Source organism: Nicotiana tomentosiformis, chromosome 4, assembly GCF_000390325.3.
Source record: "Nicotiana tomentosiformis chromosome 4, ASM39032v3, whole genome shotgun sequence".
Lineage (NCBI taxonomy): Eukaryota > Viridiplantae > Streptophyta > Magnoliopsida > Solanales > Solanaceae > Nicotiana > Nicotiana tomentosiformis.
The window spans coordinates 78525014-78597102 of record NC_090815.1 but is presented as its reverse complement, the minus strand read 5'-3'; the positions used below and the strand labels follow the sequence as shown (position 1 = coordinate 78597102).

The 72089-nt window shown below is 39.0% G+C and overlaps 2 protein-coding genes across 2 annotated transcripts; one reads left to right on the top strand and one right to left on the bottom strand.

Annotated features, from left to right (window-relative positions):
- Positions 1-2779: 2779 nt before the first annotated feature.
- On the top strand, positions 2780-4170 carry LOC138909997 (uncharacterized). Its single transcript, XM_070201215.1, has 3 exons — positions 2780-2996; positions 3108-3482; positions 3551-4170. Exons 1-3 carry the CDS (start codon positions 2780-2782, stop codon positions 4168-4170), a joined length of 1212 nt encoding a protein of 403 aa, XP_070057316.1.
- Positions 4171-40594: 36424 nt separating this feature from the next.
- On the bottom strand, positions 40595-41614 carry LOC104107630 (nitrate reductase [NADH] 2-like). The gene has a single exon (XM_009616482.4). The coding sequence runs from the start codon at positions 41612-41614 to the stop codon at positions 40595-40597; it is 1020 nt and encodes a 339-aa protein (XP_009614777.2).
- Between the last annotated feature and the right edge of the window lie 30475 nt (positions 41615-72089).

Genomic DNA, 72089 nt, shown 5'->3' with positions numbered 1-72089 from the left:
CTAATAACCCCTCTAATATGAGGAAGCACGCTGATCTTAATTCAGTTGTAAAAGTAGGAGCATTAGCTACACATCCCGGGCATACTGATGTCCAATATGTCCTTGAATATCATTCTGACTTTCCTCGTTCATTTTTCAAAGGGATTTCAAATGGGCGGGTTGGGTCGATTTTGAACGGGTCAAAACGGGTTGAGTCAATTATTGGGTGGGTCATTTAAGTTACTTGGGCTAAGATGGGCTGGATCAAGATGGGCTAAAATTTGGGTCATAGTCCAACCCGCCCAATTCTTATCGATCTTTAGTTAATATATGTTGTTTTGACAAGGTGGATTGTTCTGATGGTAAGCACTCTCCACTTCCAACCAAGAGGTTGTGAGTTCGAGTCACCCCAAGAGCAAAATTCATTTTCCCTCCATTTCCCATTCACCCTCGTTTTAAGACTATTTCATCTTAAATAACAAAAACCTCAACAAATACTACCCTCCCCAGACCCACTAGTGGGATTATACTGGGTTGTTGTTGTTGTCTTATGAATTGTATAATTACTAAATAAGACTTTTTTTCTTTTGTTATGGTCATATATAATATATTAAAAAAAAACAAAGTTATTTCTAAGATATTTTTGCAAAGTTACTCATAAATCAATTCGGCTAAAAATCAACCCAACTTTAAATGCGAAAATTATACGCACGCCTTATTTGGTCGCCCCACATTTAACCTGTACCCACTTTTTAATTTTTTTTTTAACTTGTACCTACTGTTTAAACAATTTCGGGCCTCCTCCTCCTCCTCCTCCTCCTCCTCCTCCTCCTCCTCCTTCTTCTTCTTCTTCTTCTTCTTCTTCTTCTTCTTCTTCTTCTTCAGGTAACAGTGATTTTATATGGTGTTTGTGAACATATTTTAAGGTAGTTTATAATGTTTTACAGTGGTGAGCTGTTGTGGCCCTTTAACTTTTACTATTGCTTAGGTTTTTTTTTTCTTAATTGCAAATTGGATTCGTTAGATTTGTTGTTTTGACAAATTGATGATTGAGATTTGTTCTTGATGATATTTGGAGGTTATGTTTCAAATTTGAGCTAATTTGGAGTAGATTTATGTATTAAATCGTATATTGGATTGTTAAAATTCGAAGAACAAAATTCTATTTCTGGGCAATTTGCACTTCAGGCCTATTTGGCCTTAAGTGCATGAAAACGTTGGTTGCACTTCAGACCTTTTGGCCTTAAGAGGTCGTTTGGTAGAGTGCATTAGAGAAAATAATGCATGCATTAGCTTTGTGTATTAGTAATACCTTGTTTGGTACACATATATTCTCGTATTACCAATTAAAGTTTTCTCTCGGCGTACGTTAACGTGGCCTTGCTAACGTGCGCAGCTGGAAGCCATGGGAGGAAGAGGACGACCTAAACGGAATCTTATGAAAATTCCGACTACTGATCCGAGTTCAACAGATGCAAGGAAGGCAGTAATGAAGCTGTTTGTCTCACCAAAAGGGGGTGAGAATTGAAGAACCAACAAGAAACACTACTCCGAGGAGCATGATAAGTGAGCAGAGCAAGCTAGAATCAGATCCAGCAATCAAAAATGGCAAGATGAAAGCAGTGATAGCTACACCCGTAGCTACTAGTGGACTAGGTTGTGGATCTGGGAGCAGGAAGGCAAAAATGCAATTGAAGACGCCAAATAGCAATGAAACAGTGCCATGCAAAGCTGATACTGTAGAAATTCTCAAAGGTACTGATCAAATTGAGAAGGTAAATGGGAATCAATCATGGGCAAATGTGGTAGCATGAAATAAATTGGCAATGAGAGGCATGAATCTTCAATATATAGCACCGATGATTCAAGATGGGCAGAAAATTGTGAAGCCAGATCTTGAGGATGTTGAGCAGGAAAATGCAAAATGAAGCTCAGCAATAGTGCTGTATGTAATTGGAGATTCACCTACCATAGGAGCAATGGAACGATTCATAAATTCAGTGGGTAAATTCTCTACCAAACCTCAGATATATTATCATAATGAAGATTATTTTGTACTCAGATTTGCTAATTTGGAAGAAAGGAACCAAGTGTTATGTACTCGGCATCACACTATCAATAACCGCCCCATTGTGATGAAAGCTTGGACATCAGACTTTAATCTGCACGATGAAGTCTTGAGAACCATTCCTTTGTGGGTGAGGTTCCCAAATCTTCCACTCAATTACTGGAATATGAAGGCACTAAGCAAAATAGGGAGTGCATTGGAAAATCCAATGTATGCTAATGATTGTACAACTGGCACAGTTAGAATTTCTTATGCGAGAATGTTAATTGAGATGGACATCACCAAGCCCCTTCCTAGAAGAGTGAAGATGCAGGACCCAATGGGCAATACAATTGAACAACAGATAAGTTATGATTGGGAGCCAACCTATTGCAACAAATGCCTAAAGATAGGGCACAATTGTAATGAAAACAGAATACAAAAACCATAAAAACATGTATATAGAGGGAGAGAAAACAAAGGCAAACAAGTCTGGCAGAGGACTGAGAAAGATGGACCTAAAGACAATAATCAGGAGAAGGAGCTAACAAAGAGGATTGAAATAATAAAACCACCAGAGAATAGACCAGTGCAGGTTAGTGCAGCTGCAAAACAACCTGAAGAAGCAGGATGGACAACAGTCAGTCGAAAATCAGCAGCAAGAATGGCTAAAGCAAAGCAAATTGAAGAACAGACACTAGCTGACAACAATGGTTTTCAATCCTTAGGGAGTGAACAAGCAACAAATGAACCATGAACAAGCAGTATGCAGCTGAGGAGCTATGGGGCACAAGAGATGTATCAGGATACCCAATTCATACCAGTATGAGTGTGGTCACATGGAATATTAGAGGGTTAAATAAAGCATACAAGCAAAAGGAGATAAAGGAGTTCATAAAGCAAAATAAAAAGGCAGTGATAGCCTTAGTAGAACACGGAATAAAGGAACAGAAAGCTAGTAGTATAATCAGTAAAATTGCTCCTGGATGGTAGTGGATATCAAATTTCAGCAATAACAATAAGAGCAGAATATGGGTACAATGGGATCCAAGAATATTTAATTTTGAACCAACTGATATAGATGATCAAATCATACATGGACAGGTCAGAACTCACTCAAGACTACTAGCATTTGGATTTACAGCAATATATGGTTTGCATACCATAAAAGATAGGTTGAGTATGTGGCAGAAGTTGAGGCAGATAAATAGCTTACAGCAAGGACCATGGCTAACAATGGGAGATATTAATGCCATATTAAATAGCCAGGATAGGCAACATAGTACTATAATACAAGATATGAAAACAAAGGACTGTAGGGAGTTCATGAGTGACACAGGAATGAATGAATTACCTGTTGTGGGAAGGGACTATACATGGACAAATAACCATACATATAGCAGAATAGATAGAGGATTGGTGAACATTGACTGGATGATGACAATGCTTAGCCTGAGTATACAAATCCTAGAACCATCTTTCTATGACCATTCCCCACTTAAGCTGATGATTTCACAAATGCAGAGGAAGAAAGCAGCCCATTCAGATTTTTCAATTGCATTGCTGAGCATCCTCAATTTATTCAAGAAGTAGATCAAGCATGGAGCACAACTGGGAAAGATGGGAAGCTACAGGGAGTATGGAATAAACTAAAAGGAGTTAAGCAAGTAATTGAAGGGCTTAACACTCAACACTACAAAGGTGTTGAGGACAGAATCAAAGTAATCAGAAGGGAGCTGCAGGAAGTGCAAGATAAAATGAGCAGCAGATTGTTGAATGCAAAATTAATTGAGGAAGAAAAGGAACTAAAGAGAAAATTAGAGAAATGGATATTGATAGAGGAAAGTATATATAGACAAAGGTTAAGAGTACCGTGGCTGAAGTTGGGTGACACTAACTCTGCATATTTCTTTGCTCATATGAAGAATAGGAATAGTTTGAATGGTATTCATGCTCTTACAAATGACCTTGGTGTGCAATTATATATGGATGAGGACATAGAGGCAGAAATACTTGGTTACTATAAACAATTGCTAGGGTCAAATGCTCCTGCAATTCCAGCAATTGATCCAAATGCAATGCAAAGAGGGGCAACGCTCAAAAGAGATCAACAAGTTAAACTGATTCAACATGTCACTAGATAAGAGATATAGAAAGCTCTACAAGACATAAATGATCCAAAGGTTCCAGGATATGATGGGCTTAATGTAGTTTTCTTCAAGAAGCCATGACATATCATAGAAGGGGAGGTAACACAAGCTGTGCTGAATTTCTTTGAGATATCACAGATGTTTAAGCCAATTAATTGTACCTCAATAACTCTAATTCCTAAAGTCAGAAACCCTGACAATATCAAGGAGTATAGGCTTGTTTCATGTTGCACCACACTATATAAAATTATCTCAAAAGTCTTGGCTAGTAGGTTACATGGAGTTATGGATGAGCTAATAGATAAGACCCAGTCTGGTTTTGTCTCTGGAAGAGTAATTGTTGACAACATCATTCTAAGCCATGAATTAGTTAAAGGTTATGGAAGGAAAGGAGTATCACCTCGATGCATGATGAAGTTGGATATGCATAGGTGATGCATGATGAAGTTGGATATGCATAAGGCATATGACTCAATTGAATGGCCATTTCTTGAGCAGGTTTTGAATGCACTGGCTTTCCCAGACCAGTTTGTGCAATGGATAATGACTTGTGTGCAGAGTGTTACATATACTATCATGCTGAATGGCTCACCAACTCAGCCTTTTGAAGCCAGGAAAGGACTTAGGTAAGGGGATTCACTATCTCCCTTTCTTTTTGAGTTGGCAATGGAGTACTTTACAAGAAGACTGAAGGCATTGCATCACATCCCAGATTTCAACTATCATCCTAAGTGTGCAAAGATGCAAATCATGCAACTTGAATTTGCAGATGACTTTTTGTTGTTTTGCAGGGGTGACATTGGCTCAATTAAACTACTATACAACTGCTTTCTGGAGTTTTCAAAAGCTTTAGGACTGGAGATCAACAAGAAGAAAAGCTCCATATTCTTTGGTGGAGTATCACAAGATATGCAAGCAGACATACTGGAGTTCTTGGGCATTCAAAAAGGGGAGTTGCCAGTAAGATACCTAAGAGTACCATTAAGTTATAAAAGGGTCTTACTAGTTCAATGTCAATCTCTAATAGACAAACTAGTGGGCAGAATTACATCCTAGACAACCAATTTATTATCATATGCAGGGAGGCTTCAACTCATCAAAAGTGTAGTGTTCTCCATTCAAACCTAATGGTCTCAGATATTCATGCTGCCAAAGAAGATTACCAAGTTGATTGAGGCAATTTGCAGAAGTTTCTTATGGACAGGGGACAACAATATTTCAAAGAAAGCTCTACTAGCTTGGGAGAAAGTTTGCCAACCCAGATCAGCAGGAGATTTTAATGTAATGGATATTGGTCTATGGAACAAAGCAGTTGTAAGCAAACAATTCTGGAATCTATGCAAAGAAAAGAACAAGCTATGGATGCAATGGGTGCACTGCTACTACATAAAGAATATACATATTTAGGAGGTGCAACTGAACCAAGCATCATGGATTATGAGGAAGATAGTGAAAGCTAAAGAAAATTTTGAGGCAACAGGATATAACTATGAAGATCTAAGGCAGATGCATGATTGCTCTATCAATCACATATATCATAAACTGCGAGGAGACTTTAGCAAAGTGAGCTGGAGGAAATTGGTATGCAACAATGCAGGGTGTCCTAGGTGGATATTCATGCTAACTCTGGTGGCAAATGGCAGACTATACACAAAGGATAGATTGTTAAAGTGGGGCATTCAAACTGATCAAACATATCTTCTATGCACACAGGCAAATGAGTCTATACAACATCTATTCTTTGAGTGCCAATATGTGGCTGAACTATGGAAGAGGATGCTCAAATGGCAAGGTATTAGCAGGAACATATATGGTTGGTCAGAGGAACTGAAATTGGCAGAAAACTGGATAAGAAGCAGGAATGTAAAAACATAGCTGTTCAACATGGTATTAGCAGGGTGTGTCTATTTTGTTTGGCAGGAAAGGAATGCTAGACTATTTCAAGATAAAGCGAGGAACTGGGAGATAATTGGCAAGCTAATAGTACAAGAAGTGCACTATCGAAGCAACAAGGAAGTAGGAAAAGCTCTAAGTAAACTAGATTACTATCCAATATAATAGCTAGAAGTAATAGAAAGATAACAATAGGAAGTACAAGGGGGAGGAAGTATAGGAAGCATAGGAATATATGTAGGGTTTTTTGTATTGATTGTAAATATTTTCCCTGTTATATAAAAGTTTAATTACCAAAAAAAAAAATACCTTATTTGGTACACTTTTTCAACCTGTGTATAACTAATAGAAGCATTAATTATACACCCTATTTGGTATTATCCTGTGTATAACTACTGCATAGAAAATCAGAGTATTAGCAATATCAAGGCTATTAATGCATACATTAGCATGGTTAAAGACAAAAATATCCTTAAAATCCTTAAAGCTAAAGAATATGGAGGGCATTTTTGTAAGCAACTAATTTTCTTAAAAATTATGTAATGCATTTTAATTTTTAATACACCACACCAAATAATGGATAAGAAATAATCTCTGCATAACTAATGCTTGCATTACTAACCCATGCATTACTAATCCCTGCATTACTAATACACCTTATTCGGCACTATTCTTATACACCCTACCAAACGACCCCTAAATGCATCTGAAGTGTAATTTTTCATTTCAGACTTATTGGCCTTAAGTGTAGGAAAATATTTGTTGCACTTCAGACCTTTTGGCCTTAAGTGTAGGAAAACATTTGTTGCACTTCAGACCTTTTGGCCTTAAGTGCATCTGAAATATAATTTTTCACTTCAGACTTATTGGCCTTAAGTGCATGAAACCATTGGTTACACTTTAGACCCATTTGGCCTTAAGTGCATCTGAAGTGCAATTTTTCACTTCATACTTATTTGTCTTAAGTGTAGGAAAACGTTTGTTGCACTTCAAACCTTTTGGCCTTAAGTGCATTTGAAGTGCAATTTTTCACTTCAAACTTATTTGCCTTAAGTGCATGCAATAATTGGTTGCACTTTAGACCTATTTGGTCTTAAGTGCATCTTCAGACTAATTTTTTTTAACTTCAGACTAATTTTTTTAACTTCAAACCCGATAAGTCTGAATTTTATCATAAAGTGGATAGGCTTGCAAATTTTTTCGCAAAGTGGATATAGATTCAATTGTGATCCCAAAATCGGGTAGATGCAAAAGTCCCACTTTAAATGGGTTGAGATGAGTTGGGTCAAGATGGGTTGAGTTTAATAAATGAGCGGGGTCAATAACTACCTCAACCTTAGACGGGTTGGTGGGGTCATTTGGGCTTGGGCCAAATTTGACGACCCTAATTTTTTATATTGATTTTTCACTCTTTTGTTTTATGTTTTACAACTTTTCTTTCATACACTGCCTCAGCAGTTATACTCCCTTGGTGTTGGAATAGGCCACGAAATGGATATGTAAAGTGTTAAACTGCTCCTGGGTCCTTATATGCATTACTAGTTGTCACTAAAGCAAAAGAAACTTCTTATTTAGGTATTAAATTGACTTAAGAAACTTGATAAATTACTTCAGAGCTTTGGGGTGCTGTAAAGTATTTGCATTTCAGTGGATGATGTCTTTTCCTTACTCTATGTTTGTACAAATTACTATACTTTGGCATGCTATATAGTACAAGGTAGCAAAGAGTGGGTTGCTCTAGTGGTGAGCACCCTCCACTTCCAATCAAAAAGTTGTGAGTTCGAGTCACTCCAAGAGCAAGGTGAGAAGTTCTTGGAGGGAGGGAGCCGAGGGACTATCGAAAACAGCCTCTCTACCCTAGGGTATGGGTAAGGTCTGCGTACAAACTACCCTCCCCGAACCCCACTAGTGGGATTATACTGGGTTGTTGTTGTTCTTATTGTTGTAGCAAAGGATTATGCCACAGTCCCAAATAAATTGGGATCGATTATATGAGTCATCCCTTCTTCACTTAAGCTCAACCCATGTCATCATCATAAAGATAACCTTGTCGCTTCCTGCCTTTCGCAGTTGAGGTGGAGGGTTCAAACTATGGGTATTTACCGGACGGACTGCACATAAAAAAATATAGCCCGTCAGATTAGTGGGACGGACTGGTTAGTGGACTGGGATTCCGGGCTGGTAGTGGGCTGGGATATTTCGAATTTTGGTGGGTCCATCCGGGTTCGGGCTTATCGGGTCAGGACCGGGCCGGGTTAATTTTTTTTATAGTGTATTATGTTTCCTTGTTTAATATAATTATTACTTAAGTGTTTGCAAACTTTTAAATAATAAAATAAGTATTTTAAGGCATAAAATTAAACTTTTAAACTTTAAAGTTTTAAACTTAAAATTTAAAATTTAAAAATTAAAATTAATTAGCTACATAAAATTATTTAATAAGACCAATATGTAAGGATCAAATTTCAAATGCTTTCATTTCACATTTTCATGGCATAATAATACTTCAAATTAACTTGTCTTATAAACTAACACATTAAACTTAAATAAGTCTAACAAATTCAAAATAACCAAAATTGTCTCAAATCAACTTAAATACGAATTCCCGGAGGACGCACAAGACAACCCTTGATATACCTTCTTAAACCAGCTGTGCCCTCCCACTTTCGATGAACATTAAAGACTCGACCACAGTTCTTGCACTCTACTTTGCGAACTTCTTCATTTTCTTCTACCACCTTAAAGTGTTCCTAAATATGTGAACGCACTCTAAAAGCACATGATTTAACTTGAACCTAACAAAAATGGTAACCACACTTCACTTGATAATTGTAATTTTGTAGTGACTACCGTAAATAATTGATAAAACTTGAAATATTAATTAATTGAGAACTTGAGAGCAATAAGCAATTCAATAATCAAAAGAAAATTGAGAGAAAATTAGAGCTGAAGAAGAGGCCAAGTTGTGAAAACAATGAAGAAGAGGGGGGCTATTTATAGTTATCAAAAGGCTAAGAATGTAATTTATCAATTATTAGGGGGTGGAGGGGCTATTTTAGTAAGGGGATAGGCCAAAATAGCTAAAAGTGTAAAAAAATGACCATTGCCTAACAATCATTTTTTATTGACCGGTTGGAATTTAAAAAGTAAAATAAATTTACAACATAAATTGGGCTGGATAGGGCTGGAAGGGTTAGCGGGCTAGTCGGGTTTCGGTGCACCGGTAGCCAAAAAAGACCTGACCCCGTCCGGCACAACCCCCTACCCTAACCAACCTGTCCCACCCCTTACCGAACCGGGCTGAACCGGACTGAACTGGGTCGAACCGGGTTGTTAGTGAGCCGGCCTGGCCCGATTAACACCATTAGTTTAAACCCCATCAATAGCATAGTATTCCCTTCCCCTCCCCTCCCCCCTTCTTTGATGTAATAAAAAAGAGTATAAAATAAAATGGTAACAATATGCTCTAGTCTACAAGAACAACACCATCCAAAACTTCCAGCAGATAAATCATTTCATTGCATTCAGGAATTATGTTTGTTACAATTTCTTTGACCCATGAACTAGTTACTCCATATTCTTTCAATCACCCAAATATAAAAATGACTAGACAACGTCCAAAAACTCCCAAATTTTGCAAATTGGGACAATTTTCCTCACCGTACAGTACACTTGTTTACCCGAAAAACGGATAGAGTTGAATTTATACGTAGTTCTAAGGGTATATGATATAACTTGACACAAATCGTAAGAGTAAATAAGAATATCGAATATTGACTGTAAGGATGAAAAATAAGCAAAGTTGAAAAGATGATGATTTATGGATTAAGCAAGATGAATCAATCTTATGAAGCTAAAAAGGATAATTCTTCATTATGGGAGTGTATGATATTTGAGTTACAATGTATGCCGAACCTCCCTCTTTACAGAAATATAGCCATCCCTCTTATAGTGGAGGGATCCTACTTTAGATATAATTAAAAATACATAGTGGGGAACCCATGATAAATCAGCTTGTCTACGAGCTCGATCTTGATTGGACTCGGTATTGGTCGGTTTTCAGTTTTAGAGCTTGATGCGAGTTTGAGCTCGATATTGATGCGGGGTCCAGTATTAGGCCGGTATTGGTTGGCCTTTGGCCCTTAAGCTCGATTTCACCGCTTCTCATCATAGTTCGATTTGGACCCGAGCTAGATAATGACTTCGAACTCGGTATTAGAACTATCCCTGAAATTCGAAGCTCGTTTGTGCCTTCTTCGGATCCCATCTCGATATTATGAAGACTTTTTTCGGTCCATTATGTTCCCATCTCGATCAGTCGTACGGAGGCTGAAATCAATTTTAACCGTATACAGATAGTCCCTCGTTTCTCGGGAAGGATGTGGCGAGAAATGATATGACTTCACAACGGCTCGATTGGATGTACACTGACGTTTGCATCGAGTCTGACCATGACGTACGTGATAGCTGTCCCGTCGGTTAAGTTTACCAAGGCATTTAATGCGTGTCAGATGGTGGTCGGCCACCGCTGATATTGAACCGTCATCGCTCGATGTATAAATAACCCCTCCTTTTACCATTTATCACTTTTACATCTTCAATCTTCAATCTCCAAATTTTCCAAGTTCTTTCTCGCATCTTCTGAGTTCATCTGTAAATCTGTGATTTTTCTGCAAATATCTTTCTTCTATGATATTTACTGAAAAATCTTTCTTCAAAATACCACATCTTTGTCATCTCCTTCTATTTTCCATTTCAAACATCTAAAACCGTTCCTCAAAAAGAAAAACCTTTTTTTTCACAGCCTACCATCGACAAAACACCGGTGGAGCCACGACCTGAGGAGTATGTTCCCGGGGCATGTGTTCTTACCTCCGATTTTAAGTCGATAAAGGCTCGTCGGTTCCCGATCAATGCGAGCCAATATCAAGGTATATGTGCTCGATAACCGAGGGGCATATCGAGCAGCTGAGGAAAGGCTGTAACTGGGAGAAAATAGAAGTGATAATCCCGACTCCTGAAGAAGATATCACCACTTATGTGAAAGGGTTTTTCAGTGTGTATACTTACCCTTTCACATTGGGCCCCCTCGACCATGTCGTCATCGATTTTTGCTGTCAATACCGGGTAACCCTAGGTCAAATCCATCCTTTATTTTGGCGGATCATTATTCTGATCCGTTTCTTCGTGAACAAGATCGAGGGGATGCCTTTCACCCTCGACCACCTCATTTGATTGTACAGCCCCCGCCTTTTTCGAGGCGGGTTAATAAAACTTTTGCGCCGGGTCACTAAGGTTCTGTTTTCGAGTATAGACGAGGACAAGGATCGAGGTTGGATGGGTAGGTTCGTTCGAGTGAAGACTTCGGACCTAATACTGGCCGAGAAGATGCCATTTCTCGAGGAGTGGAACATGAAGTGTAAGTGTAACTCTGTCGTTATATCCTATTATTTTGTTCCTTCGTCTCTTTCTCACTAATATCTCCCTTTGTGATGCAGCGGTTCCTTGGAAGCCCGGTGTAGTTCCTGACCTTAAGAACTGGGTATGGGGCCTGGATTCGACCTCTACATACGTCGAGCGCTCATGGCGCGATTTGTCAAAGGGCCGATGGGAGGCCAAAAATCATGGTAAGCCTTTTTTTCTCGTATCTTTGATAGTTCGAACGAAGCATTTTCCATATACTTAATCAATTTTCTTGTGTGTAGGCCTGGGCAAAGATGCAGTTTTGAGGCCCCCGTCCGACGAGGAAGAGGCTTCGGCCTTTGTTCCAAAACCGGTGAAGGATAATAAGAGAAAATGGGCCTATGCTTCCGAAGATCCAAAACGAAGACGAGGATGGATCGTAAGCCGAGGAAGGATATCATCCCTTTGACCGAAGAATCAGTTCGGTGTCTAAGGGATAAAGATAAGGAAGAAGAAGATGACGGGTCTGTACTGGTGGCCCGAGTAAAGAAAACCATCGATGCCTCAAATGTAGCTGGATCGATGATGGTTCGTGCGTCTCCGCCTCGAACTGAGGCGGTATTGGAGAAGGATTCGGGCTAAGTCCCCGAATTAATGGAGGTCGAGGATGCCTCCCACCGAAGTCGACAACCGATGGGTATATCTGAAATGGCCGATCCCGAGGCTCTCCGAACCGAGGAGAACGCCCAAAGCGAGTCGCTTGGGGCAATAGTGATCGGAGACTCGCCCACTATCCCTGCTTTCTCTGAAGGGGCGATTTGGAAAGCCCAAGCTCTGGGGGGCCTCGAGATAAACTGGTCTCATGAAGGGGAAGACCCCTTCTGTGATTTGTTTACTGGTGTTGAGGACGTTGCTGGCCCTAGTGATGTGTCGGGCCTTTTCTGTGAAGTGCAACAAGCTCTAAATCGGGTAAGACCTAATTCCCTTTGTCGATATCACTTTTATGTTTGCTATTCTTTTCTAACTTCTTGTCTTCTTTCTTCGTAGGCCGCAACGGTTCATCAAAAAGTATGTTCTCGGTCTCGAGCTGAGCTGTACTGGTTCAAGGCCGACCTCCGACGGGTCACGGAGGAGAGGGACGCCCTTAGACTCCTTTCCGGGCAAAGGGAAGAAGAAATCAAGGGCCTTCGAGCTGAGTTGGCCAAGGCTCATCAAGACCAGACTGACCTGACTGAGCAGGTAATGGTAATCTTGAAAACGCATGGGCTTGATTTAGGATCGGAGGCTAATATTTTGATCTCACAGCTGCAGCAGAAGCTCGAGACAATCGGGCAGCTTCGTGAGAAGGTTGATATAATAAGGGCGGTGACCATGGGATGGAAAGATGGCATGAACCGCCTTGCTGCAGAAAAGGAAACTATTCGGGCCCAATTATTATCTGCCGAAAGTCAACTTCGAGGTCTAAAGGAGAGGAGCTCGGTTCAAGCAAGGAAAATAGAGGAGCTCGAGGCTCGGTTGGCCTCCGAACTTGCTAAGGCCAAATCTGATGCCGAAAAAGCAAAGGCTAATGCGGATGCATTTGTTGTCGTCTATCGGGCCGATGATGAAGCTATTTAGGTACAGGCAAGAGAGGCAGCCGAGACTGCTAACACTCAAGAACATTGGGTTGCTGAACTTGCTAAATGTCGATCTCGGAGGGAGACCCTCGAAGAGATCCATGCTCGAGGTTTCAATCTCACCGAAGAAATAAAAAGGGCTAAAGAGCTTGAAGCTGATGCTGAAGCCTTGGCTTCCGATGATGATGATGATGATGATGATGGGAGCAAGAGTGGTTCCGATAGCGGGGAGGAGCCCAATGGAGAAGAGACCTTCCCCAGAGATAACCAAGAAACTTAGCCCTTAGTTTCTATTTTGGTCCTTTGTATGTAGGGTCCTATTCGGACGTTGTAAACATTCTTGTATATATATATAAAGATCTTTTCTTTTCTCGACTTGCCTCTGTTTTATTCTCTGCCTTGTGAAGATTTTGTTTCATTCATGCCTTATGCAAAGTTTTTGATAAGTTCGAGGCTTTAGGCAATTTGATCGAAGTCGGACCTTGTAGTCTTTATAATCGAGTGAGCGTTTGCTCAATCTTGAATTAAAAATAGCCCTTAGGCTTAATAATCGAGTGTATTTTCTTGGACTAGGGATTATGTGGCCCGTAGGCTTAATAGTCGAGTGAGTGATTCGAACTCAAAGTAATGTAGCCCATAGGCTTAGAGGTCGAGTGAGTGATTGCTTGAACTCGAAATAAGATTAGCCCTTAGGCTTAGTAGTCGAGTGAGTGATTGCTCAAACTCGAAATGCTGTAGCCCATAGGCTTTATAGTCGAGTGAGTGATTCGAACTCAAAGTAATGTAGCTCGTAGGCTTAGAGGTCGAGTGAGTGATTTCTCGAACTCGAAATAAGATTAGCCCTTAGGATTAGTAGTCAAGTGAGTGATTGCTCGAACTTGAAATAAGATTAGCCCTTAGGCATAGTAGTCGAGTGAGTGATTACTCGAACTCAAAATGATGTAGCCCGTAGGCTTAATAGTCGAGTGAATGATTCGTACTCGAAGTAAGGTAGCCCGTAGGCTTTATAGTTGAGTGATTTCTCAAACTCGAAGTAGGGTAGCCCGTAGGCTTTATAGTCGAGTGAGTGCTTTGCTCGAACTCAAAATAAGAGTAGCCCATAGGCTTAGTAGTCGAGTGAGTGATTCTAACTCGAAGTAATGTAGCCTATAGCCTTAATGGTTGAGTGAGTGCTTGCTCGAACTCGAAGTGATGTGGCCCGTAGGCTTATTAGTCGAGTGAGTGATTCGAACTCGAAGTAATGTAGCCCGTAGGCTTAATGGTCGAGTGAGTGATTGCTCGAACTCGAAATAAGAGTAGCCTGTAGTCTTAGTACTCGAGTAAGTGCTTGCTCGAACTCGAAGTGATATAGCCCGTAGGCTTATTAGTCGAGTGATTGATTCGAACTCGAAGTAATGTAACCCATAGGCTTAGTAGATAGTTCTCGATTTATGGGGTAATGGTCAGCCCTTAAGCCTGTTTGCATAATAGATCATGAAATAGAGGATGGGCTGTGAGACATGAGATATGGGCAAAGAAGCTACTTTTAATGTCATTATACATGTGTTTATATTTTGTACCAGGGATCGAGCAACCTACACGAGCATGGTTCGTTTTGACCATTTGGCTCTTACAATTTTTTCTATCAAAACCCTGTTGTTGTGAAGCAACTTTCTTGCATCGAACTTGATATATTTGAGGGTAAGGTAATGCCCCCTCAGTATTCGAGGTTGATTATAAATAGGCCTTAGATATTGTTGAGTTATTCTACGTTAGCACGATCAATGGTTGCCTCATTAAAAACCTTGCCGAAAAACCCATTTGGGATAAAACCGATCTAAGGGTTAGTTTCGAAATATAAATGAATATGGGGGGGGGGGGTCGTACCTTAGCAGTAGTATCATTTTAGGTGCGACACATTCCAATTGCTTGGTAGTTGTTTGTCGTTTATAATACCGAGCTTATAGGATCCTTTACCGACGTTTTCAAGTACCTGATACGGTCCTTCCCAGTTTGGACCCAGTTTTCCTTCATTTGGATTTCTGGTGCTGAGGGTGACTTTCCTTAGCACTAAGTCCCCGATTTTAAAATGGTGAATATTGGTTATTATAGTATCTTTCGATCCGCTGCTTTTGGGCGGCCAATTGGACGAGAGAGGCTTCTCTTTTTTATCCAATAATTCGAGGCTAGTATTCATAGGCTCGTGATTTGACTCTTCTATTGTATATCAAAACCTGGCACTGGGTTCCCCGAATTCGACTGGAATCAAGGCTTCAGAACCATATACTAAGGAGAACGGGGTTGCCCCCGTACTGGATTTTGATGTTGTTCGATATGCCCAAAAAACTTCGGGTAGAATTTCTCTATATTTTCCCTTAGCGTCATTCAACCTTTTCTTTAGGTTTTGAATGATAGTTTTGTTCGTCAATTCTTCATGTCCGTTCCCACTAGGGTGGTATGGTGTTGATAATATCCTTTTTATTTTGTGGTCTTCGAGGAATTTTGTTACTTTGCTGCCGATAAATTGTTTCCTGTTGTCATACACTATTTCGGCGGGTATCCCAAATCGACATACGATATGATCCCAGATGAAGTCTATAACCTCTTTCTCTCTTACTTTCTAGAACGCCTGTGCTTCAACCCATTTAGAGAAATAGTCAGTCATAAATAAAATAAACTTAGCTTTACCTGGGGCCGATGGAAGATGGCCAACAATATCCATTCCCCATTTCATGAATGGCCATGGGGATAGGACTGAGTGAAGTTGCTCTCCGGGCTGATGGATCATCAGTGCAAACCTTTGACATTTATCACATTTTTGAACAAACTCCTTTGCATCTTTGTCCATATCGATCCAATAATATCTTGCTCTGATTATTTTTCGGACTAATGAATTGGCACCGAAATGATTTCTACAAGTACCCTCGTGAATCTCACGTAGAATGTAGTCGGTGTCTCCTGGTCCTAAGCACACTGTCAATGGTCTATCAAATGTCCTTCGGTACAATGCCCTATCTGTAGTCAATGTGAATTGAGCAGCTTTGGTTCGTAGGGCCCTCGAATTTTTAGGGTTTGATGGGAGCTTTCCGTTCTTCAAGTATTCAATATACTTATTCCTCCAATCCCAGGTTAAGCTTGTAGAGTTTATCTCGGCATGACCTTCCTCGATCACGGATCTCGAGAGTTGAACGACAGTCCTCGAGCCGATCTCAACTTCCACGACTGATGACCCCAAATTTGAAAGTGTATCGGCCTCACTGTTTTGTTCTCGAGGTACATGCTGTAAAGTCCATTCTTCGAAATGGTGCAAAGTTACTTGTAGTTTGTCCAAATACCTTTGCATCCTATCCTCTCGAACTTCGAAGGTTTTGTTTACTTGATTTACCACCAGTAAAGAGTCACACTTGGCTTCAATGACTTCTGCTCCCAGGCTTTTAGCTAGCTTGAGACGAGCAATCATGGCCTCATACTCGGCCTCGTTGTTAGTCAACCTAGTAGTTTTGATAGATTGCCTTATAGTTCTACCCGTGGGCAGCTTCAAAATGATGCCTAGCCCGGACCCCTTCACGTTCGAAGGCCCGTCTGTGAAAAGGGTCCATACCCTTGATGATGAACCTGATTTCAACAAGAGTTTCTTTTCAACTTCGTGTACGAGGGTTGGCGTGAAATCGTCCACGAAGTCCGCTAAAATTTGAGACTTGATGGCCATGCAGGGTTGATATTCGATATCGTACCCACTGAGTTCGACGGCCCATTTGGCCAATCGGCCTGATAGTTCAGGCTTGTGCAAAATATTACGAAGTGGGTAAGTGGTTAGTACGTATATGGGGTGACATTGAAAGTATGGTCTTAACTTTCTAGAGGCGCTTATCAGTGCAAGTGCCAATTTCTCTAAGTGTGTATATCTAGTTTCTGCTTCCCCTAAGGTTCGACTTACGTAATAAATGGGAAATTGTGAACCTTGCTCTTCTCGAACTAGGACACCACTTACCGCTATTTCCAATACCGCCAAGTACAAGTAAAGTTTCTCATCTGCCTTTAGAGTGTGAAGCAGCGGTGGGCTCGATAGGTATCGCTTCAATTCCTCTAATGCATGTTGGTATTCCGGGGTCCAGGCAAAATCGTTCTTCTTTTTGAGTAGATAGAAAAATCGGTGGCTTCGATCTGACGACTTCGAGATGAATCGGCATAAGGCAGCTATTCTTCCGGTTAGCCTCTGTACAACTTTTACATTGTCTACGATGGTGATGTCTTCGATGGCCTTGATTTTATCGGGGTTGATCTCGATCCCCCGATTTGATACATGAATCCAAGAAACTTGCCTGAACCGACCCCGAAAGCATATTTCTCGGGGTTGAGCTTCATGTTGTATTTTCTTAAAATCTCGAACGTTTCCTGCAAATAAGCCAAATGGTCCTCTGCGCGCAGGGACTTAACTAGCATGTCATCAATATAAACTTCCATTGATTTACCTATTTTTCCTCGAACATTTTATTTACTAGGCGTTGGTAAGTAGCTCCTGAATTTTTTGGCCCGAAGGGCATTACATTATAATAATATGTTCCATACGTGGTGAGAAATAAAGTTTTTTCTCGGTCCTCCGGGTTCATTTGGATTTGATTATACCCGGAATAGGCATCGAAAAAAGTAAGGATCTCGTGGCCGGCTGTGGCATCGATCATGCGATCGATGTTAGGCAGCAGAAAAGAATCTTTGGGGCACGCCTTGTTTAGATCCTTATAATCTACACACATTCTAAGTTTTTTACAACTATATTGGCTAACCATTCAGGATATTTCACTTCCCGAATGGACCCTATTTTGAGAAGTTTAGTTACCTCATTCTTTACGAATGCGTGTTTTACCTTGGACTGGGCTCTCCTATTTGCTTCACCGGTTTGAACCTAGGGTACAAAATTAGCCGATGCGTCGCTATATCCGGTGGGATTCCTGAGTTCGGGGGTTAATCCCGCAAAACAATCTATGTTATCAATAAGAAATTGAATAAGCTTTTTCCTGAGTTTGGGGGTTAATCCCGTTCCCACGTATACCTTTCGCTCGGGCAGGTACTCGATCAATATAACCTGCTCCAACTCTTCGACCGTTGATTTGGTGGTATCGGAATCTTCGAGAACGATAAAAGTTCGAGGGGTCATAAACTCCTCCTCCTCTTCTTCTACCTCCTACTTCCTTGATTCGGTCGAAGATGGTGGCTGTGATTGCTATTTGACTTCCTGTTTACCTTCGATGTTTGACCTTTCCGAGGTTGATAGTTTTGATATCAGTGTTACCTCATCGACCGCAAATATTTCCTTTGCAGCATGCTGCTTCCCATATACTATTTTTACGCCGTCCGACATTGGGAATATCAATATCTGGTGGAGAGTAGAAGGGACTACCCTCATATTGTGGATCCAAGGCCTTCCGAGCAGGGCATTGTACCTCATGTCACCCTCAATTACGTGGAACTTGGTAGCTTGAATGGTTCTGGCCACGTTCACCGGTAGAATAATCTCCCCTTTAGTTGTTTCACTGGCCATATTGAAGCCGTTTAAAACCCGAGCTACGGGTATGATTTGATTCTGCAGGGCAAGCTGTTCCACGACCCTCGATCGGATGATATTCACTAAACTACCTGGATCCACTAAAACACGCTTAACTTGAACTTTACTTAATAAGAAAGAAATTACCAGAGCGTCATTGTGGGGCTGAGAAATTCCTTCTGCTTCTTCGTTGTTGAATGACAAAGTGCCTTTGGCCACATAGTCTCGGGTTTGTTTTTGCCTAGTGGTTGATACCTTAGTGTGTTTGAACATGGGTCCATATGGAACGCCGACCCCACCGACGATCATATGAATGACATGTTGGCTCCTGTTCATTTTTCCTATTGGCGTCTCTTTCTCTGAAATGATTCTTGGCTCGATCGCTGAGGAACTCTCGAAGGTGGCCCTCGTTGAACAGACGGGCTACCTTCTCCCTTAATTGTCTGCAATCCTCGGTCTTGTGACCATGCGTGCCATGTTACTTGCACATCAAATTTGGGTTTCTTTGGGAAGGATCGGTTTGTATTGGTCTGGGCCACCTAGTATCTTTAATCCTTCCGATTGCTGATACAATGCCCGATGCATCAATGCTAAAGTTATATTCCAATAACCAAGGTGCCTCTGTGGGATCGGCATACTTGTCAAAACCACTTTTGCTCATAAGTCCCCGAGAGCTCTATCCTTCATCACTTCTTCGATTGTTCCGGGCGGAATTGCGTCCTGAACCATCGTTCCTTTGATCTGCGGTATATGGTTGATATCGGTCTCTGTTCGACCTTCGCTCCATGTCGATGTCCCTCTGGTTCTTAACTACAGACCTGTTTGGATGTACTGAACCGGAGGGGGATCTTAGTTGATCATCCTCGACCCTGATCTTTGACTGATATCGATTGTGCACATCTGCTCAGGTCATGGCCGGATACTCAATCAAACTTTGTTTCAACTGACGTGATGCTATTAAAATCTGCTCGTTCAACCCTTGGGTGAAAGCTTGATCGGCCCAATCATCTGTGACCGGTGGCAATTCCATGCATTATATTTGAAATTGGGACACAAGCCCCCTCAGTATTTCATTATCCCTTTTTCTTACCTTAAAAAGGTCTGATTTCCTCGTTGCGACCTTTATGGCCCCTGCATGTGCCTTTACGAAAGAATCGGCTAACATGGCAAATGAGTCGATGGAATTTGGTGGCAAGTTGTGATACCAAATCATTGCTCCCTTCGAAAGGGTCTCTCCGAAGTTTTTCAACAGCAGAGATTCGATTTTGTCATATTCTTAATCGTTGCCCTTTATGGAATACGTGTAAGAGGTGACGTGTTCGTTAGGGTCGGTCGTCCCATTATATTTAGGAATCTCGAACATGTATAATTGTTTGGGGATCGGTTTTGAAGCTGCACTCGGGGGAAAAGGCTTTTGCACGAATTTTTTGGAATCCAACCCTTTCAACACTAGTGGTACCTCCGGGATCTGATCGACCCTTAAGTTATATGTTTCCACTTTTTTATCGTTTGCTTCTATCCATTTTGTGAGTTACTCTAGTATCTTAGCAATTTAGGGATTAGTCCCCGATTCTTGCTCATTTGACCTTACTATAGCTGGCTCTGTTCTGTGGGTGATTTCTCAGGGTGGACTGGGCTCCAGTCAGCTCGGTACATGGGTTTGACTTTGCAATTGAGCTATTGTTACCTGTTGAGCTTGCAACATTTCGAAAATCATACGTAAGCTGATTCCGTTTTCCTCATTATTATGGGTGTCTCGGGCTGCAGATCGAGTACCACCATGAATGCTATTTTCAGGTTCAGAACGTAGGTTTGCCTCAATGGCCACATGCGAATTAATGTCTAATAGTACTTCGACTCGAGCTCCAACGGCGTCAACAAGTGGCATTCCGGCCATGGTCATCAAGTTGTTGTTCTCACCTTGAAGGCCAACTTCGTTGTCGATAGGTAAGGTCGTTTAATTGAGAACTCGTCGTTGATAATCCGAAATCAAAGATACTTCCGGAAACAAGCAAAAAATGGTATGTTTTTGTAGATTCGTATCAAATAATCACTATTATCCTTAGCCCCACGGTGGGCGCCAAATTGTTTACCCGAAAAATGGATAGAGTTGAATTTGTACGTAGTTCTAAGGGTATGTGGTATAACTTGACACAAATCGTAAGAGTAAATAAGAATATCGAATATAGACTGTAAGGATGAAAAATAAGCAAAGCTGAAAAGAGAATGATTTATGGATTAAGCAAGATGAATCAATCTTATGAAGCTAAAAAGGATAATTCTTCAATATGGGAGTGTATGATATCTGAGTTACAATGTATGCCGAACCTCCCTCTTTACAGAAATATAGCCATCCCTCTTATAGTGGAGGGATCCTACTTTAGATATAATTAAAAATACATAGTGGGAAACCCATGATAAATCAACTTTTCCTTAATTCCCGCTGAGATTCTTTCCCTTAGTGCGATTGTAACAGCTCTTGTCTACGAGCTCAATCTTGATCAGACTTGGTATTGGTCGGTATTGGTCGGTTCCCAGTTTTAGAGCTCGATGCGGGTTTGAGCTCGATGTTGATGTGGGGCCTAGTATTAGGCCGGTATTGGTTGGCCTTTGGCCCTTAAGCTCGATTCCACTGCTTCTCATCATAGTTCGATTTGGACCCGAGCTCGATAATGACTTCGAGCTCGGTATTTGACCTGTCCCTGAAACTCGAAGCTTGTTTGTGCCTTCTTCGGATCCCATCTCGATATTATGAAGACTTTCTTCGGTCCATTATGTTCCCATCTCGATTAGCTGTACGAAGGCCGATATCAATTTCGACCGTATACTACACTAGAGGCTAGCCGTGGGAAATAAAATGATCTTAGAAACATATTAACTCATTTCCATTAGCATCAGCAACCAATCAATGAACCTTTCCATATAGATTCACACTATATGCCCTGCAACCAAACTAGGATTTGCTATTTTATCCGATGCAGTTAGCTCTATTCTCTGACCTGAGGGCGGGAACCATCTTATCTTAGGGTAGGGGTGAACATGACAAAAGGATAACGAAAAATATTATTGTCTATCGCTGATTTCCTTTTGGTAAATTCTAACCACTTTGTACTCAAATGTGACTAAATTCGGGTACCCGGCCTCTTATCCCTTGGGCCTCTGGAAGGATGACATACTCTTTGGTTCATGGATTAAGGATGTAAATAGTACCAAGATCATCGGGATTGATTACAACAAACGAAACCATGAACAAAACTAACTAGGCAAAATGGATCAACAGGAAAGTAAAGTGGGAGATCAAGGTCCCCATTCTGATTATAGCAAATTTCATTGTCTAGACAGAATTTCCACCAAGATTGCGAATGGAAGATCCAACAGAGTTGTTGCTTGTTCACTCATTTTGGAAGATCCAACAGAGTTGTTGCTAGTACACTCAAGATCTGCAGCCAGCATCATCATCAACCGATCCTACTCTATTAGGATGAGATCTCGGACCAACACACTAAAGTTCTTGAAATTCGTAGATGACCCCGATAAGGGTACTCATGAAATTTGCCATGATCCAAATTCTGACCTTGATCTACAAACTTACTTTCCCATTGGCTCATTTTCCCTAGTTAGATCACTGTATACGGTAAAAACCGGTTAGTCTTTCGTACAAACTGGTCAAAATGGTAATGCATTGGATCGAAGAAGCGTCTTCATAATATCAGGTTGAGGTCCGAAGTCAGGTCACCAAGCTTCGAGCCCTAGGGACCGATCAATGTCGATCTCGATATCATTATCAAGCTCGAGTCCAAATCGAACTATGATGAAGTTATCGAGCTTATAAGGCAGAGACCGACCAATATTGACCCCGAATCAATACAAGGATCTGAGTCAAGATCGATGGCTCGAGTTGATACCAAGCTCGAGTCAATATCGAGCTCATAGACAAGAGCCGTTGCAATCCCACTAGAGGAGAGAATCTTGGCAGGAATTATGGAAAAGCTGATTTATCATGGGTCTCCCACTATGAATTTTTAATTATATCAAAAGTAGGATTCCTCCACGATAAAGGGGATGGTTGTTATTTCTGTAAGGCCAAGTTTTTGCATACATTGTAACTGAGATATCATACATTCCTATATTGAAGAGTTATCCTTTTTTGCTTCCTAAATAGATTCATCTTGCTTAATATATAATTCATCTTCTTCCCAACTTTGCTTATTTTTCATTCTCTACAGTCAACACTTGATGTTTTTATTCATTCTTACGATTTGTGTCAAGCTATACCACATATCCTTAGAACTACGTACAAATTTAACTCAATCCGTTTTTCGGGTAAACAGTTTGACGCCCACCGTGGGGCTAAGGATAACAGTGGCTATTTGACACGAATATCTAAAATACTGGCCATTTCACACTTATTTTGAAGCATCTCTTTTTTCATATTAGCAATAGCAAACTCCCAATCAATGGCATTGCCTATCGACAACGAAGTTGGCTTTCAAGATGAGAACAATAACTTGGCGCCCGGTGGCGAAAGGCCGCTCGTCAATGCTGTTGGAGCTCGAGTCGAAGTAGCATTGGACGTTAACTCACATGTGGCCATCGAGGCAGGCCAACATTCTGAACCCGAAAATAGCATTCATGGTGGTACTCGATCTGCAGCTCGAGATACCCATAACGTTGAAGAAAATAGAGTCAGCTTGCGTATGATTTTCGAAATGTCGCAAGCTTAACAGGTAGAAATAGCTCAGTTGCAGAGTCAAACCCAGATACCGAGCAGGCCGGAGTCCAATCCGCCCCAGAAAGTCACTCACAAAACGGAACCAGCTGTAGTGAGGCCAAATGAGCAAGAATCGGGGACTAATCCCGAAATTGTTAAGATGTTCGAGGAACTGACAAAACGAATAGAATCAGGAGAAAATAGGATCGAAGAAAACAACAAAAAAGTGGAAACATACAACTCCATAGTTGATCAAATCCTGGGGGCACCCCTGATATTGAAAGGCTTAGATTCCAAAAAGTTCGTACAGAAGCCTTCCCCCCCCCCCGATCGCGACCCCTAAACCAATCCCAAAGAAGTTTTGCATGCCCGAAATTCCTAAGTATAATAGGACGACCGACCCCAACGAACATGTCACCTCATACACATATGCCATTAAAGGAAATGATCTAGAAGATGATGAGATCGAATCTGTATTATTGAAAACATTCGGTGAAACCCTGTCAAAGGGGGCAATGATATGGTATCATAATTTACCATCTAACTTTATTGATTCTTTTGCTATGCTTGTAAATTATTTTGTAAAAGCACATGCCAGGGCCATAAAAGTCGAGACCCAGAAGTAGGACCTATTCAAGGTAAGACAAAGGGATAACGAGATGCTAAGAGAATTTGTATCACGTTTCCAAATGGAACAAATGGATCTACCATAAGTCACAGACGATTGGGCTATTCAAGCTTTCACTCAAGGTCTGAACGAACGAAGCTCGATGGCTTCATGGTGGTTGAAGCATAACCTAATCGAATACCTAGCTATTACTTGGGCCTATGTGCACAATCGGTATCAATCTAAAATAAGAGTCGAAGATGACTAGTTGGATTCCGGGTCCGATTTTAAAAGGGATACCGATCGAAAACCAAGGTCAAGCAAGGATCGATACCGACCGTACAATGGAGATCGTCGGGTCTCACGTAACCCCGTACGAAGCAAAAAGAGAAATGATCGAAGCTAAGGGTCTCGGGGACTGATGAATAGAAATGGGTTCGATAGGCATACCGAACCTAAGGAAGCACTACGGTTATCGGAGTATAACTTCAGCATCGATGCATCCGCCATCGTGTCGGCTATCGGATGCATCAAGGACACTAAATGGCCTCAACCCATGCAGACCGATCTTGACCAGAGGAACCCCAATCAAATATGTGAATATCATGGCACCCATGGACACAGAACGGAAGATTGCAGGCAACTAAGAGAGGAAGTAGCCCGGTTATTCAATAAAGGGCACCTTCAAAAAATTTTAAGCGACAGAGCCAAAAACCATTTCAAAAATAGGGATTTCGGTAAACAAAATGAACAGGAAGAACCACAGCACGTCATCCACATGATCATCGGTGGCATCGATACCCCTCAAGGGTCGGTACTTAAACACACTAAGACATCGGTTATCAGAGAAAAGCGATCTCGAACTTGGGATTACACACCCATAGGAACCTTGTCCTTTAATGATGAAGATGCAGAAGGAGTCATGCAACCTCACAACGATGCACTGGTAATATCCGCTGCCAACATTATTAGATCGAAGGTTGTAGAACAGCTCGGTCTACAGGACCAAGTTGTACCCGCAACACTGGTTCTATACGGATTCAATATGGCATGTGAAACTACCAAAGGCGAGATAATTCTACCGATAAACGTGGCCGGGACTATCCAAGAAATGAAGTTCCATGTAATAGAAGGCAATATGAGATACAATGCCCTTTTTGGAAGGCTGTGGATCCACAATATGAGACCTGTACCTTTGACCTTCCACCAGGTTCTTAAATTCTCAACATCGGAGGGAATCAAAATAGTATATAGGGAACAACCGGCCACAAGGGAAATGTTTGCAGTCGAAGAAGCAATTCCTATATCCTCGCCTTCATCAACAAAGGGATCGGCCTCGAAGGAGGAACGTGATGCCAATTAGCAATCACGGACGTCAGCTTCGAACCAACTAGAAGATCAGAAGATTAACGAAGATGATGAGCAAGGGATCCCAAGATCCTTCGTGGTCCCCGATATTTCCGACGCTACCTAATCAACGGTCGAAGAACTGGAGCAAGTCGTACTAATCAAATATCTGCCCGAACGAAAGGTATACCTGGGAACGGGATTAACCCCCGAACTCAGGAAAAAGCTTATTCGATTTCTTATTGATAATATAGATTGTTTTGCTTGCTCCCATTTAGACATAACAGAGATCCCACCGGATATAACGACGTATCGGCTAAGCCTGGACCCTAGGTTCAAACCGGTGAAGCAAAAGAGAAGACCCCAGTCCGAGGTAAAACACGCATTCATAAAGAACGAGGTAACTAAACTTCTCAAAATAGGGTCCATTCGGGAAGTGAAATATCCCGAATGGTTAGCCAATGTGGTTGTTGTCCCTAAAAAAGAGAACAAACTTAGAATGTGTGTATATTACAAGGATTTAAACAAGGCATGCCCCAAAGATTCTTTTCCACTGCCTAATATCGATCGCATGATCGATGCTAATGCTGGCCACGAGATCCTTACTTTTCTCGATGCCTATTCTGGGTACAATCAAATCCAAATGAACCCGGAGGACCTAGAAAAGACTTCGTTTATCACCAAGTATGGAACCTATTATTATAATGTAATGCCCTTCGGGCTAAAAAATACATGAGCTACTTACCAATGCCTAGTAAATAAAATGTTTGAGAAACAAATAGGTAAATCGATGGAAGTTTATATTGATGACATTCTAGTTAAGTCCCTGCGCGCAAAGGACCATTTGGCTCATTTGCAGGAAACATTCGAGATTTTAAAGAAATACAACATGAAGCTCAACCTCGAGAAATGTGCTTTCGAAGTCGGATCGGGCAAGTTTTTTTGGCTTCATGGTATCGAATCGGAGGATCAAGATCAACCCCGATAAAATTAAGGCCATCGAAGACATCACTGTCGTGGATAGTGTAAAAGCCGTGCAGAGGCTAACGGGACGGATTGCTGCCTTAGGCCAATTCATTTCAAGGTTGTCAGATCGAAGTCACAGATTTTTCTCTCTGCTCAGAAAGAAGAACGATTTCACCTGGACCACGGAATGCCAACAGGCATTAGAGGAATTGAAACAATACCTATCGAGCCCACCACTGCTTCACACTCCAAAGGCAGACGAGAAACTTTGCTTGTACTTAGCGGTATCGAAAATCGCGATAAGTGGCGTCCTATTCTAGAAGAGCAAGGTACGCAATTCCCCGTTTATTATGTAAGTCGAACCTTAGGGGAAGCAGAAACTAGATATTCACACTTAGAGAAATTGGCACTGGCGCTGATAAGCGCCTCTAGAAAGTTAAGACCATACTTTCAATGTCACCCCATATGCATATTAACCACTTACCCACTTCGTAATATTTTACACAAGCCCGAACAATCAGGCCGATTGGCCAAATAGGCCGTCGAACTCAGTGAGTACGATATTGAATATCAACCCCGAACGACCATCAAGTCTCAAATTTTAGCAGACTTTGTGGCCGATTTCACGCCAACCCTCGTACCCAAAGTCGAAAAAAACTCTTGTTGAAATCGGGTACGTCATCGGGGATATGGACCTTTTTCACAGATGGGGCTTCGAACCTAAAAGGGTTTGGGCTAGGCATCGTTTAAAAGCCGCCTATGAGTAGCACTATTAGACAATCTATCAAAACTACTAGGTTGACTAACAGCGAGGCCGAGTATGAGGCCATGATTGCAGGTCTCGAGTTAGCTAAAAGCTTGGGAGCAGTGGTCATTGAAGACAAGTGTGACTCTTTGCTGGTGGTAAATCAATTAAATAAAACCTTCGAAGTTCGACAGGATAGAATGCAAAGGTATTTGGACAAGCTACATGTAACTTTGCACCGTTTCAAAGAATGGACTTTACAGCATGTACCTCGAGAACAAAACAGCGAGGCCGATGCACTTGCAAATTTGGGATCATCGGTCGAGGAAGATGAGATCAGCTCGGGGACTGTCGTTCAAGTCTTGAGGTCCGTGATCGAGGAAGGTCATGCCGAGATAAATTCTACAAGCTTAACCTGGGATTGGAGGAATAAGTATATTGAATACTTGAAGAACGAAAAAGTCCCATCGGACCCTAAAACTTTGAGGCCCATACGAACCTAAGCTGCTCGATTCACATTGACTACAGATGGAACATTATACCGAAGGACATTCGATGGACCATTGGCAGTATGTTTAGGTATAGGAGACACCGACTATATCCTACGTGAGGTTCACGAGGATACTTGTGGAAATTATTCCGGTGCCGATTCATTAGTCCGAAAAATAATCAGAGCAGGATATTATTGGATCGAAATGGACAAAGATGCAAAGCAGTTTGTTCAAAAATGTGACAAATGTCAAAGGTTTGCACCGATGATCCATCAGCCCGGAGAGCAACTTCACTCAGTCCTATCCCTATGGCCATTCATGAAATAGGGAATGGATATCGTCGGCCCTCTGCCATCGACCCCGGGTAAAGCTAAATTCATTTTATTTATGACTGACTATTTCTCTAAATGGGTTGAAGCACAGGCGTTTGAGAAAGAGGTTATAGACTTCATCTGGGATCATATCGTATGTCGATTTGGGATACCCGCCAAAATAGTGTGTGACAATGGGAAACAATTTATCGGCAGCAAAGTGATGAAATTCCTCGAAGACCACAAAATAAAAAGGATATTATAGACACCGTATCACCCTAGTGGGAATGGACAGGCCGAATCAATGAACAAGACTATCATTCAAAACCTAAAGAAAAGGTTGAACGATGCTAAGGGAAAATGGAGAGAAATCCTGCCCGAAGTTCTTTGGGCATATCGAACAACATCAAAATCCAGTACGGGGGAAACCCCGTTCTCTTTAGTATATGGCTATGAAGCCTTGATTCCAGCCGAAGTCGGGGAACCCAGTGCTAGGTATCGATATACAACAGAAGAATCAAACCACGAGGCTATGAATACCAGCCTCGAATTATTGGATGAAAAATGAGAAGCCGCTCTCGTTCAATTGGCCTCCCAAAAGCAGCGGATCGAAAGATACTATAATTGAAGAACCAATCTTCGCCACTTTAAAATCGGGGACTTAGTGCTAAGGAAAGTCACCCTCAGCACCCGAAATCCAAACGAAGGAAAACTGGGTCATAACTAGGAAGGATAGTATCAAGTACTCGAAAACGTCGGCAAAGTATCCTACAAACTCGGTATTATAAACGGCAAACAACTACAAAGCAATTGGAACGTGTCACACCTAAAACGATACTACTGCTAAGGTACGACCCTCCCATGTTCGTTTATATTTCAAAACTAACCCTTGCAGGAGTTCAATCAAAGAACAAGGATGGATCATTAAACACGAAGCCTTAGGTCTGAAAGCACGCATTGCACTCTTTTTCCCTTAGACAGGTTTTATCCCAAATGGGTTTTTTGGCAAGGTTTTTAATGAGGTAACCATTGATCGTGCTAACTTAGAATGATTTAACAGTATCCTAGGCCTCTTTACAATCAAACTCGAATACTGGTGGGGCATTACCCTCAAATATATCAAGTTCGATGCAAGAAAGTTACTTCATAACAACAGGGTTTCGATAGGAAAAATTGTAAGAGCCAAATGGTCAAAACGAACCATGCTCATATAGATTGTTCGGTCCCTGGTATAAAAAATAAACACATGTATAACAACATGAAAAGAAAATTCTTTACCCATATCTTGTGTCGTCCTCTATTTAATGATCTATTATGCAAACATGCTCAAGGGCCGATGATTACTCCACAAATCGGGGACTGCCACTCGACCATTAAGCCTATGGGCTACATTACTTCGAGTTCGAATCACTCACTCGACTACTAAGCCTACGGGCTACCTTATTTTGAGTTCGAGCAAACACTCACTCGACCATTAAGCCTACGGGCTACATTACTTCGGGTTCGAATCATTCACTCGACCAATAAGCCTACTGGCTACCTTATTTCGAGTTCGAGCAAACACTCACTCGACCATTAAGCCTACGGGCTACATTACTTCAAGTTTGAATCAGTCACTCGACCATTAAGCCTACAGGCTACATTACTTCGAGTTCGAATCACTCACTCGACTACTAAGCCTACGGGCTACCTTATTTCAAGTTCGAGCAAACACTCACTGGACCATTAAGCCTACGGGCTACATTACTTCGAGTTCAAATCACTCACTCGACCAATAAGCCTAAGGGATACCTTATTTCGAGTTCTAGAAAATACTCACTCGACCATTAATCCTACAGGCTATATTACTTCGAGTTCGAATCAGTCACTCGACCATTAAGCCTATGGGCTACATTACTTTGAGTTCAAATCACTCACTCGACTATAAGCCTATGGGATACCTTATTTCGAGTTTGAGCAAACACTTACTCGACTATTAAGCCTATGGGCTACATTACCCCGAGTTCGAATCACTCACTCTACTAATAAGCCTATGGGCTACATCATCTCGAGTTTGAGCAATCACTCACTCGACCATTAAGCCTATGGGCTACATTACTTCGAGTTCGAATCAATCACTCGACCATTAAGCCTATGGTCTATATTACCTCGACTTCGAATCACTCACTCGACTAACAAGCCTACGGGCTACATCATCTCGAGTTTGAGCAAACACTCACTCGACCATTAAGCCTACGGGCTACATTACCTCGAGTTCGAATCACTCACTCGACTACTAATCCTATAATATACTCTTATTTCGAGTTCGAACAAACTCTCACTCGACCATTAAGTTTACGGGCCACATTACTTCATGTTCAAACAATCACTCAACTCGATTACTAAGCCTATGGGCTACCTTATTTCGAGTTTTGAGCAAGCACTCACTCGGTTATGAAGGCTACAAGATCCAAATTTGATCAAATTGCCTAAAACCTTATGAAAACCTTCATAAGGCATGAATAAAACAAAATCTTCTCAAGGCAGAGAATAAAACGGAGGCGAGTCAGGAAAAGAAAAGATCTCTATATATACAAGAATATTTACAATGTCCGAACAGGACACTACACAAAAAAAACCCAAAATAAAAATAAGGGCTAAGTTTCTTGGTTATCTACGGGGGCAGTCTCTTCTCCATCGGGCTCCTCCCCGCTCTCGGACCCACTCTTGCTCCAATCATTGCCATCATCATCATCACCACCATTATCATCATCGGAAGCCAAGACTTCAGCATCGACTTCAAGCTCTTTTGCTCTTTTTATCTCTTCGATGAGATCGAAGCCTCGAGCATAGATCTATTCGAGGGTCTCCCTTCGAGATCGGCATTTAGCAAGTTCGGCAACCCAATGTGCTCGAGTATTGACGGTTTTGACTGCCTCTCTTGCTTATACCTGAGCAGCTTCAGCATCCATCCGATAGACGGCCAGTAATGCATCCGCATAGGACTTTGCCTTTTCGGCATCAGATTTGTCCTTGGCAAGTTTGGAGGCCAACCGAGCCTCGAGTTCCTCAATTTTTATCGCTTGAACCAAGCTCTTCTCCTTTATTCCTTAAAGTTCGCTTGCAGTCGATGAAAATTGGGCCCGAACAGTCTCCTTTTCTGCAGCAAGACGGTCCATGCCATCTTTCCATCCCATGTTCTCCGCCCTTATTATACTCACGAAGTTGCCCGATCGTATCGAGTTTCTGCTACAGCTGTGAGATCGAAATATTAGCCTCTGATCCTGAATCAAGCCCATGAGTTCTTAATATTATCATTACCTGCTCGGTCAGGTCGGTCTGGACTTGATGAGCCTTGGCCAACTCAGCTCGAAGGCTTTTGATTTCTTCTTCTCTTTGACCGGAAAGGAGTCTGAGGGCATTCCTCTCCTCCGTAACTCGTCAGAGGTCGGCCTCGAATCGATGTAACTCAGCTCGAGATCGAGAACATGATTCTCGATAAACCGCAAAGGCCTGTGAAGAAAGAAGAAAAGAAGTTAGAAAAGAATAGCAAACATAAAAATAATACCAACAAAGAGAGATAAAGCTTACCCGATTCAGAGCCTGCTGCACTTCGCAGAAAAGGCCCGACACATCACTAGGGCCAGCAGCGTCCTCGACCCCAGTAAACAAATCACTGAAGGGGTCCTCCCCTTCATGAGACCGGCTCATCTCGAGGGCCCCCAAAGCTTGGGCTTCCTGAATCTCCCCTTCAGAAAGGGCAGGGAGAGTGGGTGAGTCTCCGATTACTATTGCCCCAAGCGACTCGCTTGGGGCGTTCTCCTCAGTTCAGAGAGCTTCAGGACCGGGCCCTTCCGATATACCCACCGTTTGTTGACTTTGGTGGAAAGCATCCTCGATCTCCAATGATTTGGGGGACTCTGTCCGAAACTTCCCCCGACATCTCCTCAGTCTGAGGCGGAGCTTTATAAATCACCATCGATTCAGCTGCCTTTAGGGCATCGATGGATTTCTTCATTCGGGCCATCAGCACGGACTCGTCGTTTTCTTCTTCTTCTACTTCTTCTTCATCCCTTAGATGCAGAACTGATTCTATGGTCAAAGGAATGGTATTCTTCCTCGACTTTCGAGCCATCCTCATCTTCGATTTTGGATCTTCGGAGGCGGAGGCCCTTTTTCTCTTATTATCGTTCATCGGCTTTAAATCAGAGGCCGAAGCCTCTTACTCGACGTATGAGGGCCTCAAAACCGCATATTTGCCCACACCTACATACAGGAAAATTGATTTAAATATATGGAAACAATCTCGTTCGAACTACCAAAGATACGAGAAAGAGGCTCACCATGATTTTTGGCCTCCCATCGGACCTTTGACAAATCGCGCCACAAGCGCTCGGCATATATGGAGGTCGAATCTAGATCCCATACCCAGTTCTTGAGATCGAGGACTGCACCAGGCATCCAAGGAACCACTGCATCACAAAAAGGGGGATATCAGTGAGAAAGGGAATGAAGGGGAAAAATAGTAGAAGATAACAGCAGAATTACACTTACGCTTCACGTTTCACTCCTCGGGAAAAGGCATCTTTTCAGTCGGAATCAGGTCTGAAGTCTTTACTCGAACGAACCTGCCCATCCAGCCTCGATCCTTATCCTCATCTATACTCGAGAACAGGACCTTGGTAGCCCGACACTGAAGTTTTATTAATCCACCTCGAAAGAGGCGAGGGCAGTATAATCGGATAAGATGGTCGAGGGTAAAAGGCATCCCCTCGATTTTGTGCACGAAGTAACGGATCAAAATAACGATCCACCAAAAAGAAAGATGGATCTGGCTTATGGTTATTTGGTATTGACAGCAGAAATCAATAATAACAGGGTCGAGGGGACCTAACGTGAAAGGGTAAGTATACATACTTAAAAACCCTTTCACATAAGTGGTGATATCTTCTTCAGAAGACGGGATTACTATTTCTTTATTCTCCCAATTGTAACCTTTCTTTAGCTGTTCGAGGTGCCTCTCAGTTATCAAACACATATACCTCGACACTGGCTCACATTGGCTGGGAACCGATGAGCCTTTGTCGACCTTAAAATCAGACGTAAGAACACACGCACCAAGAAGCATTCCTCAGGCTGTGGCTCCACCGATGTTTTGTCGGCGGCATGCTGTGAAGAAGAAGCTTTTTCTTTCTGAGGAATGGTTTTTGATGTTTTCACCATATTTGGATTAAAATATCGAGAATAGAAGGAGGTAATAAAGATTTGGTGTTTTTGAAGAAAGATTTTGCAGAGAAGAATCAAAAATTTGCGAGTAAATTCAGAAAGTGTGAGAAAGAAGTTAGGAAATTTAGAGTTTGAAGATGTAAAAGTGATTAAAAGTGGAACAAAGGGTTATTTATAGGTATAGCAATGGCGGTTCAGTTTCGATAATGGCCGACCACCGTTTGACACGCATTAAATGCTTTAAAAAACTAAACCGATGGGACAACTATCATGTGCATCATTATCGATCCTAATGTAAACGTCAGCTTATATCTGATCGAGCCGTTGAGAAATCATGTCGTTTCTCGCTGCATCCATCCCGAGAAACAAGGGGACTACCTGTATACGGTAAAAACCGGTTAGTCTTTCGTACGAACTGGTCGAAATGGTAATACATTGGATAGGAGAAGTGTCTTCATAATGTCAGGTTGAGGTCTGAAGTCAGGTCACCAAGCTTCGAGCCCTAGGGACCGATCAATGTCGAGCTCGATATCATTATCGAGCTCGAGTCCAAATAGAACTATGATGAAGTTATCGAGCTTATGAGGCAGAGACCGACCAACACTTACCCCGAATCAATACAAGGATCTGAGTCAAGATCGAGGGCTAGAGTCAATACCAAGCTCTAGTCAATACAGAGCTCATAGACAAGAGTCGTTGCAACCCCACTAGAGGAGAGAATCCTGGCAGGAATTATGAAAAAGTTGATTTATCACGGGTCTCCCACTATGAATTTTTAATTATATCTAAAGTAGGATTCCTCCACTATAAAGAGGATGGTTGTTATTTCTGTAAGGCCAAGTTTTTGCATACATTGTAACTGAGATATCATACACTACTATATTGAAGAGTTATCATTTTTTAGCTTCATAAATAGATTCATCTTGCTTAATCTATAAATCATCTTCTTCCCAACTTTGCTTATTTTTTATTCTCTACAGTCAACACTTGATATTTCTATTCATTCTTATGATTTGTGTCAAGTTATACCACATACCCTTAGAACTACGTACAAATTTAACTCAATCCGTTTTTCGGGTAAACAATCACTTCATGGTTTCGTTTGTTTTAATTACTAATTTTCCGATGGTGCTGATGTTATTTACATCCTTAATCCAAGTGTTGGGGAAACGTGTCAGGCTAATAGAAAGGAAAACATATTTGAAAGAGAAAAGCAATAAATTGCAAAAGACAAGACAAGAGAAGATTTACGTGGTTCGGTAATTTTTGCCTACTTCACGGCCACACAAAGAATAGCTCTTTATTAATTGAAGAGAGAAATAAGAAGTTGAGGGATGATATGCAAATGAAAATGCATACCTCTTTTATAGGCATTTGAATGCCCTGCCGACGTAAGCGCTTACATCATAGGAATGCCGATGAAAGCGCTTATATCATAAGTTCATCTCTTTTTTACTTTTCTTTCTTTTGTTTTGTCGACTTTTCTTTCTTTCACATACAACAACAGGTTTACTACTATCAATCTCCCCCTCAAACCTATGTTACATCAAGAAAGAAATTAAAAAAAAAAGATTTGCTATTCTCTGGTGGCGGCTTCACACTATCAGTCTTGAAGGCTAACTGAGGCAGTGCACAACCTTAGTTTGTCAACACCGACAACTTTGGTCAACATGTCTGACGTGTTCTTTGATCCTGATATCTTCTGCAGGGAAAGAGTTTCTTCACTTATCAACTCTAGGATATGATGATACCTCAACTGGATATGCTTCGATCTTGTATGAAATACAGGATTCTTGGCAAGATGAATTGCACTCAAGCTATCACTGAAAAGCTCACAATTGTCCTGCTCTTTACCTAGCTCTTTAAGAAAATTCTTGAGCCAAATCATCTCTTTTCTAGCTTCTGAGATTGCCATGTACTCTGCTTCAGTGGTAGATAGAGCAATACTTTTCTGAAGTCTGGACATCCAGCTAATAACAGTACCACCCAAGGTGAACACGTAACCTGTGGTACTTTTTCGACTATCCAGATCGCCGCCTCAATTTGCATCAGCAAAACCTTGTAAGATAATATTGATCCTTTTAAAATAAAGTGCCATACCTGAGGTGCCTTTGAGATATCGCAATATCCATTTTACACCTTCACAATGCTCTTTTCCTGGATCTGACATGTATCTAAGGGTGGCAAGTGGGCCGGTCCAGGACCGGGACCGGCCCAGGACCGCGGGCCAAACGGACTAAACGGGCTAGGACCGTTTGGCCCGGTTTTAGTGTGCCTAGGCCGTTCTTGTGGGCCGGTCCTATGATTTGGGCCCGTCAGGCTCGGGGACCGTTTAGCCCGCCAGAGACCGGGACCGGGCCCGGCCCGATCCCTTAACGGGCCAAACGGTCCCAACGGCTATTTTTTTTAAAATTGCTTTTTTTTTAATAGCCGTTGGGCTGTCAAAAATAGCCATTTAACCCCCAACTTTGTTTTAATACCAAACTTTTTATAATTACACTTTTTTCCTATTTTCAACTATAAATACCCCATCATTCTTTTATTTTTCTTACAAAATCATCAATCTATCACAATCTCTCTCTGATTTTTTTCTATATCGATATATATATATATATATATATATATATATATATATATATATATATATATATATATATATATATATACTATATATACATTTAATATATATACTATACTATATATACATTTAATATATATACTATACTATATATACATCTTATATATAGTATATAAGATGTATATATAGCTTATCGAATATAGCTTATTACTTATATATATATATATATATATATATATATATATATATATATATATATATATATATATACTATATATACATCTTATATCAGGTGGTAGATTATAAGGTGTAAGAAAGACAGGCCAACATGAATATGGTGTCGCAGATATAGAAAAAGGCGTGAAGCCATCCACACACAGACCTAACCGAATGTTCCTTGGTTCACTAGCAAAATCTGGATATGTCCTATCAAAGTGCTTCCAAGCTTCTCCATCTGAAGGATGACACATAACACCAGGTGGTCTTCTATTTTCAAAGTGCCATCTCATATGAGGAGCAGAACTCATCGACGCATATAACCTCTTTAACCTAGGTATAAGAGGCAAATAATGCATCGCCTTGACAGCGACCATATTCCCACTGTAAAGCCTCTTGAAACGAGGCTTTTCGCAAAATTTACAACTGTCTAAAGTTGCATCATCTTTATAATATAACATGCAACCATCTTCACAACAATCAATTCTCATTGACGAAAGTCCTAACTTAGAAACCAATCTCTTCGCCTTATAGAAATCACCAGGTAAGTTGATATTAGGGTCAACTAGTTCACTCATAAGGTCAATGAAAGAGTCCATGGCTGCTTGAGAAATATTCCAATTAGATTTGATACTTAGTAATCTAACTGCAACAGACAGCTCAGAGTGCGGACTTCCTTCACGTAGTGGACGACTAGCTTCCTCTAACTGTTCATAAAAACGTTTTGCATCATCATTAGGAGTTTGTTCAACATTTTCATTGGGCTCACCCCCAAAAGCATCCACAACCATATCCTGAATTCTAGAATCAAGATTTGTATTCTCCACCGACCTACTACTTTCACCAACAACCATGTTATAAAATATCCCACGGCTACCATCGATCTCTCCATGATTAGTCCACACAAAGTAATTCTCTATAAACCCCTTCCTATAAAGATGAAGCTTAACTTCCTCCGATTTTTTAAACTTCATACAATCGCACCTGACACAAGGGCACCTAATTACTCCTTCACTTTGGTATGGTGGAAGTGACATTGCATGTCTAATAAAGTCATCAACCCCTTCTACAAAATCCTCCCGCAATCCCCGCCGATTAGGATAATTTCTATTGTACATCCAAGTACGATGTTCCATCTATACAAATAAAACAAGAACAAATTAATTTATTCTACAATTATAAATTAATTATATCTTTTTTAGTTAATTTAAGATAATTATTTTTTCCTAATTACACCAATTTATATCCTAAAAGTTTAATTCATATCCAAAAGGTCCAATTCATATCTTAAAAGTTCAATTCATATCCTAAAAGTTCAATTCACAAGAACAAATCCTAAAAACTAAAATTTCAATTCATATCCTACGAGTTTAAACATAAACTAACTAAACTAAAGAAATTCAACCCATACCCTAAAAGTTCGATTCACAAGAACAAATTAATTTATTCTACAATTATAAATTAATTATATATTTTTTAGTTAATTGAAGATAATTATTATTTCCTAATTACACCAATTTATATCCTAAAAGTTCAATTCATATCCAAAAGGTCCAATTCATATCTTAAAAGTTCATTCATATCCTAAAAGTTAAATTCACAAGAACAAATCCTAAAAACTAAAATTTCAATTCATATCCTACGAGTTTAAACATAAACTAACTAAACTAAAGAAATTCAACTCATACCCTAAAAGTTCGATTCACAAGAACAAATTAATTTATTCTACAATTATAAATTAATTATATCTTTTTTAGTTAATTCAAGATAATTATTATTTTTTAATTATACCAATTTATATCCTAAAAGTTCAATTCATATCCAAAAGGTCCAATTCATATCTTAAAAGTTCAATTCATATCCTAAAAGTTCAATTCACAAGAACAAATCCTAAAAACTAAAATTTTAATTCATATCCTACAAGTTTAAACATAAACTAACTAAACTAAAGAAATTCAACTCATACCCTAAAAGTTCGATTCACAAGAATAAATTAATTTATTCTACAATTATAAATTAATTATATCTTTTTTAGTTAATTCAAGATAATTATTTTTTCCTAATTACACCAATTTATATCCTAAAAGTTCAATTCATATCCAAAAGGTCCAATTCATATCTTAAAAGTTCAATTCATATCCTAAAAGTTCAATTCACAAGAACAAATCCTAAAAACTAAAATTTCAATTCATATCCTACGAGTTTAAACATAAACTAACTAAACTAAAGAAATTCAACTCATACCCTAAAAGTTCGATTCACAAGAACAAATTAATTTATTCTACAATTATAAATTAATTATATCTTTTTTAGTTAATTCAAGATAATTATTTTTTCCTAATTACACCAATTTATATCCTAAAAGTTCAATTCATAACTAAAAGGTCCAATTCATATCTTAAAAGTTCAATTCATATCCTAAAAGTTCAATTCACAAGAACAAATCCTAAAAACTAAAATTTCAATTCATATCCTACGAGTTTAAATATAAACTAACTAAACTAAAGAAATTCAACCCATACCCTAAACTAAACTAATTCATAACTAATTGACTAATTAACAAAACTAATTAGTTAATAAAACTAATTAACAAAACTAATTAAAACAAGACCTAAACCCTAATCCTCAATAAAATGCAATGTTCAAATAATTGAAACACTAATCAATTGAAACTAATTCATAACTAATTAACAAAACCTAGAAATAATAAATAAATGGGTTGTAATTCAAACCTAGAATTTTTAGGAGATGGAGAAGGAGAGGGGCGGCAGTGGCAGTGGCAGAGAGGGGAAGGTTTTGAGTGAAGAGGGGAAAATTTCAGAGAAATGGGGGTTTTTCCCGTTTTTTAATTCTCTAATTTTAGAATTACCGACCAAAGTTGGTTGGTAATTTTGGTCGGTACATTAAGTGTTGACCGTTTGACCAAAAACCGACCAACTTTGGTCGGTTTTTTTAAAAAAAAAATTAATTTTTTTTTTTTTGTATTTTTTTCTTAAAATATTATAAACTACAAGCATTTAATTTATTTAACTATGCAATTATTATAAATAATTATAAACTATAAGCATAATCTTTATAAATAATTATATTAACTATTTAATTTTAATAAATTATAATAGCATCTATCTAAGTAAATTTTTTAAGTTATAATTAAGTATGTGAGTAATTTCTCACACACACACATACACTATATTGTAATTGATGCTAATAACTTCTTTTTTCATTCGTTCATTACTAATAATGCATGACATAGATTAATCGATATATAGGTCGAGACGTTTTGATAAATCATCGATTAATATTCATCAATACATCTAAGTAAGTTATAAGTCGATGAATCAATTTACAAATAGATATATTTGATGATAAAGTATATATACTAATTAGTATCTTCCCAAGTCTATCCCTAAAAGAACCCGACCCTGTGGTCCTAGCGCTTCGTGTTCTTATATATATATATACACATACAAACACACTTCACTGTAATACTTTAACTATATATATAGCTTGTTATAGTATATGTTAGTGTGTATATATATAGCTTGTTAAAGTTTGACCATGTTTGACCTATTAATTTAACTCGTTTACTTAATACTAATATCTTCTTTCGTTTATTTAATTTGTGATCTATATATATATATATATATATATATATATATATATATATATATATATATATATATATATATATATATATATATATATATATATATATATATATATATATATATATCAAAGATGTTTAGTATTAATTCTTTTATTTTTCATTCATTCATCACTAATAATGCATGGCATAGCTAGATTAATCGATATAAGTCGAGACGTTTTGTTTTTACTATTAGTCGATATAGGTCAAACATTTTGTTTTTAATATTCATCGATGCATCTAAGTAAGTTATAAGTCGATGAATTAATTTACAAATAGCATGTTATATATAGTATATGTTAGTGTATTCATTATTTGTATTACAAAAGTGTTAACGAATTACATTTATATTATTTAGATAGTAAATATAAAAGTAATTCGAAAGTTTGATCAATGTTGACGTAATAACCGACCAACTTTGGTCGGTTATTTTGCAGAAAATAACAATTACCGACCAAAGTTGGTCGGTTCCCCTATATTAACCGACCAACGTTGGTCGGTAATTTTAAATATAAATTCTTAGATATTATAAAATATTTTAAATAATAAAATAATTATTAAAATTTAAAAAATTGGATCTAGATTACCGACCAACGTTGGTCGGTAATCCAAAATTTTCTTGTCTGACCAGCTGGGTCAATTCGTTGACCAATTTACCGATCAACGTTGGTCGGTATTTAGTTTTAAAAAAATATAATTTTTTTTTCCCCAGTTTCCGTCCAACTTGGACGGTTTTTGGTCGTTTTTTTTGACCGACCAACGTTGGTCGGAAATAGTTGGTCGGTTTTTAGCAGATTTTTAGTAGTGCTGGATAGAAAAAGAAAGCTCATTCCAAAACGAAAAAGAGTTAATAAAAAATATAACGATTGAATAATACCTTTTGCGATAATAATTTAATATTTTGTTAGATTTAATTTTATAACTCAAACACAAATTTTAATATTTATCTAACTTTATAATTGTATATTCATTGAGATAAGGTACACGCACCGCACGTATCCTAAAACTAGTATATATTAAATCCTCTCAGTAGACAACATAATGTATTGAAACATGTAGCTTGTCTTATTTTCACCTTTTCTTGTGTTGGCTATAGATATCTTTCGGATAAATTAAATTCATAATTATATTAAACGAACAAATTAGTCATCTTAATTCAGAATTACGTACCATCAGCATTAACATGAGAAGGAAGAACCCTATTATCCTTGTAATGATAATAGCTCTCTGACTCCTGGGTAGTGACTACAATTCTTTTCAACCATTTCACCATTCTTCCACCAATGAATCCTGGAATAATCATCCGAACTGGAAATCCGTGGTCTGGCGTCAACTTTTCTCCATTCTGCCTGTAAGCTACGATGATATCTCTCGACGGATCCATAGCGAATTCCTTCTTAATGCTGGTTCCATACTTGGAACCGCCACCTCCGGCCAATATATCCGCACCTTCGAAACAAACATTAAGCGCCCCTTTTCTCCTGCTATAAATACCGCACCGTTTCAACAAAGCGCGGAGGGGTAACCCGCGCCATACAGTTGTTGAAACGGCAGCGGCACCCCAGTTGAAACCAATAGTTTGTTTAACCATGTTCTGTTCTTTCCTTCGGTTGCCAGCACACACAAGCGTAACGAGCAATGCTCTAGAAGGGAACTCGTTAACCAACTGGTCCATTGTGAATTTCATAGGGCGCTTCACTAGACCCGTGACTTCCACGGCCCAGTTATCCCACCTGCCCTTGGGAACTGGTCCGTGGTTACGAACATAATGAAGTGGGACCGGAGTGATAAAACCGTGGTGCATGAGCCGGTTCAAGGGTGGTTCGGAGTTAAATGGATGCTTTCCAGTGAGACGAATCAAGGAAGCGTTCCGTTCAACCCAATTATCAGCGGTTCCTTCATCCCTAGTGTCGTGAACAGATGGCTCTAACTCTGAATTCCCATTTTTGATCATTTGAAGGTACTCGTTTTTTTGGTGGTCATCATCTTCATAACCGTCCTCGTCCTCGTCGGATGATGAGTATTTGTCAAAGAAAAATGGTGGGGTTTGAAGTATTATTCTTAGGGAAAGAGAGGGTAGGAATAGGAGGGAAGGTGTAGGTGCTAGTTCGAACCTAGACCCATTTGTGGTTCTTTTGGATAAGTGTGACGGAAATAAGTGTTTAAAAAAAAAGAGTGACATTTGTATAAAAAAGAGTGTTTAAAGAGCTATATATATATATATATATATATATATATATATATATATATATATATATATATATATATATATATATATATACGCTACTGTAAACCGCGCTATATACATAGCGCGGTATATAACTACGCTATACCTGTTTTGTGGGCCCACCAATAAGTCTCCTGCGTTTTTAACTGACATAACAATAATTCAAATGGGTATAACGCTCTTTAAAAGAGCATTATACCTTAAAAAATTCAGCCCACCGAGCTAGGCATTGCCTTATTTAAAGGCGTTAGGATTTTACAAAAATCCATTCAAAAATATTCCTAACTCTCGTTCAAATTTTTCTTCTTGTTAAATTCTCAAGCATTTTTTCATAATGTCTGAAGAGCGAAAAGTAAGGGTTTCATTATATTGGGGGGAGGGAGGGGGTGAGGTTGTGGTGGCGAATAACTCTGTGAGCTATAGTTTATCTCCACAGTGTCATGTTAAGTTGCCACTTACAATGGAGTACGATAGATTGATATCGTTGTTATGTAATAAAATGAGCGTGATGAAATGTTCGGTGAACCTTAAAGTAACCGGTACTCCACAAGGAGTTGCTTGTTACGCTGAGTTTAACATCGATGATGATGAAACTTTGAGGGATTTTTTGAGGACTCCGGATGAATACCGGGAATTTCTTGTGATAAAAATATTGGAAATGTACGTCAAGGTCAAAGACGTTCGCAATAATGAGGTTGCGCATAGTAGGGATAACCCTCAGTCATCGGGTGGTTATTCTGGAGCAGTTTTTGCCGAACAGGTTTCGGATGAAAGAGTTTGCCCTGATTTAAACTTATCACCACGGACGAATGAGGAGCAAGGAAATAATTTCTCTCCTGCTTTCCATAATCTACAAGACGAGTGGTAAACTTTAATTTTCCTTAGTGTTACGATATATATTTTTGTTGTATTGAATTTGTATTAACACTCATATATTCCACAGGGGGTACAATCAGATATGACTTTTACAAGTTATGAACCCACGCCCAGTTGGAATATGCGTAGTTCTGGTGTGTTGGATCATGGTGGTCCATCCGAGAGTCATCACCAACAGGATAATGTCCATCAAGGAATGTCAACACGTTACGACTTGTAAGTGAAGTGATACAACTATATGGAAAGTATTTATTAGTTTCAGTAGCTTATTATTTTGTTGTTTGTGCAGTGAAAACGAGCAAGTTGAACCACCTGTCCTCACTCAATTGCCCGAAAATAACATATTAAATCGGGATCTGGCAGATGCACAGAATGAGGAAGAGAACAGTGATTATGACAACAATGCCGATGATTCCGGAGATGACATACCTTTCTCTCGTGAGGATGGTGACGAGGAGGAAGAGAATGAAGGACCTGATTTGACGAGGGAGTATGATCCATCCCCCGTTAGACCAAGAGTGTACGAATCCCAAGTGTCGTTTCATTCAAGGAAGATTCCCTACCTTAATAACTTGCTAAGTATGCCGGATGTGGATGCTCTCACAAGGGATTTTGATGAAATTCGGACAACAATGTGGGATGATTCTAGACCAACGGTGCTGACAAAGGGCATGCTTTTTCCTGATAAAGTCGCCTAAACAGGGCGGCGAAAATGTATAGCGTAAAAGAGTGTCGTGAGATGACGGTATGGGAGCCAAGTTCGGATGTATACAAGGTTGTTTGTCGCAGATGGTTTACGGGTTGTCATTGGATGCTGCGTGCGAGCAAGAAGAACACAGGTCTGTGGAAAGTGAGTAAATATATTCCCACCCACAGATGTGAAATGGACACATTCAATGGGAATCACTACAACTTGGATATTGACTTGATTTCTCTTGTCCTTATTCCATACCTTGAAGCGTCCATAAGGTATAAAATCAAAGAGTGCATTACATCAGTCCACCAGGAATATGGCCATACCATTACCAAAAGAAAGGCATTTCTCGGACGCAAACGTGCGTTTGAAATTGTTTATGGTAACTGGGATAAGTCATTTGCAGCTCTACCCAAGTACATGGCCGCACTGCAACACTTTAACCCCGGGACGGTTGTTGAATGGAAGCTTGAGCGGAGTCCGGGAAAACCATAATATATATTCAATTACGTGTTCTAGGGCATTTAAACAAGCGATTGATGGTTTTCCGCATCGCCGGCCGGTAATATCCATAGACGGCACTCATGTTTATGGAAAGTATGATATCAAGCTGTTGATAGCCGTTGCAGTAGATGCTAATGGACAAATATTTCCTCTAGCTTTTGCTATTTGTGCCAATGAAAGCCAAGAGACGTGGACGCTGTTTTTGAACCATTTGAAAGAGCACGTTGTCAAACAACGTTCCGGCATTTGTCTAATATCTGATCGGTATGGTGGTATCTTAAGTTTTGTAGAGAACTTGCCTGCATGGCAAGAACCTTATGCCTACCACAATTACTGTGTGAGTCACTTTAAGGCCAATTTCCAGAAGGCACATCCTAACAAGGATCTGCATGATTTGATGTGGATGGCAGCAATAAACCACTAAGAGCATAAATTCCGGAGGCACATGGAATCTATCAGGTAGGAAGACGAGAGAGCCTATCATTGGTTGATGCGATATGAGCTTCATAAGTGGACTTTGCATGCAGATGGTGGAAGAAGATGGGGAGTTCTGACTACAAACGTGTCAGAGTGTTTCAACGGGTTATTGAAGTTGGCAAGAGGATTGCATGTCACTGCCATGGTGCGGATGTCGTTCAAGCAGATGGCGGAGAGGTTTGTTGAAAGGGAGCTGCAACGTCATAAATGAAAATGGGTGTTGAATTTATGCTACTGCCGATGAAGAGATTTGAGAAATGCAGGCGGCGAGCACATTGACATTCATTTTTGCAGTATGATCACGACAGAAATATTTTTGAAGTTCGCACCGCTATCCATCAAAACCGGAGGAATAATATACATACCATAAATAAATCTAGAAGGTTATGCTCTTGTGGGAAATGGTCCATCTACCACATGCCGTACTCACATGCCATCAGGTGCTTTCAACATACAGGTTTAGGGCCAACCAACTACGTTGATAAATAATATAGTGTTGTTGCTTACTTAAATACCTATAGTGGGCAGTTACAGCCAGTGGGTGCTGAGCATTATTGGCCGCCGGAAGCATTTAAAATGGTGTGTAACAAGGACTATTTGCGTCGAATACAGGTGCAGAAGAGAACGTGTATATGGAACCAAATGGATGTTAGCAGAAACTGTTTATGCGTGCAAATATGGTATATGCTCGCAAACCGGACACGACCGTCGAAGATGTCCTTTGGCTAGTTTGGGTGGCGGTGGTAATCAAGCTCGTGGTGGGTGTTCTTCTAATGTGCCCAACTATCAAAAGTTTATGTTGTAATAAGTAGCTGTTTTGTTTATGTTGCAAGATGTATCAAATAAAATTATGTTTCCATTTTTGTTAAATCTTATTGATATTTAACATTTTTCAGTTGAGTAAATTAATGAATTTTTCCCTCCCGTTCATGTAATCAAAAATAGTATTGGATTAAAAACGGAAAAATATGTGAATATATTTGATAAATATAGTTGATAAATATAGTTCAAAAATAGTTGAGTTAAAGGTAGATTTCTGATAAATATGTGAATACACATAGCGCGATTAAATACTACATTATGTGAATATATATAGCACGGTTAAATACTACGTTATGTGTGTTGCCTTGCCTATAAATAACGGGCGCATTCTAGTTATTTTTTGCGCTTAACAATAACCAATAGCAAAACTTTCCATAAAAGCAAGGTTTTTTTAAACGCTTTAACAAATGTCTGAATGCCTTTATGTACCAAGGTGCGAGTGCGGCAAAAAATATTTGATGAATAACTGTTGGGATGATGGTGAAGTTGGACGCCGCTACTGGATGTGTGTGAACAAGTTTTATAGGGTTCCCGACGAACTTTTTTGCAATTTTGAGGTATGGATTGATGAATCTTGTAAGCAGAAATGTTACAAACGATCTTTGCAGTATCTTCATGATTTGACCTTAAAATAGTGTGAATATGAAAAAGAATATAAACGAGAAATTGCGGAGTTGAAGGAGAAACTGAAAGAGGCAGAATTAGAATAAAATAAGATGGAAGAGAAATTTAAGTGGTTGGAGCAGAGAATAATGGGCGGCAGTGACTAAACAATGACATGTATGTGTTGAGTGTACTACTTTATATTTATGTTTTCCGTGTCATGTATTTTCATTAGTTGTACTGAATTTAAATTATGTTAAATTGTTATGTTTTGTGTTTGTGTTGTAGTATTAAAATAAAGAAGGAACGGGAAAATCAAAACATAATGCGCATATTATGTAAACATAAAAAATTATTGTTATTATTTACATAAAATACAAAAATAAAAATCAATGTGTCCCACAGCCTGTGTGCTTCAATGCAGCCGCTGGCCTGAGGCACATCCCATCCCGCCCGGCTACGCTATCAGGATCATCCTCATCACGGCACCTCTTTATAGCAGGATGCGCTGCAGCATGATCATCAGTGGTACTGGCAGGATCGGTAGAAGGGCCCGTCGTTCTAGTAGAAACCTACAAAAGAATAAGTCAGCTCAGTATAGGAAAGTATATTTTAAGTCACAACAATTTAAATTATCTTACCATGGTCTCGTCGGGCTCCTGAATATAATCATCCGTCGCAGCCATGTCAGCATCGCACAAATGGACCTCAGAGATGGGCGGGGATGAAGCCTTAATAAGAAAATTAATAAAGTTATGGAAAATAAATGAGAAAAGAAAAAATAAATTTAAATTTAATACTAATAAAAACATACATGCGCCTGTAATGATAAGCCATAACTCAACCGGTGCCCACTATCCAAATATCAGGTCGGCCGATCCTCAGCAGCGGTCGATGACCTTGGGAAGTATGCTTCCCAATCCTCTCCGGTAAGGTCCGTGCCCCTGATCAATAACAGACCTGACGGGGTCACCTGCGAAGTCCCTGGAGTGAGCTGCATCCCAAGGATGTATGACGGCATGCTGGTGGGATACTCGTCCGGCTCATGTAGGTCACCCGGCAGATCAGCATCAACATCATCAACAGGGGCCTCAACGCCCCCTTGCTGGGGACTACCTCCTCGCCGCCCATCACGACCCCGTACGGCAGCCCTGCCTCGTGGAGCACCCCCACCTCGAGGGGCACCCCTGCCTCGTGGGGTACCCCTCCCTCGTGCGACACCCCTACCTCGTTGGTACTGCTCTGGCGCCACATAAGCAGGGTCGTGTCCCAAAAGCTGATCCTCTCGAGCTCGCTGCAGTGTCCGGGCAGCCACCTCTGTAACCTGCCGGCCGTAATCATGCAAAGCGGTCGCTCCCTCGCCGGCATGCTGTTGCATCTGTAGTCCCATCTGGTAAACTACATGTAGGCCAGTAGCCTGCACAACGTATAAAATATAAACTATAGAACACTATGTTACAGTTATATAATTAATAATAACAGAAAACATACTAGGGCCTCGTGTCTCCTGGCGTATGGAACGTACTGACCGCCAGCTTGATAAATGGGATTCCCGACAAAAAGTTAGGTAACGCGGTGGTACCAGGGCATATAGAGCTGAATAGTCTCCGTCTGGATTTGGGGGGGGGAATTAGGTCAGCTCGGTCGTCCCAAGTATGGACATGCGCCTCTAGCCATGCTACATATGCGCCGTCTGACTTGGAACGATCATCCCGCTGATAATGTGTGGCCTCCCATGTAGGCCCTCCCGGTATATACTGCGGACGGCCAAACTGGCGAAGTACTTGCTCCGTGGAATGATGCTCCACAATATCGAGGCACATGAGCGAGACGGAAGTGCTCCAAATCAGTCGGTCGGCCGAGCAATAATCGGGCAGGCCACCTATCAAGTCGTCGTTGTATGGCGTCCATATGAACTATCAAATAGCAACAGAAAACATGAGTATGTGCAACACATGTGAAGCTATACCAAGTAAGTTTAGGTACACATTTACTTGTGCGCCCTCCAGCATATCTAACACATCCCTGCAAAGGGGGAGATTATGCCGAGCCTCGTAATCTCGTACATATCTACGCCGGAGAGCCCACCTCCTAGCTAGAGGGAGAAACGGAGGTGGTACATCCGGAGGTAATAGTGGTAGAGGTGGCTGCAACTGCAGGAACCGCTCCCAGGCCCAAACCTAACATACAAAGTTGACGTAAAGTTTAAGAAAATTTTTGACTAGATAGAATTGGAAGGAATGAACAGAGTATTCGAATATGTTGTCACCTGTAGAAGCGGCAAAAGTCCACATACGTCATGTTGGGTGCCTATGCTCGCCCGACACAGATGCATGTACAAGTAGGCGAGAACAGCAGCACCCGAGCTGTACTGGGGTAAATCATCTAGCAGCTGAAGATGATGAAGAAATCGCAAGCTGACTAGGTTCCCCGAAGTGTTCAGGAACAAGACCCCCCCCCCCCCCAAACAGAAGGAGCAGCAGCAACCTCGTATACCTGTGAATATGCAGATCATCTGTCTCCCCGGTGATGTCGGGATGCAATATCTCCAAATGTTGTCGAATAGTTGTCAAACTCATGCGATTGGCCCCTGAGTGTGCAGTCTCATCCTGTGGCCTGAAACTAGTGAGTTGTTGCAGCATGTCCAAATACTGCCCATGCGTCATCTCTCTCATGGCCTGAGGCAGTGCAACAGGCAGTCCATCAACAGGCATCCCATATAAAACCTCCATGTCGTGCAGCGTGATGGTGGCCTCGCCATTAGACAGGTGGAAAGTGTGCGTCTCCGGTCGCCACCGCTCTATCAGGGCCGTGATCAAAGACTAGTCGAGCTGCAGCTGCCCGATCTCTAAAATCCTGTAGAAGCCTGTATCCCGCAGGCACTGGACTACACGTGGATGGAGATCTTTGTCCTTCATAAAATCCCACATGCCGTCCACTCTCCTGGCGCGGTGAGTCTGGGCCAGTAACTCTCCCTCCCATACGTAGGCGGACCTATGATCGCCCTGTAACACTAATAGCTCATCGGAGACAAGTCTGGGATGCATAGGCGGCACATCCATGTCGTCTACTATAAATTAAACAACATTAATTGTATGTTTGATCTGTAAATTAAATAATTATTTTTTATAATTATACAATATTTAATTGGACAGAGTATATATCTATGGGTTCCAGACTCGATATTTGATGCCCACTAAGACCAAGCTATCCTAAGTTCTTGTATGTGTCAATTTTATTATTTTCGTAATTTTGTATGTTTGTTTTGTAAATTAAATAATTAATTTTTATCATATTTAATTGGACAGAGTATATACCTATGGGTTTCAAGCTCGATATTTGAGGCCTAGTCACACCAAGCTATCCTGAATTCTTATGTGTGTCAATTTTAATATTTTTATAATTTTGTATATTTATTTTGTAAATTAAATAATTAATTTTTATCATATTTAATTAGACAGAGTATGTACCTATGGGTTCCAGGCTCGATATTTGAGGCGCAGTAGCACCAAGCTATCCTGAATTCTTGTGTGTGTCAATTTTAATATTTTCATAATTTTGTATGTTTGTTTTCTAAATTAAATAATTATTTTTTATCATATTTAATTAGACAGGGTATATACCTATGGGCTCCAGGCTCGATATTTGAGGCTCAATAGCACCAAGCTATCCTGAATTCTTATGTGTGTCAATTCTAATATTTTTCATAATTTGGTATGTTTGTTTTGTAAATTAAATAATTAATTTTTATCATATTTAATTGGACAAAGTATATATCTATGGGTTGAAGTCTCGATATTTGAGGCCCAGTAGCACCAAGCTATCCTGAATTCTTATGTGTGTCAATTTAAATATTTTCATAATTTTGTATGTTTGTTTTGTAAATTAAATAATTAATTTTTATCATATTTAATTGGACAGAGTATATACCTATGGGTTCCAGGCTCGATATTTGAGGCCCGGTAGCACCAAGCTATCCTGAATGCTTATGTGTGTCAATTTAAATATTTTTATAATATTGTATGTTTATTTTGTAAATTAAATAATTAATTTTTATCATATTTAATTGGATAGAGTATATACCTATGGGTTCCAGACTTGATATTTGATGCCCAGTAGCACCAAGCTATCCTGAATTCTTATGTATGTCAATTTAAATATTTTCATAATTTGGTATATTTGTTTTGTAAATTAAATAATTAATTTTTATCATATTTAATTGGACAGAGTTTGTGTTTGATCTATCAGTATAAAAGGTACTTAAACTACAGGGATTCTACGCTAAAAGGCTCTACATTTTACCACGCTAAAAGGGCACTAGTGTTTAAGCAAATAAATAATCTAAACTATATAAAAACAACAAATACATTTTAATCACAAAGCAAACACAAAACACTAATATCTTAGTCCGGATAAAAATAACATACTAGTTTAATCGCAAAAAAAATATAAAACAACATGAAAACACATTCAAAACAACTAATATGCATTATTATACGAGTTTCGACATAAACTAAATCGGAATACCTCGATTTATGTTTTTCGGAAAGTCGATGAATTGAAAATTTGAGCCCAAAACGAGGAAACCACAACAATAGAAGGCTTGGCTAGGATGTGGGACCTACAATCTTATCTTTTTGTGTGCCGGGTGGGATCCATTACAATTTTTTTAGAAGGAAATTTGGGGGGAGGGTCGGTTAAGAATTTTGAATTTGGGAGGGGGGGCGTCTGATTCCCTTGGCCGCGGAGAGGGGCCGGGGTGAGGAAGGGTACAAAGGGTTATGATTTTTGTTTAGGGGCTGCCAATATATAGCAAAGAGGTTACGGTGCTGCTGTACGTTGCTTCGGGCTAACAGCCGCTTCTTGTTTGCCTGGGTTCTGTCATCAGTGTCAGAGTATGCAATCATGATTTAAAATATATTTTTTCACAATTTGATCATTTAACAAATTATAAGAAAGTATTTAACTAAATATAAATGGAAATCTTACATAAATGTCTCAAAAAAGTCTTAACTTACTAACCTTTAGCCATTAATCATAGACTAATCAAAACTAGTCAAACACTTATAAAAATTAAAAGTCCAAAGAAATCAGGTTCTTTTTCTCCAAAAATCACACACAAAGATCTCCTTCTATATTTTTAAGTGTGATTAGCAACATTAGATGAAGGATGGAAAGGAAATTTCATGAATGAGGTAGTAAACAAGGTGATGAAATATGGAAAAAAAAATACAAGATTTCAAAAATCTAAGCAAAAAGGAATTTTTTTCAATGGATATGATTGAGATTCATTAAAAACATACAGATGAGTCAATATACAAAATTTGAGAAAGATTGGAGGTGATTTGAACTGATTTGGTATCAAAATTGGTAGTTAAAATCGAGTTCGAAAATTTTTTCAGCGACACATGTATCAAACATTATCACGCATGTATCTCACACGCAGGTATACATGGATATACATGTGATACAAATATGATACATATGTGATACATAAGTGATACACAGTGTGATACACCTATCATTTTTTTCATGTTCATCTTCCACTTCAAATTTTCAATTCAAACCACGTCAAAACTTCACAAAATCATCACAAAACTTAGATTAAAGCTCCTTAATGTGTGCCCAATATATTCTATAACACCCACTCCAAAAAAAAAAAGCAAAAATTTGACATTTTTGGCTACAAATATCTAATTGACTAATATTAATAATATTTTATGAATTGATGATTTTTTGTAATAAACTATTTATAAATGGACATATGTGGTATTTTCCCAGTATATAAATTGGGAAAATACCAGCTTTGGGGTAAAAAAGAGATACCAAAGTCGTGCCAGGATCTATCAGAAGAGCTAAAATACATTTTGGATTAAATAATTCTATGCCCATTAGTATACATAGCTAAATCCTTCAGGTAGTGGCTGCATTATAGAAGGGTCGATCTCTTTTTTTTTTGGGTAATTGTGCAACCGCCCTAAGGTTTGATTTTCGTAGCATATGTTTTTGAGTGTTAGGCAAAGAATAGGCGAATTTTAGCCATGTTGAGTCTTGAGTCCAACCAAGTCTACAAAGTAACGAGCCGAGCTGAGCCAAATCCAAACAATATGTACTCAATTAATCTTCCACCGTAAAAAGTGGAGCCAAATTTGAATTGAGGGGTAGAGGGCTGGGCGAGGGTCCAAGGGCTTTTTTGTCCTAGGGCCATATCAAATTACGTCTGCGGATATGCAGCCATTTAATTTCTTGTTTCCCTGTGTTTCGCCTTGAATATATACTGAAGATGTCAGAAATAAACTATAGTTGTATTATCAAAAATAATTGCAAGTAAGGGTTGTTTACCCTTAAAAATAAATAACAACTAAATTTATGTGCGGTTTAAAAGATATGTAATTAATTCAATATAAATAATCTAAGAACATCAAGTAATTAAATTAAAGAGAGAATAAACTATCAAACCAATGGCAATGTAACAATCAAGCCTGGTCTCAAATTGAACACTGAAATTTGGCCTTGATCGAACCCTCGATATGAGCTCGATTACAATTAAAGAAGAGAATAATTGAAGAACACGTTGAATAATAGTTAGAAGACAAAAATAAACTTTTATTGCTTTGATATGCATGTCAATGAGTGTTAAAATGAAAAAAATTCTCCCTTTTTTATAGTAGGGGAATTTCAGTCCTAATACAAGTCTAAATAAGGTAAAAAACTCTTTTTTCGGTAAATATCAATCCGCAGTTGATATCGGACGGGATTTGTGCCGTAATATTCGGTTGTGGGCGAATATTACGGCTCCCTACTTGGCATGCCCAATCGTTCCTCTGTTTCCTGTGGTCTTGAAACTTTACTTGGTCTGGGTTCGTTGACTTGCCGCGCCTGATCCTAGATACATCGTTCACTCCTCCCGAGTTTCGATACGAGAGGTCTTTCGGCCTTGCTTGTAGTTACGTCGGACCGCACTTTCTTCTTGTTTCCTTATTGGGTAATTGGGGGAAATATTGCCCCCAATTTTACCCGTACACAGATAGTCCCCTCGCTTTTTGGAGAGCAGATTTATCGAAGCGACGAGAAGCGATTAATTGATCCAGGTTCCTTCTTCTGTATGCTATAATCGAGTCAATGGGTCAGCAAAACATCCCATCAATCGTATCGTTCTGACTTCGGACATGTGTCAACCGCCGGTTGACCATCCTCGAATGTGAAACATCACGCATTGATTACCCCTTCACTATAAAAGCTTCGATCCTTTTTTTACTTTTTTACTTTTCGAGAGAACTCCGTAATTTACCCTCGAACATTTTACTTGCTCTTAACCCCTTCAAATCTTCATATATTATTCTATATATCTTCATATCTTCGTCTTCCAATCTTCATACTTCACCCTTAAGTCTTCAAGTTTGGCCTTCAAACCTTCATCCTCATCTTCAAATCTTCATATTTCCTAGAACTCGATGGAGAAGACTTCGAAATTTGTGCTCCAACAAACCGCCCCTTCAACTTCGAACCCAGCCATGGATGCTGAGGTGGTCGTACCTGAAATGGCCCCGGAACCTCCCATGAAGAACTTCATCCTCGGAGGTTGCTCTATAGAAAACAACTCCAAGGTCGAAAAGCCTCCAGTCAACAAGATCAAGGCAAGGAGGTACATATGCTCCATCACCGAATACACGCTATCTACGGTTCGGGAGGACTGTAAATGGGAGGACAAAGAAGTGGTCACCCTCGGTCCTGATGAAGACATCATCACACGTGTGGAGGGGTATCTAAGTGTTTACACGTACCCCTTCACACTTGCCCACGTGGACCCTATTGTTTTTTACTTTTGCAATAGATACGAGGTCTTCCTTGGGCCGATTCATCCGTCCTTTTGGAAGCTAGTGATACTCCTCCGCCACTTCGTTAATAACACTGAGGCACCCCGGTTTACCCTCGACCATCTGTTCCGTCTCTACAGTCCGCAAATCTTCTGAGGCGGATTGATCAAGCTCGTTCGTCGGACGAATAAAGCTCCATTCTCGAGCATCAACGAAGATAGAGACCATCTTCATTGCTTGGTTCTACCATCGTGCAGCGGTTGCCCGAGTCCCCAACGCAATTCCCCGCTTCAAGGACTGGACTAAGGGGATTTGCATGCAGATGTCATATTTTGAGCGCGAAAGGCGCAAGCTCTCGAAGGGTAAGTGAGAGGCTCGTTCCCATGGTGAGTGTTATTCCTGACCAAACTTACTAACATATTCAACTGTTTTCTCTAAATCCCTGTCTTTCTTTCATAGGTTTGCCCAAGACCACTGAGCTCCGGTCATTGGACGAGGATGAGGCTCGTCCTCACCCGATAAACCCTCTGTTTTAGGACAGCCTGAGGCTGCTGCGAAGAAAAAGGAGAAGAAGAGAAGAAATAGAAAATCTTTGGGTTCCTCGGACGCTGAAGCCAAGAAGAAGAGGGTAACGGTCCGGGCACGAAAAAGCAATAAGAAGAGTACCCAGGATAGGGTACCGGACCCTGACTCCCTCTATCGGCTCATGGATTATCCTAAAGATGAAGACTTAGAGTTCGTCGCCCAATGGAGAAGAACGGGCGGTGACCGGGGGAAGCGACCGAGAGGCTGACCCCTCTTTAGATCGGGAGACAGAAGAAAAACTAGTGTCTACGATCTCCCGAGAATCTACTCCTGCTCCGAGGGGGCACCGGTGTCATTGACATCATGGAGTTTCCATCCTATACAGAGTCTTTATTCGACAAGGCTCAGTCCGTCAAGGAGAAACCAAGCGAGACAGCACGGGCAGCAGATGAGGCCTCTAACCTTTTCTTTGATGGTGGGAACATCGACGCGTTGGAAGATTACTCCGGATTCGGTCACTAGAGATCCCGAATAAAGACGCGTAGTCGGACGCAGGCGGACTGAGCTCGAGCCCGAAGCTCATGAAGCAATTCCCTACTACGAGCATGGATCTCGACCGCAAAAGAACGATTGTGTTTACGATCCCGGCGGATACCCGAGCGTTGTCCGAACCGGTTGGTGTGGCTAGTTATCTTTGTTGCTTGGTGACCGAAGAGGATTAGGCGAAGATGAAGACTCCTAGCCTCTTTAACGAGGCACAACATGTACTGAACCGGGTAAGTTTCTGTTACACCCCATATTTTTGTACGTAAGAATACATCGTAAGTCAATTGATGTAAGCTCAGAAATAAGATTATATTTGGAAGCATATAAAGTAAGTTAATCATGTAACCTTGGAGGTTATAAATATTTAAGATCGTGAATAATGAGTACCAAGAGGGTTGGAAAGCTTAGAAGCTAAATAAATTGAAGAAAATAAGTTTCGTCGAAAGTCGACAAGTTTGATGTTACACCCTGTGCATCCTAAGGTGATGTATAATGAATATGAGACTTGTTAATCGTGATTTAAATGATTATAAAGTCATAATATGACTATATATGATGTTTGAATATAAAATATAAAGTTTGGGAAAAATTAAATTTAACGTACGGAAGTATCGAGTTAAGATTTGCCTTGTAACGAGCCATTTTGAGAAATTAAATTCGTAAGCTTTATGATGTCATTTTGGGACATATCTCATACCAAAACGAAGGTCTTGGAACATAGCTTCTAACGGTCTAAAACATATATTCATACGACATCGGGGTAGAGAAGTATGGATTTTTAAAGTAGGATCGCCAAGTCACGTCGTCGCACTTCGGAGAAACTGGCAGGTTTATAGGTCAAGTTGCGACACAGTTTTCTCCCAATATATTAAGAGTTACATGGAGATATTTATATGGAATTAAATACGTATGTGTCTAATTTTCAATGCTGCAAACTGTTTGTCAATACGATATCGGAATAGAGAGATACAAGTGTTCGAAGTAGCACTGCTCAAGCTTCCAAGAAGGCAGCTTACCCACCTGCTTGGAGAATTGAGGCGGTGGTCTTATCCCCTTATATCTCGTCATCAATACATATGTTACTCACACAAAGCCACTCTCAAGATCTCCAAAATCATCCCTAACATATCTCAAGATCACAAGAACCAAACTCAAGTAAACAACAACTCAAATCATCATCAAGGATGTTAAAGACTACAAGAGAATGTTTCTATGGTGTTGTGGTGTGATTGAGAGCTATTGTGAGCTAAGTTGAGATGAGGTTTAGAGTTGTAGCTATTGTACAAGGTATGTATAACATCTTCTTGATTGTGCCTAAGGTTAATCTTGTGTTGGTTGTGTTGTTTGAGTGAAAAACCATAAGATGCACTTGAAGGAACATGGGATACAGTTATCTTTTTCGTTGGACTGTTTTGTGGCTAAATATATGGTTTGTGGTGGCTGGAAATTGTGAGAAATAATTTGATAATGTTTTGGATGATGTTTTTAAGCTTTTATAGGTGTTAATTAAGTTGATTGAAGAAGAAAAGATGAAAAACAAGTGATTGACGATAAACATTAAGGTGCTAGACGTATGGGGCTGTTTTGGAAGGCATTTTGTGGATGTTTTAAACTAGAAATAATATGGTACATATAAGTATGATGTTCTGAAGGTTGTAAACTAATTTATGGAATACGAGTTGGATTCAATTTATATATTGTTATGAGTAAAAACGAGCTTGCCGCTCAATATGATTGTTAAGATAATCGGAGAAACTCATATTGGATTATATTGTTGGGGTTGCTATTGTTGGTTATAGTTATTGTTGTTGGGCTGTTGATGACCCTTAATGGTCTTTGGGATGTATTAAAAATAGGGGAGTTGCTGCCCGATTTTCTTTATGCCATACTACTAGCCAAATACGATGGTATGACATTATATGTTAACAACGATATTATTTCACTTGTTGTAGATGCAAGACGTTGTGTCGAGCTTGGTTGAGTAATAAGGAAGATATAATAAGGGTATGTTAAGGATAAACCTTTCTTTCATTTTGGCATGATCTAGTAACTACATGTGTTTGATAACGAGACATAAAGAGAAGTTCATATTCCTGAATTTATGTACATTGTCCTAGTCTCCTAAGTTACAACATTCTCCCTTATCGAGACTTCATATTTAGTTTAGTTTTGTCTTCTTTCAACCAAGAGAGCAGAGAGTCTATATATATATATATATATATATATATATATATATATATATATATATATACAGTATCATATTATTTTCACTACCATCGAGCTATAATCGATGGACAGGCCCCTATTGGGCAACCTCTGATCAGATGGTGAGTTATATACCGAGCCTACTGTGGCCGAGCACCTATGAGCGAGCCCAGAATGGCCGAGATACAAAGCCTAGTATGGCCGAGCGCCTATGAGCGAGCCTACTACGGTAGAGCAGTTACGCATACCGAGCCTTATAAGGCCGGACAACTATTTTACTTACTATATTGATAGAGTTGAGTCAGTATCAGCAGGTAAGCATATCTTCAGATTATCTTTGACTCCAGTTACTTTCAGTTATTATATTATCAGTTTAGTTTCAGCTTTCAGTTATTATGTTGCCTTACATACTCAGTACATTATTTCGTACTGACGTCTCTTTTGCTGGGGATGCTGCATTTCATGCATGCAGGTCCTGATTGACAGTTGGACAAACCTTCCAGTAGACAGAGTCAAACATCAGCTTGGTTGGTAAGCTCCACTTCCTCGGAGTTTCCAGGTCTAGGCCTTGGAGTCCATTTTATATATATAGGTTTGATGGGTAGGTCGAGACCCTGTCCCGACCATGGTACAGTTCAGTTATCTCTAGAGGCTTGTAGACGAGTCCTGTATATTTTTTTATCAGTAGATGTTCATGGCGGCTTCATCGGCCTGCACAGTTTTATATATATATATATATCAGCTTTTAGGTACGTCTACCCTACATATGAGAGAGACGTTATTTTCAGACGATTCAAAATATGGCCTCATCGGCCTAGGTTGAGGTTTACCCCTCCAGAGTTCACAGTTACAGAGTGGTACGCTCGGACCGAGTACGGTACCGGGTGCCGGCCACGCCTCTTCAAGTTTGGGGCGTGACAGTTTCCCTTTCCTTGTGTCCTTCATGTGGCTCATTTAACTTCAACGTATCTTTATGATTTCATTATTTTGTTTTTCAGTCTTCGGTGCTTCATCATAAAAGCTTCCATCCATCTCGAACGGAAGTCATCCAGCTTGAGTTCGAGCTCAAGGAGCAAGTCCGGCAAAAGGATACGTACAAGGCTCTCAACGAGCAAAAAGATGAGTCCCTCAAGGATCTCCCAATTCTCCAAGCTGAGCTGGAAAAAGCTCAAAGAGAGGCTTCATCTGCAAAACGAGAGCATGCCGAACTGTCCGAGAAGGTAAGGATATTTGATATTAAAAATGAGAGGTTACGCGTAGCAGCTAACGACGCAACCTCGCAGGTCCAAGAGAAGATATACCTGATCGACCAGCTCCGGGCTGAGATGGATGAGCTCAAAGCTTAGGCCGAGACGCTGAGGATGGACTTTCTTGCCTCGAAAAAAGAGGCTACCAAAGAGGAGTTGGCATCGGTCAAGGACCAACTTCAGGTGATAAAGGATAAGACCGACAAGCGATCTCGGCTAAATGATGAGCTCCGAGCCTAATTGAGTTCAGCCATTTCAGAATGGGACGAACTCGGCCGGGTGTATACCGCGTTGAAGTCTAAGATAGAGAAAGCTTTGTCTGATTCCTCCGAGGTCGAGGAGATGTTGGCCCAATATAAAAACGACGTGAAAATAGTTGAGGCCCGCTCGATAACAAAGGCCGAGTACATAAAGTAGTTATCTAGGAGGAAGACCCTCGAGGAGATTCATGCCTGGAGATTTGATTTGTCGGCCGAGATTGAAGAGGCTTGAGGCCGAGGCTAAAGAGCTCGAGCATCTTTATCACCTCGGAAGTTTCCCCGGGCCCAAATTCCCCATGTTCCATGGCAACTTGTTCATCCCTTCGAGTATTTTCCCTGGTGTGCTCGGGCTCGACCCTATTAGGTGCATGGATCTTGGTCTGTAACTGCGCTATTGTCGCTTGCTGAGCTTGCAACATTTCGAAAATCAACCGCAATCTCACCCCCTCACCTTCACCTTTGGGCGCTTCTCGAGTCGATTTAGGGTGCCTCGCGAACGCTATTCTTGGGGTCAGTTGGTAGATTGATGTTGATGGCAACCTGTGAGTTAGCATCAACCGAGTCAGCGGCTGGGACATCATTGGGACCAACATGGGGCACATCATTTCTACACATTATATTATAGTTCTCGCCGTGGTGGCTTAACTCAACGTCAACGTTCAAGTGAGCAGACTGGGAATTTGACATCTTTAGGCTAACCTGAAATCAAAACTTTAAAGAACAAGCATAAAACAGGGAGTGTTATGGAGATTCGTATCAAATCACCACTATTATCCTTAGCCCCACGGTGGACGCCAAATTGTTTACCCTTAAAAATGAGTAACAATTAAATTTGTACGCAGTTTAAAAGATACGAGATTTAATTCAATACGAATGATCTAAGAACAACAAGTAATTGAATTAAAGAGAGAATAAACGATCAAACTAATTTCAATGTAACAACCAAGCCTGGTCTCAAGTTGAACACTGAAATTCGGCCTTGATCGTACCCTCGATATGAGCTCGATTGCAATTAAAGAAGAGAATAACTGAAGAACACTTTGAATAATAGCTAGAAGACAAAAATAAACTTTTATTGCTTTGATATGCATGTCAACTGAGTGTTAAAATGAAAAAATTCTTCCTTTTTTATAGTAGGGGAATTTCACTCCTAATACAAGTCTAAATAAGAAAAATCTTCTTTTTTCGGTAAATGTCGATCCGCAGTTGATACGGACGGGATTTGCGTTATAATATCCGATTGAAGACGAATATTACGGCTCCCTACTTGTCATTCCCAACCGTTCCTCCGTTTCCCGTGGTTTCAAAACTTTACTTGGTGCGGGTCCGTTGTCTTGCCACCCGATCCCAAATACATCGTTCCCTCCTCTCGAGTTCTGTTACGAGGGATCCTTCGACCTTGCTTGTAATTGCGTCGGACCGTGCTTCCCTCTTGTTTCCTTGTTGGGAAATCGGGGAAAATATATTACGGAATAAGATGTTCTAACCTGATAAGTGCACTAGTGCTGGTATAGAAAACAATTCTTCGGACCTAAGGAATAGTCGTGGTTTTCTACTGCCATGAACCTTCATGAAATAATGCTAAGAATTAATTCATATTCATGAAGCAAATTAGTTCCATCCATAACACAAATCATCTGAAACTATCGAAATCTTCAGTTGGCCGGTGTTACTATAGTTAACAAAGACTCAGCTTAATCAACTTAGAATGTTTCGCCGACAACAACCTGATAAAGTACAAAACTTTTAACCAAATTACTTTAATGTATTATAAAAAATCTAACGTTTCGACATGTGTGTTTTCTGCCAATAAATTTCGAATCAAGGGTAATTGAGTCATTCCTTTATTAGTTGATATTGCTTTTCTTACGTGACCTTTATTTTCGCAGCCACCGCATCTTCCTTGGTTTCTTTCTCAGCCACCCCATCTTATTCCTTTGTTCTTTTTCTCATCCTTTTCCCATCTTCAACACCAATGATACTCCCAAGTTTTGGCCAAATCTTACTTCTTTTTTCTCTTGATCTCTGTGAATGACACTCTTTAATATGACTTTGAAGCGTTTTTTTAAAAAAAAATTTGATTTGAATTTTTGGGTTAGTGTATGTAGCAACCAAGAGGAAAAGAAATCGGCAAAATAACTCGACTTGAGCTCTTCCTCAAACGTTCTTTTCCGTTGCAACTGAAAATCGATTATGAGATTTAAGACTCTTTGATCTAGCTTCTCGTGAGTTCAACCCGTCTATATTATTTTTTTTATTGATAAACGGCTAAAAATGCATATTTTTGGATGTACTTTCATCTCATAACTTGTGTGGTTGCTAGAGGTTACAAAAGTTTTTGTAGTGAATTATGCTCATTACGTACATTCTTATGTGTAGGAGCGAGTTGAACAAAAGGTGAGCAAAAGAAATTGATTCCGGACCAAGAGACAAAAGAAGAACTTTGCTCGTTCACTCTCGCATACACACAAGAGAGTAAACAAGTTAGTTGAGGGGAGCTTGAACAAAATAGTGGATTAAGGCAAAAAAACATGGAAGTGCACGAGACCCGGAAGAAAAAGTAAAAGAGAAGAACTTTGCTCGTTCACTCTCGTGTGCGCACGCGAGAGTGAGCGTTCTAACCTAAAAAGGTTATTCCGAAGTTGGCTTGTATTATTTCGCCCAATGCAAACCCTATCCCATATAAATAGTCCTTAAACTCACTTTTGAAGGAGGGAATTCGACCGAATGAGGCAAAAATACGCTAGGAGCAAGGCGGAGAATTCTCCTATGAGTTTTTCACTTTCTTCTTTCAATTTTTTATTATTGGTTATGAATTTTAGTATTATACTTTTACATATATACTATTATGAATAACTAATTTGTTATCTAGGGTTTTGATGGAACCTTTTGTTGGATAAATTCTTGTTTTGTTTTTATATAATTGAGTCGTTGAATTTTTTTACTTGTTCAACTACGTGTTTATTGTTGTTGATTAAATGTCCATCGATTGACTGTGCCTATTTAGTGAGTATTGCTTGAAAAAGGGTACACATTTAGGTAATTGTTGAATAACATTACTCATAACGTATGTGAGGAATCAATACAGGGGGTTTAAAGGTGGGATTTGGAATAGCGAAACTTTGGTGTGATCTTAGTGAGCGGTGAACTAATACCAACTAGCGTAGTTTGGAAGAATACGTCTAGTAAATTATGGTAATTGCTCGAAAGATAATTACGATACCAAGTACTCACGATCGGTAGGATACGTAGTGAGAAGGATTCTGACAACTGGGAAAATCATAACTCTAGGCCTCTTTAATCTTGTATCCAATTCACTACAAGAAAAGGCTTATTTTGTGGGCGGGGGAGGGGGGGGGGGGGGGGTATTTTTAAGTTTTTTGGCAGTTTTTGGCCCCTACAAAATGAATTGTGGCGGTTTCAGAAAACGCCATAGTTACCTTCGCCACGAGCATTTCTGTGGCAATTTTGTAAAACCTCCACGACGATCGCCACAATATAAATTTTTAATTTGTGACAGTTGTTAAAGGTAATTAGCGACAGTTTGTAACACCCAAAATATGATCTCAATGTTTTTAAAAAAATAATGTGAGAGGGTTATAAACCCCCACAATTTGATCTCAATCTTTTAAAAAAAAATAATCAGTGGCAGCTTATAACTGCCACAATAGTGAAAACTTTTAATTTGAGGATTCAATAAATAAACTCAATAACTCATACAACATAAATCCATTCCATTAAAAATATCTATAGTAACAAACATCAACACATTCAAATTTATATCACACTAAAGTTATAAAAACACATATTTGATAATTTAAACATTATACATTCTACAGCTGTCCATAATAAGTAAATATGCAGATGTGCTAAGTATTTGCTTGGTGATTTGTATTGTTGTCACCTGATCATATTATCACATCCACCGAATGAAGCAGGCTCACTCTACACATCACATGCTGAAACAGAGAATTTTGATCAAAAAATTATAAAAGGAATAAAATTTTACCAACAAGCTAAAGGGAAGATCTTGGTATATAAATAAACGAAAGGTCTAATTCTTCTTACAAGTAAACCTGTTACTTGATCTAACAATAGCATTGAACTGAAGTTGTTAGATACTCCCATGAATAAGAGCTGAAGTACAAAGCTATTTCTTTGGATATCATCACAACACTTGCATCCACGAACTATTTTACTTGATAGCATAAATTCTTGCCATATATTTACGAAAATCATAATGTAACTAATAAAATATAAATTAACCACTATAGACTTTCTAACATTAGAATCAAACAAATAAATTATAAGCTGTAATCTATCCCAATGATTAACAAACTTGCATCGAAACTGAAGGCTAATAACACTAGAAAATTGAAGTCGAAGAAATGAACTGAATAAAATAGGAGTGGTCTGATAGGAGTAGTTAGTTAAACAAACCAAGCATGTTAAAATCTGTTGGATCCAACTTCAATCAAAGAAGCAACAAATTAAAACGCGCAAAACTTTTTCTAAAGCATGAATTCCACTAGTATCTGTATTATCCGCAAAAATTACAAGAGAATATATAACAAATTACTCTTAGTTACTTAATGTGACCTGGGGAAAATATATGAAAAGATTTAGGAGATGAGTTAACAAGCATAACTTACCACTCAATGCCATCATAACAGCATATTAATCTGTTAAACCAAAATATGCATAGATTAGCATTCAATCAAGTTGGCTTCATCAAAGTTTGTCCATAGAATTATTCCACAGTAAGAGATCCTCTTATGGGGAGCACATACGAATACAAGATATAAAAAATAAGGTGAATCAAATGTGAATACCATTTTTGAACATACCTTTAAACCAGATATGAATATCGTCTCTAAACATATCTATAAACGAAATAAATAAGCACTACTTAAAGATGCAATATTGTTACCTTTAGATAAAATACCATATGAAATAAAAAATTTATTCGGATTTGTATGTATTTGTTGCTAAATAAGTAGCAGTATTTGCCTCGACTACATCATCAATTAGATGGTCTGTAGCTAGTTATATCCTAACTCTTAGTATGGCTCATTCTCATAACCTTCATCTTCCACAACTTCTTATGTATCATACAAATCTCTTGGCTTTAGGTTTATAAAAAGCACTCTATCCTTAATTGAAAACATCATCTACGTAGTACACCATATTAATGCTTGAGATACTTTGATGTAAGGCTCATGTTCTTCACCCTCAATCTCGAGTAATTATATAGAAAGTTGGAGTTCATTTTCTTTTTCCAAATAAATAAAACATCAGTAGCATACAAATAATTTTCCTGCCTAATGATCTTTGTCTGCTAGAAATATTCAAATTTAAAGGCATATATAAAATAAGTTCAAAAACTTATGCGAGCCGTAGATAAGCTAGTTTTTACAATAAAATGAGTCAACTTATCTGATAGCGGGGTTTGAAATTACACCATATCCAGTACTCTTAGAAACGTGCACATTTGCAATAATGATATGATGCAAGACATATTACTAGAGGAAGTTTTCATCTGCAGTAATTCATTTTTTAAGGAAAGTAAAAAACTAAACTACTAAAGTATGAGCTAGAGAAAAATAAATTTGCCACCATAGCAAGTAAAAGAGATGCATTCATTGAAGACCATGTACTGTCTTGATATTCCTCATGTAGAAGTGAGAAAAATATTAGCAAGTTCCCTGACTGAATAATCCGCAGAATAAAATGCATTTATGCTCTCCCAATTCCCATATTATATTAATTTGCGGGTTAATCAATTTCAACATCACACAACAGAACTAAATTCTAATTGGAATTTGGAAAAAACTTTGCGTTAAATAAAGGAGCTTCTTACTACAATACTGAGTAATCTGTAGCAAGAAGCAAAACATCTAATGGTCTTCCCTCGAATGTTAACACTCTTTAAAAAAGAGAATAAATTTCAAGCTAGATTGTCCATAAGGGTTTCATTACTGGCTCAAGCAATAACTACAACTGAAAAACCCAAATTTTACTGCTACTGAGATAAAGAAAATAAATAAAATTAAGAGGAAAAGAAAAAAAGAAAAAAATCACATTTAGACGAGCAATGATATTCTGAAGTTGATTCGCCCAAATGGATACTTCACTTCAGATATTCCCAAGACACAATGCAATACCAATAAATCGTATCCCTAGCCTGAAAATACCTTAATAAAAAACTACTTAAATTGAAATAATGGAGCAACACAAAAGACATAATCCGTGATTCAAAAATCAGAGCAGGAGCCATAAATTGAGATGAAGAATAATACTTGCAAAATGTAACTAATATGGATAGAAAATTGAGAGAGAGCGCATATGAAGGGAGGCAGTGCACTAGAGAAGAAGCAGTTCAGCCGAGGTGTTGAAAAGGAAAAACCTAGGGCTAGAGGCATAATGGAATTAAAAGAGGGAAAGATTCGGAAAATATTTTAGAAAAGGAGGGAGAACTTACCGCGTTTACTTTTCGGGCAAAAAGAAAAGGAAAATTAAGGCAACAAATAAGTTTTTGAGAAAATTAAGTATTTTTCCAACAATAAAAATAATATTTTTGAACATAATAAAATTGCTAAAATCCCTAGATAAAATAAATGTAACAACTAGTTACGGATGTATTAATATCGTACTAATTATTTAAAATTTTAATTAATGAAATATGAATATCTTTTTAGATGTTAAATCTAAATATATTTTTTATCTTTTAAATATAAAAAAAATGAAAAAACTATTTTTGGGTAATTTTGTTTATAACAACCAAATAAGATCTAAATTTTAAATGTTAATATAGGTGTATAACAACTAATCGTTATAATATGCCAAAAAATATGGACATATGAGGCTGTTATAAAGAGGTTTAACAATATATTTTTTTCATTCTACTATTTAGCTACTGGTGTCATATTCTTCATAATTGTGAAAAAAATCCATCCACAATAAAATCAATATCTTAATATTGAGAAGTGACAAATAAAGAGAGGAAAAAATGCCTTTTGTTATGAATATATTATATTATGGATGTTCATTTAGTACTCCGTTATAAATAATCTTCCTGAAGAAGTTTATTCATATGAGACTCCGCCATAAATATGTTTATTTATTTAGTACTCAATTGGAAATAAGCCTCCTGAAGAAGCTTATCCTTTCGGTACTCCGTTATGGATAAATATTACCCATGATAGAAGATTATCTATATCTGGCACAATAGTTTAGAGCAGCAGCTTACAAGCAGCTTACACAACAGCTTACAAGCACCTTACACAACAGCTTGCAGTAGCAGCTTACACAGCAGCTTGCAGTAGCAGCTTACACAGCAGCTTCCTTTCTTCTATAAATAGAGGAGAATTCAGTTCATTATGTACAGAAGTTAGAAGTTTGAATAATATATCAGTTTCTCTCTATACTTGTCTTTACTTTACAGTCTTTATTTTATAACACGTTATCAGCACGAGACTCTGCCATCTCGAGAAAATACTTTAAAAGTATCAGAGGTACGAACATTCTTTTTCTAAATAATGTCAAATCTTTCTAAACTTGAGTTTGTAGCCCTGGACATATCGGGCAAAAGGTACATGTCTTGGGTGCTTGATGCCGAAATTCATCTTGATGCGATGGGTCTGGCAGACACCATCAAAGATAAAAATCAGGTATCAAACTAAGACCGTGCCAAAGCAATGATATTCCTATGCCATCACCTTGATGAGGGCCTGAAAATAGAATATCTTACTGTTAAAGGTCCAGTCATACTGTGGAGTAATTTGAAAGATAGATATGACCACCTGAAGATGGTCGTTCTTCCACATGCACATTATGATTGGACTCATCTAAGGCTACAAGATTTTAAATCTATCACTGAGTATAATTCTTTTATGTTCAGAATTATTTCCCAATTGAAATTATGTGGTGATAATATTACTGATTATGATATGTTGGAGAAAACTTTTACCACTTTTCATGCCTCGAATATGCTCCTGCAGCAGCAATATCGAGAGATGAGATTTAAAAAGTATTCTGAACTTATCTCACATCTTCTTGTAGCCGAGCAACATAATGGGCTATTAATGAAAAATCATAAAAGCCGACCTACTGGTTCTTGTCCATTCCCTGAAGTGAATGAGACGAACTTCCACCAAGCTAAGCGTGGAATAGGACGTGGCCCCAGTCATGGTCATGACCGTGGTCGAGGAGGAAACTCTAATCGTGATAGTAATAATGCACCAAAGAACCCTCCTCACCACCAGCAGTGGAAAAGGAAGGAGCAAAAGCATGAAGCGGTGCAAGCAGCAAAGCCAGAAAATGCATGCTATAGATGTGGAGGAAAAAGGCACTGGTCACGTACATGCCGTACGCCAAAACACCTGGTTGAGAAATATCAAGCCTCCCTGAAAAAGACAGAGAAAAATGGTGAAGCAAATTTTATTTCTGAAGATAATTTAAACTTCATGCATTTGGCTGTAGCTGATTACTTTGCATTCCCAGAAGGAGAAACAAGTCATGTGATCCGTAGTGAATCTGTAAAGATGTAAATATTTTAATTTTTGTTATTTGTAGTAGATAGTATGGTTATGTAATTATTGTACATAAATAAAAGTTATGCTTGGGTAATAATGTTTACTATCATATTTATTTTGTTTATGTCATTTTGAAGAATATGGATAATCCTCAAATTATGTTTGGATCAAAGACCAATCATGAAAATATTTGTGTAGTTGATAGTGGAACAACTCATGCCATATTCAAAGATCAGAAATACTTTTCTTATTTGCATAAGAAAAAAGCAAATGTTTCTACAATTTCTGGTAATATAAGTTTGATTGAAGGCTCCGGAAGAGTTATTGTATTTCTGTCTAAGGGAACAAAACTTATTATCGACAATGCATTGTACTCCTCCAAGTCCCGAAGAAACTTGTTGAGTTTTATAGATATCCGCCGAAATGGGTATCATGTTGAGACAATAGATGAAATGAATGTGGAATATCTTTGTATTACAAAGAATATTTCTGGCCAGAAATGCATTGTAGAAAAGTTATCGACTTTATCTTCTGGCTTATACTATTCAAAGATTAGTACAGTTGAAGCACACTCTATCGTAAACCAGAAGTTTACTGATTCAAATACTTTTGTGCTTTGGCATGGCCGTTTGGGCCATGCTGGATCAATAATGATGAGACGAATTACTGAAAATTCGAGTGGGCATCCATTAAAGAACCTGAAGATTCTTACAAATAATGAATTTTCTTGTGATGCTTGTTATCAAGGCAAAATAATCACTAGACCATCACCAATGAAGGTTGGCATTGAGTCCCCTACCTTTTTAGAACGTATACATGGGGATATATGTGGACCTATTCACCCACCAAGTGAGTCGTTTAGATATTTTATGGTCCTAATAGATGTATCTTCAAGATGGTCTCATGTGTGCTTATTATCATCTCGCAACCTGGCGTTTGCAAAGTTATTAGCCCAAATAATTCGATTAAGGGCACAATTCCCAGATTATCCTATAAAAGCTATTCGCCTTGATAATGCTGGAGAATTCTCATCTCAAACTTTTGATGATTACTGCATATCAGTTGGGATAAAAGTTGAACATCATGTAGCTTATGTTCATACTCAAAATGGTCTTGCAGAGTCATTCATTAAACGACTGCAATTGATAGCAAGACCACTACTTATGAAAACAAAATTGCCCACTACTGTTTGAGGCCATGCTATCTTGCACGCAGCATCACTTATCCGTCTCAGACCAACATATTATAATAAATATTCTCCGTCATAATTAATTTTTGGTCATGAACCAAATATTGCCCATCTACGAATTTTTGGACGTGCTGTATATGTGCCAGTAGCACCACCACAGCGCAGTAAGATGGGCCCCCAAAGAAGGTTAGGAATATATATTGGGTTTGAATCACCCTCTATTATTCGCTATCTTGAACAATTGATGGGAGATTATTTACTGCTCGATTTACAGATTGTCGATTTGATGAAACAAACTTCCCACAATTAGGTGGAGTGAAAAAGGAAATCAAAAGAGAAATTGTGTGGAAAATTTCATCATTATCTCACTTTGATCCACGTACCCCTATATGTAATCAGGAGGTCTAGAAGATCATCCATTTACAGAATATAGCAAATCAAATGTCAGACGCATTTACTGATTTGAAAAGGATAACCAAGTCACATATCCCTGCAGAGAATGTGCCTATCCGAATTGATGTCCCAGCAGGACCATCTATTAGCATGAGAGCTAGTGAACCTAAAGCATACCTGAAGCGTGGTAGGCCTATGGGTTCTAAGGATCGAAATCCTAGAAAAAGAAAATCGACAAATGATCAAAATGATATTATGAAGGGATCTCCTGAAGAGACCCAAGATCTGATTAGTTATGAGATTCCTGAAGAAATCAATTAACCCGAGACTCAAGTGAGCGAGGAACTTTTAAGAAGTTCTACTGGTGATGGGATTAATTTAAATCGATCTGAAATAGTGGTGGATAATATTTTTGCATATAATGTTGCACTTAACATTATGCAAGATAGTGAGGATTTTGAACCCCGATCTGTCGAAGAATGTCAACAAAGATCTGATTGGCCAAAATGGCAAGGGGCAATTCAATCAGAATTGAACGCACTTGCTAAAAGAGAGGTCTTTGTATCAGTAGTCCAAACACCTGCTGGTATAAAACCAGTTGGTCATAAATGGGTTTTTGTGCGAAAAAGGAATGAGAAAAATAAAGTTGAAAGATACAAGGCTCGCCTTGTCGCACAAGGATTCTCACAACGACCTGGAGTCAATTATAAAGAAACATATTCACCCGTTATGGATGCCATAACATTTCGATATCTCATCAGTTTAGCCTTACGTAAAAGGCTTGAAATACATCTAATGGATGTGGTTACAGCTTATCTGTACGGGTCACTTGATAATGAAATTTACATGAAAATCCCTGAAGGATTTAAAATGCCTGAAGCATATTCAAAATCTCGGGAAATGTACTCAATCAGATTACAAAGATCTTTGTACGGTTTAAAACAATCTAGGCGCATGTGGTATAATCGCCTCAGTGAATATTTGTTGAAAGAGGGTTACATAAATGATGTTATTTGTCCATGTATTTTTTATAAATAAAATGGCATTAGAATTTGCTATACTTGTTGTTTATGTTGATGACATAAATCTTGTTGGAACTCCAGAAGAGCTCCAAAAGGCAATTGAATATCTTAAGAAAGAATTTGAGATGAAAGATCTTGGAAAGACAAAACTTTGTCTTGGACTGCAAATTGAACATTTAGCAAATGGGATATTTATGCATCAATCTGCCTATACAGAAAGGGTCTTAAAACTCTTTTACATGGACAAAGCGCACCCATTGAGTACACCAATGGTTGTTCGATCACTTGAAGTGAATAAGGACCCGTTCCGACCTCCAGAAGAGGATGAGGAACTCCTGGGTCCTGAAACACCCTATCTCTGTGCAATTGGTGCACTTATATATCTTGCTAATGCTACAAGGCCTGACATAGCATTTTCTGTTAATTTATTAGCAAGATATAGCTCTTCTCCTACACGGAGACAATGGAACAGGATTAAGCATATATTGCGATATTTAAAGGGAACTCTTGATATGGGTTTGTTTTATGCTAACAAAGATAGTGCAGATCTTGTTGGTTATGCAGATGCAGGTTATTTATCTGATCACCATAAAGCTAGATCTCAAACCGGCTACGTGTTTACATGTGGAGGTACTATCATATCATGGCGCTCCACAAAATAATCTATTGTTGCTACTTCTTCAAATCATGCTGAAATAATAGCTATTCATGAAGCAAGTAGGGAATGCGTATGGTTGAGATCAATAATTTATTTTATTCGAGAAAAATATGGTTTGGAATGTAAGAAAAGACCCACAATTTTATACGAAGACAATGCTGCATGCATAGCCCAATTGAAGGGAGGATTTATAAAAGGAGATAGAACGAAGCACATTTCACCAAAATTATTCTACACATACGATCTTCAGAAAAATGGTGACATTGATGTGCAACAAATCCGTTCAAGTGATAATCCGGCAAATTTATTCACCAAATCTTTACCAACTTCAACTTTTGAGAAGATGGTATACAAGATTGGAATGCGGAGACTTAAATATTTAAAACAAGGTTTTCATCAGGGGGAGTAAAATACGCGATGTACTCTTTTTTCCTTATTAAGTTTTTGTCCCACAGGGTTTTCCTTATAAGGTTTTTAATGAGACAGTTAGCAATGCGTATTACTAAATTTGTGTACTCTTTTTCCTTCACTAGGATTTTTCCCACGTGATTTTTTCCTAGTAAGGTTTTAACGAGGCACATTATCTTTTAATGAACATCCAAGGGGGAGTGTTATGAATATATTATATTATGGATGTTCATTTAGTATTCCGTTGTAAATAATCTTCCTGAAGAAGTTTATCCATATGAGACTCCGCCATAAATATGTTTATCTATTTAGTACTCAATTGGAAATAAGCCTCCTGAAGAAGCTTATCCTTTCGGTACTCCGTTATGGATAAATATTACCCATGATAGAAGATTATCTATATCTGGCACAACAGTTTAGAGCAGCAGCTTACAAGCAGCTTACACAGCAGCTTACAAGCAACTTACACAGCAGCTTGCAGTAGCAGCTTACAAGCAACTTACACAGCAGCTTACAAGCAACTTACACAGCAGCTTGCAGTAGCATCTTACACAACAGCTTCTTTTCTTCTATAAATAGAGGAGAATTCAGTTCATTATGTACAGAAGTTAGAAGTTTGAATAATATATCAGTTTCTCTCTATACTTGTCTTTACTTTACAGTCTTTATTTTATAACACCTTTGAGTCTTTAGAAGTTGAAAATTAAACTAAGATTAATTAGTATTCCTAAATTGTTTATAATATTTGTTAGTTTATTTAATTTTGTCTAATTAGGATTCACGGTCGTAATCATGTAGGAATAGATTTTCTAAATTCCAGTCAAATTTAGTTTGTAGTATTATAAATAGGGGTGTAGCTACATAATATCTAAGGTGGAGAGGTATCATCGATGTAGAGAGATTCAAAAGTTTATAAATAAATAAAAAAGGCTCCTACCATGTTTTTTCTCTAGTTTGATAAATTTCTTCCATATAACCATTGTTGAATTTTTTGCTTGTGGTTAAACAAAGAATATGAACTGCTATCTGTGTAAAAAGGGGTGTAGCTACATAATTTCTAAGGTGGAGATGTAACTTCTGTAATGACCTAATATGTCATTTTAACTTTTAGAACCATATTCCCTAAAATAAAACTCCCCGTATGTGCTTTTATTGATTTATGACTTGCGGGGATGGTTGGTTTGGGATTTGGAAGTGTTCAGGTAGAAATCGGAACACTTGGTTCTTTAAGTTGGCCTTAAAAGGCCAAGTTTGACTTCGATCAACATTTTAAGAAAACGACCCTGGAATCGGGATTTGAAGGTTCCAATAGGTTTGTATGATGATTTCGGACTTGGGCGTATATTCGGATCGGGTTTTGGATAAACTGGGAGCGTTTTGGCGCTTAATAGTAAAAATCAATTATTTGAAGGTTTAAAGTTCTTTAAATTTGGTTTGGGATAGGTTTTTGAGTAATTGAAGTCCGTTTGGAATTTCGAGTTTGGGAATAGTTCCGTATAGTAATTTAAGACTTGGTAGAATTTGGTGTCTTATTATTTTTCTTGGATTTAAATTTATCGGTATCTTTTCATTTTCTTTAATACTGTTAATAAAATAATAAAATTTCTTGGAAAAATATTCTAGAAATAATTGATATATGTTTAATTTATT

Coding starts and splice junctions, on each gene's coding strand:
- LOC104107630 (XM_009616482.4), bottom strand. CDS start 41,614: ATGTCACTCTTTTTTTTTAAACACTTATTTCCGTCACACTTATCCAAA.
- LOC138909997 (XM_070201215.1), top strand. CDS start 2,780: ATGAACAAGCAGTATGCAGCTGAGGAGCTATGGGGCACAAGAGATGTA. Junction 2,997..3,107: donor GAAAGCTAGTAGTATAATCA/GTAAAATTGCTC, acceptor CAACTGATATAG/ATGATCAAATCATACATGGA. Junction 3,483..3,550: donor GATGACAATGCTTAGCCTGA/GTATACAAATCC, acceptor TCACAAATGCAG/AGGAAGAAAGCAGCCCATTC.